This window comes from Anarhichas minor, unplaced genomic scaffold (assembly GCF_050575085.1).
Source record: "Anarhichas minor isolate MPS153535 unplaced genomic scaffold, ASM5057508v1 ptg000023l, whole genome shotgun sequence".
NCBI classification, from domain to species: domain Eukaryota; kingdom Metazoa; phylum Chordata; class Actinopteri; order Perciformes; family Anarhichadidae; genus Anarhichas; species Anarhichas minor.
This window is the reverse complement of record NW_027466469.1, coordinates 4,314,591-4,386,679: the sequence shown is the minus strand read 5'-3', so window position 1 is coordinate 4,386,679 and position 72,089 is coordinate 4,314,591. Positions and strand designations below refer to the sequence as shown.

At 43.2% G+C, this 72,089-nt stretch overlaps 3 protein-coding genes across 5 annotated transcripts in view; all 3 read left to right on the top strand.

Moving 5' to 3' along the window:
* Window positions 1-4,970, top strand: part of klhdc8a (kelch domain containing 8A) — a 15,104-nt gene extending 10,134 nt beyond the window's left edge. Inside the window, exons 5-7 of the mRNA XM_076097083.1 lie at window positions 2,373-2,474; window positions 2,674-2,822; window positions 4,917-4,970. Of these exons, the coding sequence (XP_075953198.1) occupies window positions 2,373-2,474; window positions 2,674-2,822; window positions 4,917-4,970 (305 nt within the window). The remainder of the gene's footprint in view (window positions 1-2,372; window positions 2,475-2,673; window positions 2,823-4,916) is intronic.
* Window positions 4,971-22,248: 17,278 nt separating this feature from the next.
* Window positions 22,249-46,118, top strand: slc41a1 (solute carrier family 41 member 1). 3 transcript variants are annotated; one of them, XM_076096940.1, is made up of 11 exons: window positions 22,249-23,394; window positions 30,148-30,255; window positions 35,872-35,943; window positions 38,917-39,061; window positions 40,286-40,418; window positions 41,289-41,299; window positions 42,378-42,525; window positions 43,663-43,742; window positions 44,266-44,400; window positions 44,578-44,726; window positions 45,729-46,118. In XM_076096940.1, the coding sequence occupies exons 1-11, from the start codon at window positions 22,900-22,902 to the stop codon at window positions 45,912-45,914; spliced, it is 1,662 nt and encodes a 553-aa protein (XP_075953055.1). In that variant the 5' UTR covers window positions 22,249-22,899; the 3' UTR covers window positions 45,915-46,118. The 3 variants fall into 3 exon arrangements, with proteins under 3 accessions (XP_075953055.1, XP_075953054.1, XP_075953053.1); XM_076096939.1 differs by lacking the exon at window positions 41,289-41,299 and adding an exon at window positions 40,584-40,596 and having other exon boundaries at window positions 42,380-42,525; XM_076096938.1 differs by lacking the exon at window positions 41,289-41,299 and having other exon boundaries at window positions 40,286-40,432.
* Window positions 46,119-56,471: 10,353 nt separating this feature from the next.
* On the top strand, window positions 56,472-58,833 carry LOC142955427 (tripartite motif-containing protein 16-like). The gene has a single exon (XM_076096937.1). It carries the CDS (start codon window positions 56,611-56,613, stop codon window positions 58,288-58,290), a length of 1,680 nt encoding a protein of 559 aa, XP_075953052.1. The 5' UTR covers window positions 56,472-56,610; the 3' UTR covers window positions 58,291-58,833.
* Window positions 58,834-72,089: the final 13,256 nt, after the last annotated feature.

The following is a 72,089-nucleotide window of genomic DNA, read 5'->3' as shown; positions in this document are numbered from 1 at the left end:
TTCTGCAGAACCTGCTGGGAAAAGAGAAAGGCTATGTCTTCATTTCCTTTCTACCATGTGGAGTGCTTCAGCCTCGAGTGTGAAGGATAATGTCACGTCTGCTCCGTAATGTCTTCATTGTCAGTTTTAAGTGTCAGGTAATTAGGGAGATAACATTAAATTGCAATGTCTTCCCCACCTGCAGCTTGACTGATTTTTTGTAATGCCGTTTCCAATACTTTGGGATTAAAGGTGCCAATAGCTGTTTCTGTGGTGGATAAGAAAAAGCTCCTGCTCACCTCTTCACCTGCGTGCACCCGGGTTCGATTCCCAGCCGTGGCCGCTCCGTGTTGGCAGCAGCAGCGTTAAGGGTGTTGAGGGATCATGTATGCCTCACTACTGATTGGTCGGGACATCAGTGTGATGATGTTGAATTGTTTTTGAATTGTTAAGACTACAAAAGATGAACCAGGTTCAACTTGTTTGACTGCATTGTTTTGCCATTCAAACTAATACAAAATTTTAATAAATTCATAAAAAAAAAAGGATTCTTTAAGCTGTGGTGAGTGAATCCACCATCCACTCAAAGTAAAGCACACAGCTCGGACCACAACCCATGGCCACGAACAAAGCCACCCACACTACAGCACAGGGTGCTGTACTTTTCTCTCACATATTGGGGCAAATAAAAGCAATCTGATGCCTGAAGTATTTTGACATTTCATTTCCACCAGTCCGTGGGTCATTTGGTACCGGGCGCACAGAAAGAATAAATAACTTGCATTATTTCCATTTTATTGATTATCAGAGTCTGAAAGATGTTTTATTTTGAAAAATGACCGGATTCTCTCCAAATTACATCCGCCTGTGCCTCTTGACGCTTGTCTCGGTCACGTGATACGTTACCTCAAAAGTTAAGCCCACAAGCTAGAGAAAATGAGTAAAAAACAAATGTCTTTGGAGAGCTTCTTTGCACTGATTCAGTGGTGAGTTTTAATTTGTATGCATTTTATATTTGTTTTCATGCCGGTCGTATCATTTTATTTCGTCGTGTTTTTCCACCACACCTTGAAGGCCGGTCCGTGAAAATATTGTCTGACATGAAAATGGTCCGTGGTGCAAAAAAGGTTGGGGACCTCTGATATAGTGGACAAGGACCACACTTCCCACATGCCTCGACACACTGATTTATGCCTTCAAATAAATCAAACCAAAGCTCCAAAATGTAAAAATATCAATAGATTCACCTAACACTGAACATCACATATACTGTACAGCAAAAAAACAACAAGAAGATGCCCACCTTCCCAGGAAAGGTCCAAAGGAAAAGAGGAAATAAAGCCGGCAGAAGTGCGAAACTTCATTCACATTTCCCTTTTGTAAACTATAAATTCTACAATACGACATATTTACTCCTATAGAAATACATGAACACAACTTAAGAAAGCGTAGGAGAAGTGGGAGGTATCCAGCCTGTTATCACTCCCGAAGTGTCAAACTATGAAGCTCTACGGGAGGGAAGCAGGAAGTCAGGTGACATCGTATGCAGAGCGATGGCGTCCGCGTAGGCAGGAGGTCGGAGTGGATATATTGAATGGAACTCTTCTCCCAGGAGATAAAGAAAGAAAATAATCAATGGTGACTTATTTTAGTTACTTTTAGTTATTATTTTAATGTATGACATTGCATACGTAACGTAGCCTCCTTAACTATGTAAACATTTCTTTTACTAATTTTAACCCAAAACAGTTGTTTCCTTTGAACACAAGTTTATTTTGAAAAGTCAGTGACCTTGATACCTGAGGGGCCCATAGAGCCTCACAGTCGAGGAGTTGGGGGCGAGAACGTGTTGATATATCATACTGGAAGTTTAAAATGTACCTTTCAAAATAAAAGTTCCAATAAAATCCACGTACAAGTTTTGCAGGGATTTATAATACACTATTCTTAATTTGGTGCGACAACAAACACACTTCTACGCTAACAGTCTGGCTATGACCCGTAAGTAGACCTGGGGTCAGATTAACTGTAGCTGGTAGATGGCTGGTGTAACATTGTGACCCCAACTCCAACTCTCCTGTCCCCTCTCTGTCTGTTTGTCAGTGTTAGCTGTAACCTTTGTTTGTCCTTGCCAGGTGTTGGTGTGTGTGTGTGTGTGCGCGTGTGTGCGTGTGTGTGTTAGTGTGTTGTACATGGCTGCAGCTGGCTTAAGGGTGACCTGTTTGCGCGGGTCACGCTCAGAAAACAGAGCTCAGCAGCATCCTGTCCGACCAGAACAGAGACCACAGTGCCACTGACCCAATAACCCTCAGCCGCTTCGTAAGCCTGCACACACACCAGCTCACACACACACACACATCCGCTCATTTCAGCTGTCGTGTCGTCCTCTGCAGGCGCCTGGTTGAAGTCGGAGGAGACGGTGGCGATGAAAACAAAGAGGGCCGACTTTGCCGCCGCTTTCCTACGCGGCCGGATGATTGTAGCAGGAGGACTCGGTAAGAGCAGACCTTCTGTTTGCTGCAAATATTGATTGAATCTCGCTGCATCCATGGTGTTTAATTCATCCAGAACAATCTTAAAGGTTAGAGTAACCTACATATCAGTGTTCACGTGACTGAAGTCATGCGCTGCATTCTTTGTTTACAATAAATCCCGATGAAATAAATAGATGACTACCTTTGGGTCTTGTTGCAGGTCACGAGCCCTCGGCGCTGGACACGGTGGAGGCCTTCCACCCTCAGAGGAAGAAGTGGGAGAGGTTGGCCCCCATGAACTTCCCCCGATGCTCCACCTCCTCCATCGTCATCAGAGACCGCCTCCTGGTGGTGGGAGGAGTGAACCAGGTAGACTCGCGCCGGACTTAACCGTAAACGGTGCATGATTACAATAACTCAACACAAGCTGAGCACAGGCGCGGTGACAGATGTTGACTTTGTGTGCAGATGTTTTACATGAAAGTCTGTTACATTCAAGCCCACAAGTTTGTACAATAAGTCCATGTACCTTAAGCCTTCTGTACTTAGAACTGGCGAGCTCGTCCGCAGGCCTGCAGTCAGAAGCCGCGTCGACAGAGTCCGTGTAGTTCCTCTCACAGCCAGAGGGGGGAGGCAAAAGCAGCGCAAACCATGTCCTGTGTGAAAGGCCCGTTCACTTAAAAGGAAAGAAGCAAACCAGGCCTACGGGTGCTTTCACACCTGACCTGTATGCTTTGGTTTTATCAAACTCAGGTCAGGTTTGATCCGGTTAGTTTGGTTAAGATTTGTTGAGTGAAAATCAAACCAACCAACCACAAGATTTTATCACGGCAGACACGGTATTTTAGCAATGATGTCACTACTAATAGATGCATCCGTTGATCATGAAATCTGTTCAGCAAGCGATCTTATTGATGTGTAATCAAGACCATGTATATGAGCGCGGGTACTTTAACTGATAAACAGGTCAAAACCTTGTAAAGTTGTTGCGCTTGTATTCAGCTCTGTGTACTTTGTTCCAAGTGTGTGACAGCGATCCCGCGAGGTAACACGTCTTAATCAAATAGCGTAAATATACATTTCAGAGGCATTAAAGTGCGTAAACTGTCAGTCACCAGACTTTGATTTCTCCACGTGGGTCCTGATGATGTAGGGCAGGGGTCTCAAACTCATCTTCACTCTGGGCCACATCAGCATCATGGTTTCCCCCAAAGGCCGGTTGTAAATGTAAGACTGTAGAACTGTACTCCTAACATATTGTTAAATAACTGTCTCTGCTTTTGATTATTGTTTATTCAAGTGTAAAAATATTGTACATGCAGTTATATAAATGTAAAATGATATTTAAGCACATTTCTGTTATTATAACATAAATCATTTTAATTTAGGGTTAAGAAACCCACATTACTCTAGCAAAGATCAAACTTTTAAAGAAAATAACAAAGACAAATATCATCAAACACAAGTTATTACATTAACTTTGTTCAAAGCTATTTTTGTCACCTCTCTGCATCACTAATGTCCCCGTCGTCGTCCCGTGCATGGCAGCTCCATCCAAGAGCTCCTCACTGAGAGTCAGGTCTTATAAACATGGATAGATGCTCTGTATCCGTGTTGTCTGTGCTTTCATCAACAGCTAATGAAGAAGACGAGTACCTGCTCGTCTCTTAGCTAGCTGTGTTGTTAGATTGCTGCTAGTTCCTGAACTCGGTCTGCGATGGTGTTTCTTCACAAACTGACATTTGTGATTGCAGTCTGCCTTTTAATTCTTGGACAATTTTATGTTTTTCTTGGAGGCTAAATTTAGCTCCGTGTTTGGTGTCAAAATGCCGACGTGAATTGTATCCTTCATCACCGACACGCATCATAACACAGAAGACAGACCCGTTTTTCTCCCTGAAGCACAAACATGTATTCGCTTTCCCATCTTTCATTACATCTTCTTCCCTCTGCATCAATTTTTCTCTTCGTGGACATTTTGGGATTATTTGTTGATCTTTTTCAACTCAATCACTTGTTGGAAAACCGCTTTACGGGCTGTTGCCTCTCCTGTCCACCTGTTGTGATAGTTTTAATGTCGGTACACAGACAACATGCTATCTCATTATTTCAACTTTCTATCTCATCATTTCGGCCATGGGGATACTTTTATTTTCAAGTCTAACTTTTAATTTTTTTTGCTGGCGGATTCGCAGGCCACATAAAATGACGTGGTGGGCCGAATTCGGTCCGCGGGCCTTGAGTTTGACACGTGTGATGTAGGGTGACCATCGTCAAGAAGTTCCCTGTCAGTCTTGTTTCGTTGTGGAAAATGAACTAAACTGCATCAATGTATCATTGGTCCGGATCAAAAGAACCGACTACAGGTGTTGAAGCACCCTTAATGATTCAGTTTTTTACTGAGTTAACTGGTTACGTATCATGAGGTACTGACATGAAATATCTTGTCTCTCTCTCGCTCAGGTTCCCAGCTCGGCCCACGAGATCCTGTACGTGAAAGAGGAAGAGTATCTGTAATTGAATGCAGCGGATCGGCGATCCCACTCCTCTGGACGACCCTCCTGACTCGGACTGTAGTGCAATATAAAAGATATAAGCATTAGAAAAGAACAGAGATGGAGTCAGAGTGAAAGTCCCCCTGCCTTTGAGATGTACAGTAACAGACGGCACCGCCCCCTGCTGGGGCTGTACGGACACTGAGCCCCCCCCCCCCACATGTAAGCACATGCACACTGGAGGAGCTGGCTCTTTCTTTCTAGCGGCGTATGTTTGAGCGCACGACACGTCTGCGTTGTACGGTGCAGTGCCTACGCGGAGAAGAAACCATTTTGTAGCTCATGCGTCACAGACGAGCTGTTTTATGGCACATATGCATTTTAATGTTCGGCGGTAGAGTCCACGTTTATTAATCCATTTCCATGACATGACTGCAATATTCATCATCTAGCAAAAAAGAGGAACCTCACTAGGAAGTGGGAAACGTTCGGTTACGCTGTACTGTAACAATATTTGCACTAAAGCAATTAACACTGAGTTACCATCACTCCATTCTAGTGCATTGTGGTGATTGCACTGAGAACCATTCTTCTGTGCTGTAACAGTGCACATTTGTGGGTATGATATCTATAATTGAATGCATTTCATGAATGAAAAGAGACCGTATTGAAAGGCAATATGGTGTTTGTTGAAGACTGCTGTTGTAGGCAAAGAGATGGATCTCCGACCCGATTGTACACGTTTGATTCCTGCAGCAATACTGTGGTTTCCTCTGTGTTTCCTCTGTGCAACGTGTGCCGTGCTGTGATGACCATCAGTTCCTCAGGTCGTGACGTTACAGACGTGTTAATGTGACTGCAGAGATAATCTACAGACTGGTGTTAGGTCTCTACAGTCCAAGATGTATGAAATGTGTGAAATATATTGTGTTTCATCCTTCAGCATGATCCATTTCTGATCTGTCCGTAGTATTGAAGACACCAGTCGTCTTATTCAGTGGAATAAATGGGATCTGTGGTTTGTACTGCACTTGTTTTCCACTAGATGGCGGCGATCACTCACTTGAGCTCATGAGGCCTTCCCTGGGCCTTACACTGTCTGCAGCTTCTCCAGGCTGAAGGACTATAAACTGATATTGTTACACGTGCAGGTACGTTGTCTCACTCTGATCATTTCATTCATTATTTTAAATAGAAAGACATTTTTTTAAGCCAAATTTAAGAATTCATAAACTAGATTCCAGGATTATGCCGTGTTCACACCAAACACACACACGTTAATCGCGTCATTCGCATCGCCGGTCTCGCCGGGGACTATTTGTGTTCATTCGTGTGAATCGCGCTGGACGCGCCCTGGAAGCCTTTCAACTGTCCGCCATCAACCATGGAAAAAATAACCTCTATTTCTGATTAGTACGTGTTGTGGAAGTCACAGATATCCCGGGAAACTAAACGCCGTCATGTCTGGCCACACGTCGGCTGTTTACTACAGCTGTATGAACACAAAATAAACAGATTTGGCTGTGATTTAACGGCAATAAACGGACAAAAAGGGGACTCCGAAATAACTACGTAATGATGTCGATTTGTAAAAAGTCTGAATTCATGTTTAGTTAGTTCTCTCCGCGAGACGACAAGCAATTAACTTTTAAAATACTTGTTTTCTCAATGGAGCTCGGATGGGTCGGTGCTAGGCTAAGCTAACATTGTAGCAGCTCCATCAACACTCAAAATAACGTCATGTAGACGTAAATACGGCAGCGTCTATTCATTGTTTGTACCATATGGTTTACACACACACACACTTGTACACATAGTTTGGTCCGGTCTCTATTGATATGAGGTATCGTAGAGCTCTGGGTGAACACAGACGGCTACAGGATTTTTTTCCTGATTGAACAACGTCTGGACATCAGTGATGACAGGAGGAGCATCTCAATGCTGATAGGCTACCGCGCCGCAGCTTCACGCCATTTTTTCGCTGAAGTTGAAAAATTTCAACTCGCGCGTTTGTGGCGTTACGCGCCGCGCCATCGCAAATTCGCGTCACTCCAGTCTCATCGCGTCTGTGCACAGACTTTGTATGTAATCTACTCGTGCGAATAATTCGCGCCGCGTTTGGTGTGAACGCACCTTTACATTATGATAAGCAATACTAAGGTAGGGAAAAACTTTCAGAAAATGGTTCTTTCGTTTATATAAGTGGCCATAATGACCGTTTATTTGCAATTGCTATAACACAATTTTTTTAACTAGGCCCCTCTTTGTTTATGCACAAAAATATGTACACAAAATACAAAATATGCTTGCACCTCTTGCATCACAACTTTACACACAAACCCCAAATACATACAATAGCTCTTTCCACATGTCAACTGCACACGGATGTGCTAAGTGCAAAACAGTTATCATTGTCATTTGTAGCGAGCTCTAAATATAGACTGAGAAAACAAATGCAATGAGTTTAATACTCAATATTAATATACTCATAACAGTAGAAGACCAAAGAGCAAACCCTAGATCCTACTTCAGCGTTCAAGCTCTGATTTCTAACTGATATAATATGTGACAGGTGATTTCACAGGGGCATTCTGGGTACAGGTGATTGATGATTAAGGGGTAATTTAACAGCAGTGTTTAGTGAACAACACATACAGGCTCTTACTGTTGAACGATGTGTGTTTACTTTGTTACAAAAGGTGTGTTTTAGGATTTCAAACGTGTAAAGCAGACAATGTGCTTATGGTGTAGTCCACCTGGTTTATAGATAACTGAATAATTGACACAAAAGGCGAACGACACATCAAGATCTTTAGATTTTACATTTATTAGTCACTTGTTAGCCTTCGTTCTAACACAGGAATGTTTTTTTTAATCAATACATTAACCACGTTGAGACTGAATTCACTGATATGAGTAGTAGTTTTCTTCAGTGTATTTTAATTCCATAAGTCATTAAACCATATACGCGATAGAATATGTGTATCATCAGTTTGTAACAACCATATTTATTTATGTTATGGCTTAAACTGGCTCAGTGTGGCATAGTTATGGTCCATCACACAAGCTCACTTTACTCACATCAGCTCTGTCAGAACCAGCACCAGCACGGCTCATTGAACTGTTGTTGTATTAACTTCACGTATGTTTCTGAAGTTGACATCAGTTCAGAGTCGCAGTCGCCAGATCCCCAAACGTTCCCCGCTGTGCCAGACAAGCGATTCTCCTTGGACTGAAAAGGCCCCATCTCATGGTCCGTTATCCAGTTCTCTGATACATCTATCATCTAGTGGCCTGCAAACACTCTTGTATTTAAACGCCGACACCATCCCTTACTGGAAAAGGTAACGCACGAACACAGCGACCACAAATCTTTGATCAAAACAATTCAGCAGGTCAATAGTAATTACCATCTTTACCTATTACTAAAACGGTTCATATGTAAGCTATCATGACATTGTAGCAATGAGTTTTCTACCTGCCTGCTGGGCGCACAACATTAATTCACCCTTTTGCTAAGCCCCGCCCCCCGCTTCTACTCCCTAAAGCTATCAAAGCTAACACGGAGCCCACACTGTCACTAACTGCTCTCCCTCAATAAACGTTATCTGATTTTTGACGAAAGCTATTTTAGAGAGAAGCGGACAGATGAGTCTACAATATGAAGGATATATCCAGGATGTTAAACTGACTCAGCAGTAAAAACAGGTTCAAAAGATAAAGATAGAAGCTAAAGCTACAGATCACCGTGTAAAAGTGAACCACCACATCACCTGGAGATCCAGACAGAAGACAATGAAATGAAGGAACACTGTTCCTGTAAAGCCGGGTAAGTGTTTAGTCACTGTTACAATCATTAGAACTGTAAATATTCAGTACAACTTTAGTAGCTATACGTAGCATAGCAGTGCTCATTTTAGTTAATGTGCTAACATACTCTGCTAATGTTAGCTTCATTTTTGTTGGTTTTTTTACGTTGAAACGTAATGTTTTAGAAACGTGCATCTCCTTCGAACCTCTCCGGGTAACGAGTGTCGCTATTAAACAACGTTTAACCAGGACAAGCTCCACATCCACCAACCCAGCCTGAAAATAAAGACAATCAGACACGATTACATGAGAGTCTGTGGAGCAGAGCCGGATGGCCTGGTCACTGCTGGCTGATGCTACGCTATGATTGGCCAGTCTGTGTTCAAGACTTGGCACAGGGCAAATTTCTTTTTTAGATTGGAAATCCATCTATAGCAGAAGGACTTTATTTTGAAATTCCCTGAGTCGTACTGTATCTATTTCAGTCATAGAAATCTGGTGGCGCTTAAAATCTGCAAGTTAATGATCACAAAAGGGTCCTTGACATCATAATAATTAATGTAATATAGCAATAACCTGTTACAGCCAGGTTTAGTAATGGTTGGTAGGTTCGTGAGGTTATGTTTATTCACTGCTTACTCTACATCAATACGCTGATTTCATCTGTGAGGCTTTTACTGCCATTAAGGATCGAAAGTTTGCTCTACACACACACACACACACACACACACACACATTGTGGACTTCATCCGGGCTAAAATGGGTTGATGGGATTCAAGTGAGGCTGTTCATGGCTGCTGTATTCCTCTCTGTGTTTTTTCCACATTAACGCGGTCAAACTAAAACAGCAGAGAGATACAGGAGGATACAGTTACAAGCCTGAACTCTCACTTAACCGTACAGGGAAAATAAAAGGTCCAGTGCATTTTATTACATGTTTATTTGTACCGGGACAAGTATGTCGCGCTAACCGATGCCACACACCACAGCATCTATAGCCTGAGCTCATTTGCAATTCTAACCCTCGATAGTCCTCTGAAATACATGAAACTCGACAACTAATACACAAGAGACAACACAAAACACAAGCTACAATATAGGTGCAAAACATGACTTTCACTTCTACACAAAGGGAAAAAAAAGAATCGTATATGTATTAAAATGCTATCTGAAAAGAGAGAGACAAGCTATTATTTCAATAACGAGGGCGATGATGATATATTTGTCCCTGCTGACATGCTGCAACAGATCCAACACATTGTCCCTCCCAACAGCTGCTTTAGTGGCCGTACGCTCTAAACCATGACGCCAGGGAGCCCTCTAGCATCAGCTGGTGTCAGGGACGGTTTGTCAATATACGCTTCTTAAACACATAGCGTCTTTTACAAGGAAGTTAGGTTCGGGCAACAAAACTGCTTAGTTAGGTTCCGGAATAAGAGCGTGGTTAACGTTATCTTGACTAACAACTCAGGTGACTACCGAGGGACTAACGAGTCACGTGACAGCAAACATGCTAACATGCTATCAGAGCAACACAAGACTGTAAAATGACTCCGTTACATGTAAAAGTCCTGCACTCCAAATCTTCATTTTAGATTTTCTTAGTTTGACATTTTAAAAAGATCGATACTACTCGTCAATCATCCATCTTCTCAGCAAGAAAGTCAAAAAGCATATTTCCCAAATTGACAAACTTTTCTCTCAACAGAAAGACAAATTTTAAGTGTGACGACCGCACTCTGATGCATATATAAATCCACAGCTCAACAAGGATCGGCCGCTTCTCTCCTCTCCGACTCTTGTCTGGATGACACAGCTGCTTATTTGTTAGAGTAATTCTTTGTTCTTAAATAAATGTCTATTTGATTACTTTGATCTCTTGTCTTGTCTCCCTTTTGTTACAGCCTTTTGAGCCAGGTTGTGACATAAGTTTGAGTTTTGAGTACAAGATTTCTGTCTGAAATGTGTTGAAATAGAAGTTTTGGTTTCTTTAACAATCTGTTGTCTTTTTTTCTCTTTTTATTTCGTAAAGCATATTTGAGTAAATTTAGAAGCTCTACACAAAAAGGTTTGTTATCATGTATAAAGTTGCATCAAATGCTAATGCTTGTGAGTCTCAAGTCTCAAAACTCTGCTTAAGTACAGTACTCCATTAAAACTACTACGTTTATTTCCACCACTGGCATATGAAACATTCTGCAACATACTGGATTTCTCATCGCTGCCTGGTTTGATACAGACGTACAGTAGATACCAATCTGACTACAAACATTTGTGCAAGAAAATGGATGAGTGAGGGAAGACACACACACACACACACACACACACACACACACACACACACACGCAAGCACCGAGATAAATACAGTATTATCACAAGGTTGCACACGCCCAGTGCCCAGCAGCGGGTCACACTGTCCGCCACCCTTTCATCAGTTAAATGATGACTGATATCATCACACCATTATTCTAACGCTTCAGCACAAAGTATTGCCTTTACCAGCAGCCATTTCACAAAGACTATTCTTAGGCTTTTCTGCTTTGCTTCGTTAAAGGGAAAACTATTTTCAGCATGCTACGGAACTTTAAACTTGCTTGAGTTGCACACTTCTTACATCAGGCAAAATGACAAAAAATGAAAGCAGGGGTTGACTTTCATTGTAATAGATTACCTAACTCCTTCTCTGACCTGCAACAAACTATTCCAGTCTCCATTCTCCAATTTTCCATCTCTCCATGAGGATGTCTGTTTTATTTAATGGGTGAGCCATGTGCTGCCCATTACTCTTCACCCACCCATACACACACACACACACACACACACACACACACACACACACTCCTACTCGTACACGTATGAGGACAAGGCGGTTAATCGGTGAGACTGTTTGTAATTCTCTAACACCTCGCAGGTTCTCGATGTTGCAGAGTCTCTGTCTGAATAAGTAACTTTTTTTAATCATCACACCGGCCCTTCCGTGTTTGACATAAATTCCTTCCTCCTCCCTGGATCTTTGGCTATATGTTGTATTTGCTGGTACAGACATTTGGAAAGCTCATTCATTACAAGAGCCTGGGGTCACAGGTCAGGACGAGCACTTTCCATCTGCACTGATCCCAACGTGTGATGCAGAGATAAAGAATATGAGAATAAGAGATAAACAGTAATTGGAATGTAATGGATTCTAGAATGTGGTTTTCCAAAACTTGACTGACTACAAGTTGTGTTGGGTGCAGTGGTTAGTGTGAATGTCTGTCTCTCTCTATGTGTCAGCTCTGTGATTGGCTGACATATAAGAGAGCTAAAACTAAAGAGGGCAGCTCAAACGCAAAGCTAAAAAAGAAAATTAATACTGAAACGTACCAGAACAATATTGGGAAACCCAGAATATTAGCACTGCCATTGGTGATTGCCCGACAGTAAATATGCTAGCAGATTAGCTCGCTAAGTTTATCTACAGGCCAAGCCTGACTCCTAGCAATTAGCATACAACTAAACTGCATCCTTAATTACGTTCCTGGAGAAACGTTGATTACGGTCGCAGTGGCTATCGTATTGAAACAATGTAACAATGTTGTTGTTGTTTGTTTTTTGTTTGTTTTATATGGACTCGTGTCTGGAAAATATAGTTGAATTAAAAACAAAAACACAACACAACTACTTGGTCCGGTTTAAAGATGAGAACGTTTGTTACAGGGGTATGCTGGGTGAAGGTGTTTTTTAAAATTTTGCAATATGCATGTTAGCACTTCCAGTATAATATCTCAATATGTTCTCACTCCCAACTCGTCAAATACCGACGCTCGGTCAGTGGCTCCGCGCCTCAAACTATGACGTTCTTCGAACCACTTAAGCATTAGTTTTCCACGGGTCAATTTCCGCTCATTTCATGCATACATTTTATTTTCAAAATAAACTTCTGTGTTCACAAACAAACAGCTTTGTTGAGTTAAGGAAAATATTGTTTGTTACGTAGTAATGGAGGCTAAATGATGTACACAACATATGTAAAGCACGTTAAAATAATATATAAAAGCAACTAAACTAAGTCAACGTTGGCTTTTGGTTTGACACGGGACACGGACAACGGACTCCTGGGTGAAAGTCCCGTGTTTGTTTAAGCCATCCATCCACCAAAACCTCCTCCCTATGCGGCCTTCTCCGTACTTTCATTAAAAACGTATTTGAGAAACATCGAAAACAAACGTAATCCTGGAGAAAATATGTTTCCCTCAAAATGTAATTGAAAATGTGGTTTCATAATCTTTAGGAGGCTGCTCAGGGACATTAGCCTTGGCTTGCATATCATAATGGTCCCTTTCAGAATCTTCCAAATAAGTTTGGCTTACTTTAGAGGGGGTTAATTGACCATGAATGCTTGTGTTTTTTTTTTAACCTTTGCTTGGCAACTGGATCGGAAGAGGACAACAATGGTGGCTTCTTAAGAGGTTAGCGTAGATGCTACAATAGCATGAGTTCTATCAGAACTACAAAGTATTTCTTCATTAAAAGAAAAGCAAAGAACAGCACTGAAAGCTTTTCTCGATGGAAAAGATGTTTTCCGCTCTACCAACTGTTGTTATGCAATAGTTTGAGTGACAGATGGTTCATCCAGTCACCTTCCACGCATCTAACGTGGTTGTTTCTCGCTCCGTCTGACTTCTGTTTAGTGATTCATCTCCAGAACTCAGCGATTAAGCTGTTTTAGCACAATGATATTAGTGCCGATAGGAATGATGATCAAAACAACAAAAATAAGACCCAGTTATAACCAAAGGTGCTAATTTACCCAATGGAATGAAGTGATTGGATGACGTTATGGTGAAAGCCCTCTCACTTGGGGGTGTAATGATGTCTCTGGAGAACGAGGAGAAGACGTGAACACTCGAGCTGAGGCTTGTCGCTGTTTTCTGCTTCTCCTCGGTGAGTAGATGAGGGAGGTTTGGAGGGGGACGGGAGAGAGGGAGAGTAAGCGGGGGAATGTGTTTGGTGGACAGCCATTCATCCTAAGCTGAGGGAAGGTTTCCAAGTCTCCCCCTGACATTCTTCTAGGCTCAAAGAAGCCCCGGGACAGAAGTGGCCCAAAACTGGCACAGACCACCTCAGCGTTGCCAGGGACAGCCACTCTGGCGAGGCGTTGCTGGGGCCCAGCGCTGTTTTGTCTTCCGTTCTCACCTCACTTCCTGGTTTTGGAAAAAAAAAAAGAAGAGGCATGGAGGATCATTAACCACCAGAAGGACCCCGTACTACACTGTAGGTCCACATGTCACCAGACCTCAGGACGGGCTTGCACGTCTTCATTCAGTTAGTTATCTCTGTCTTCACTGCAGCTTTCTTTTTTTCCACTGTAAAGCAAACATCCATCCAGTTTCAGTCGACAGGTAGATTCTTAACCTAAAGGAAAGATCAGTCATATCTGTAGCTGTTATACTGACCTGTTTCCAAAGGAGTGGGGTCACACCAACCTGTCTCTGACTACAGCTCTACACTCTACACTCTACACTCTACACTCCACAGTGTAACTTTTGGTTTAAAGGTCTTTCCTTCTCACTGGATGAATACTGCCTAATATGCGTTTCAACCTAAAGGAAGTGCTTTCTTCATCACTTCTTAACTTCCTTTCCATACAGGAAGTGGAAATGTGTCGGGTTGTTCAGGTTGCTGCTCGTGTTCATCTCCCGCCTACATTTGATAAAATACTGGTCTGTTTTATAGTCTAGCGTAGAGTGAGGGACTGACGGAGCCGAAAGACAAGGAGAAACTTCCGTTCTTCCATACAGTGGTGACTCATCTGGTTACACCAAAACCATATTATCAACAACATATATATTATATAAAACATTGTACATTGTTGGGTGAAAAGTTGTATTCTAATTTATGTTGCTAAATCAGCTTCCAGGCTATCAAAGTAAAAAGTCATCTGGTTTAGTGATGCAAACAATACTAATAACTAAATAATCTGGATATCGTACCAATAAATTAGCATAAGAACTGTTGACATTTGTATTACCATAGAACCATCAAGCTGCTGCTACGAAAGCAAAGTTAGCTATTTGAGCTAATGCTAGTTGTAAGCTAGTTAAGTTTTTGATTTGATATCTGGGGGAAGTGGTGCTATGACCTCGTCCGAAAATGTGGATTTGTGTTCCCAACTGTGTGAACCAATCAGGACCAAGACAATTGATAGCCATCATTAGGAACCGGAGAGACAGACAGTAAAAAGGGAAAACTAAAAAATGTAAAGAAGATCCGCCAAATCCTGGAAAATCTCTAAAACACTTCCATTTCTCATCCAGAATCCAAATTTCACATTGTTTCCAAATGTCTTACTAGCTTCAGTAGCCTACTGTCAAATCTAAATTCAGACTAAGCATGATTAAAATACAACCGGTAGATGTGTTTTCCACCAGCCCTTTTGAACTGTTGGCAGTTGTCCAGGTGGTGGTAACCTGCCCAGTTTTCATGCTTCGCACAAGGACCATTGTCTGAGGATTCTTTAGCGGCCTTTGAAACTATTTATCTTCCATACCAGCCAGAGTCACAACAGAATGTGCAAGGCACGAATCCACATCCACGCGCAAGCACAAGAACCGTGTCTTGGTACGAGACCCAAGACTCTCACTGTATTTATAGTGAACTATATTTTAGGACACATATTTTCTTCTAACCAGTATCCAATCTTTTTTAGATTATACAGATACAAAGAATATGTTGTTAGAAATGCTAGTGATGGACGTAATAAGACTCATGTATCATGTGTGCTGAATCCTTTTAGCTTCTGAATCCTCTTCAGGACAACCCGTGACTTTCCATTCTCCCTGCCTACTTTCAAGCAGCACCAGGAGACCTTCTGAAGAAATCACATACAAATACGTTGGAAAATGCATCATTATTGAAGTAAAAAGAAGATACGTTTTATTTGCTCAGTCCAGTGAACTCTGGTACCTTTCAAACGTATGCGGCCCCAAGTAGCGCCCAGAAAACTGTATGAGGATTTATAAATGATAAAAACAGTGATGGCTTAATTTCCTGGTGCTGCTTTAGTTTCCGGGTCCTGGTATTGTCCATGTTGGCTCTCCGTCACACTGTTTTCTTTCGTCTTTCTGAGACGCATTAATAGAACACAGCCATCGTTAATGTTATTGGTAACACCTGTGCTTATCTTAATATTTCCTACTATGACTCCTTTGGTGAGTCTCCACAACCTCTCGCTCCCACTAGTACCACTTTACATTCTTGGACGTATTGGTCAACTGCCAGTGGGTTCCTTGTGTGGTGAGCACTCTCTAGCGCACCACCTCAAGATACGTGTTTATTCTCCAATCTTTCTTCACAGGTCGCTGTGGGCTACAGCCTTTCCCTGAGTGCCTTCATCCATCTTTTAGCTGAATGTCAAGGTCTTCTTTCAAAGCTTAAGCACAGAAAAAACTATAGGCGATCATTCTGATATGCTTGATTTTGCGTTTTTCAAAGGCCTTCCATGACCGCCATCACTTCTCCTGTCTGGGCCGTGCCTAGAATGTATCCACGCTGTCCGTGTTCTTCCTTGCCATTTCTTTTGAGGATATATCCCCAGTAGACTTTGTCGTCTTGGCCATAGGCTGTATATAAGCAGTGGACGCAGTCATCGTGGCGTCACCCATTGGTTTGGGGGCAGCCGTTTTAAAGCCTCAAGTTTGGCTTTTTGGCCGTCGCCATCTTGGCTTTTTTGCAACCAACCAACGAAGAGGAGTGACGTAGAGACGCCGTACACAGCTCTGGTAGAGTAGAGACCTCTCAATCACAAGGTATTCCGCCTTAAAACATACTCCGCTTTATGGTCTGTTAGACTCTAAATGGACCATCATTTACTAAATGAACATCATGCTGTATTGATGAAGACTTGAAACTAGAGACTGAGACCATAAACTCATGTTTACAATGTTTACTGAGGTAATAAATCAAGAGAGAAGTAGAGTCATTTTCTCATAGACTTCTATACAATCAGACTTCTTTTAGCAACCAGAGGAGTCGCCCCCTGATGGTCAGTAGAAAGAATGCAAGTTTAAGACACTTCTGCATTGGCTTCACTCTTCAGAACCTGAGGTTGCCTCCTGGTCTTGGCCTTTTTTTTAAATCATCTGTATACAACTCCCACTCCATTAGTAGCCACTGGACCAGCCGGTCCTATTTCTAGACCAAGATCTTGCAGGATGTCCTCCCACCTGCTCCATCTGATGTTAGGGCTTTGATGCTTTGCACTGTACCTGTTCTAAGGTATCGGTGAACGGCACTCTAAGTCTCAACTTTGGTAGGCTGCCCTTGGGCCAGCTCTGTCAGAGCTCCTCAATACTTTGCCTGGACCGCCAACTGTTCTTCCAACGGCCCAAATTCCTTTTCTACTGACGTTAGGACACAGATCTATACAGATATTAATATTCCTCCTTCATTTTGTTTGCATTCATTTGAAGTTGTTTCTTGCCACTTGACGAGTGTAACTTCAATATTCGCTATTCTTTTTAGCTCTGTTTTGTTTTCCACTTACTGAGAAAGAAAATATAGCCGCTCATTACCTGCTACCTGATAAACTATGTTCACCAGCTAGTCCCTAATCCAGACAAGAGGCTAACAGATGCAAAAAAGCTCTGTTGCAGTAACACAACATATTGATTAAAAGAGTCTTTCTAAATCATATTATAGACTTACAAAAAGGACATGTAAGATGTTTCCACGCAGTTTGACGGATCACATCTGTGTTTTTTCACTCTGCTCCTGCTGTTCGAAAGAAGAAGACATGAAACTTCAGTTAGACTTTGAATCACTGCCAGTCAATGTATGTCGGAACATTAACGGTTAAATAGTACCTGTTAGCTGATATGCCAAAAAGATATCCTGTTCAATCAATAAATGACAGAGTTGTTCAGCTCAGATGTGTCTTTGACTTTCATTTATATTTGTTCAGCGACAGTGTGTTCGTGCATGTGTGTGTATGTTTGCGTGAGAGAGAGATAACTTGTATTTAAAAGCTAATTCAGTGAGTGGAGGGTTAGGCTATCTTAGCTTTATTGCTAATCATCAACAAAATTGTGGGATGGATGGAACACTGAGAGGCGTTTTTGCTATTCTTAGATCCTTTCCACTGGTATAACAATCAGATTATTACCTGGACGTTGTGTAATTGTATTACATATTTGTACTATGAAATTAATGGACAGAATGCCACAGGTAGATGGACAGAAAAAACATTTTTTTAAGGCACAGAAAATGTCCTTCAAGATGCCCATAATGTACTTATGGCTTATAACTGCTTGCTTGTAATTTGCACTGTTGATCATTTGGTGGTTATGGTTATTTCCCTGTGTGAACAGAGATATGTTCCTGGAAGCAGTTATGTTGAACTTTTTTTTTGAGTGAAACCGAGAAAGCCACCCACCGATATGTAGCTTCCTGCTGAACGTTCTGCAAACTATAGAGATAAGCCGCTGCATGTAGACGTTTAAAGAAAAACAGCCCCAATAAATTCCCTTTCAGACTTTTCTCTGACGTCTGGAAATCGGAATGGTATTAAATATTCACTTATGTAAAGAAGTGCTGCATTCAAAAATGAATGAATAGCTTTGTGTCTGCAAAGGTGATTTTTCACAGGGCATAATCTCACACATATCCCATGTTTTAATCCAACATTTGTATTTATTATGTGCTTCACGGTTGTTTTTTTCAATACAGCTTAAATATTAAACATTACATTCAACATTTTGGGAAAATCTCTTATTTGCTTTCTTGTCATGACTGAGTTGAGATACCACTCTCCATGTTGATTAAGGCATTAAGGTACAGCCAACCTTAGCTAACTTAGCTTAGCATAAAGAATGGGAACAGGGGGAAACAGCTAGCCTGGCTCTGTTGAAAGGTAAAACAAAATCGGCCTCCCAGTACCTCTAAAGCTCAGTCATAAACACATTAACATCTTGTTTGTTTAATCTGCGCCATCAATGTGAAGTACATTTACTCAAGTATTGCACTTAAGCACAATTTACTGGTACTTTGCTTGAGTGTCTCCATGTTATGCTTCTTTATACTTACCCTTACTCACTACATGTGAGAGACAAATATTTTACTCTTCACTCCAATCTATTGTTTTAAAGCTTTGGTCAAGTTTCTTTGCGGATTCAGATTATTTACACAAAATATAATTAGCAATTGAATTATGATGTATAGATGAAGTAATTTGGCTCAAATTAGTCCCACGTTTACCAGCTTCAACAATTATATATTTTTAATTAATTACGATATAATGCATATCAACATATGATTCTGCATGCATTGCTTACTGTTAGTACTTTACGGGACCAGTGTGTAGGATTTAGTGGCAACTATAGCGCTGAGGTTGCAGGAAGCGTGTAGAGAACTACGGTGGCCTACAGGTAACATAAAAACACAAGGCCCTCTCTAGAGCCAGTGTTTATATTTGTCTGTTCTGGGCTACTGTAGAAACATGGCGGACTCCGTAAAGATATGAAAACACAACGACCCTTAGTTTTCAGGTGATTAAACACTAATGAAAATAGAGTTTTGAATATTATATTACATTTCTTTAATCACGTAAAATGTTGAAAATGATCCCTTTTTCTTGTAACATCTGAGGAAGTCTTCCACCTCTGGACAGGAAAACAGTGTACTGTTTTTTTAACGCTTCAAACAGGATGTCAACGTGTTCGCGAGTGAGCTTAAAGGTGATGACAGGCCAATTTTGTGACCATTTAAACAGAGCCCAGCTAGCTGTTTCCCCCTTGTTCCAGCCTTTCTGCTAAGCTAAGTTAGCTCGCTGCATATTCATATTCACCATTCAACATTAGATTTGTATCTGAGAATCGAATTCTCTGCAAGACAGTGAATATGCGCTCATCTCCCAAAATGAACGATTCCTTTGAATCGTATTAAAGCGTTGTAGCCTCTGGTCGCCGGGCGATGCTGAGGCTGCTGATGCTGAGCCGAGCGGCTGTGTAGCAACAGGCAGACAGCTCAACAGAGCTCAAGGTCCTCTGGGGTCATTGTTAGAGCTGCTGCTCTCCAAGGAGTGGACCTATACAGGTCTTCTCTTAGATAACACACACACACACACACACATGCACTCTGCAATCCCTTGATGAAGAAAAGCTTCAGTAGGCTATGCTTATACGTTACGATGTGCAGCAAATCAAAAACCACGATGTTATAGAATTGTATAGTAGCTACCACAGGAGATGTGAAAAGGTAATTAAAGGAAATAGAAGAATGCCATAAGAGATAATTACATGGTTGTAATATGTTGGTCACTATAAATAAAGTCACTGCTGAATATAGAGACATCTTAAAGTGGTTTCCAAAAGGTTTCCTTTCTTTTTGTCTATGAATATCATGCCATTCGAGATCCCCGTTGTGTGGTTTCGGGTCATTTCAAAACCTCCACTTATGTAAGACTTGCGTTTATTTATTCTCTGTGTTGATGGATCATTGACACGAGTCCGCCCCGGCCTGGTTAGCCGGCGTGAGTGCCCATTCATTCAGGAATATGTTGTTAAATTAAAACTTCTCTATCGCTGAGCCTCCCTGGTGGTAAATTAGCAGGCTTGTACAGGAGACTGGCATCGCACGGGCACAAATGTCCACACACTAATGTGTGTGTGTGTGTGTGTGTTGGGGGGGGGGGTCTGTATCTTCAGCCCAGAGAGTGGAGAGGGAGGGCCCGCCTTGTGGCTTCCTGGCCCCCCGCACCGGACGGGGTGTATTATAGACGCGCATCCAAGCAGCCGGCCGGCGGGGGCCACTGGTCTGGTGCAGTAATGTGACGGGGGTCGACTGGACAGAGACTGGGTACAACACCGCGCAGGAGGAGGACGTGTCTAACCATTAACCAGCGTTAACCACCGAGGCAGCTGAGCGGGAGCCGGTACCGTGGGCTGCATAAAGGCGTGCGCACCGGCATCCACGCCTCAGCCGGAGCGCGTTACTGAGAGGTGGAGGGGTGCATCCAGCCGGCAACGCGAAGCGCATCCGCTCTGACCGAATATCGCTCTTCCTCTCCGGAACACGCCGACAACACAAGGTAACCACCGCCGAGGAACTTTTTATTTAAATCGTACTACCTGCATAGAACCGAATGAGCGACCGGCTGTCAGAGCCTTTATCTAACGGAATGTGTCACTTGGCGACATAAACTGCCAAGACACCGCCGCTCGTACCCTAGGTGATAAAAAGAAACGCGTTTTGCACCGACTTTTCACGGGTTAAAGTGCTCGTGGCGATAGCGGCCGGTGACATGAGCTCCAGCCCGGTGTTGGAACAGAAAGCTCTGCCCTCGTTTAAACGAGCAGCAGAATAGAATAGCAGGGCTCGTCTATTCAGCCCGGACCAGGGGAGCACTAATTTACGCCTTTGCCATGTTGGGTTCGGGCGGTGTTGGTCCTGACTACTAAACAGAGGATTGTTTCAGCGTGGAGAGCCAAAGACTGTGTGCGGATGTCGCAACAACGCAGGCAGGATGAAAGCCGCGCCAAGCCCGCAGTGGTACCGCAGGAAGCGAGCAGATTGGCCTTCGAAATAAGAGCGTCAATTATATAGTTCCGTGTAAGCTGTGGGCGAATGCGCACCTTTCTGCGTGGCCTCCGTGTCGCTTAGGACTAACCTTATCTCTAAATAGGCCCGGGGTGTTTTTTCAGTTATTGTCGATGCACGAGTCAAAAGTGTGTGTGTGTGTGTTGAGTTGCTGTGGTTTGTTTTGACGAGTGGAAAGAAGGAAATGAGGGGGCGTTTACTTTGAAAGGTCGGACAGGAACTGTTGCTCTTTGCGTTAAAAGAGGGATGAATTGATGGTCGTGTGACACTCCGTTACAGAGGATGTTCGCAGCGCCTCAGTTAATGCTTGACATATTTTTAGCCGCCGGGAGGAAATTTGGCGCTGGATGAAACTGATTTGAAACTGTTGCTTTCTCCTCACTCCTCACGTCCTGTCAGCGGAGAGCGGAGTGATTCCGCTTGGCTCAAGTACTACAATAGTCTATTACATGGGCGTCAGAGCGACTAAACTTATGATGCAATAATTCTAAATATCAGTTTTCGAGATTCTAGCAGTTGTGTTATATTATTGTGGTGAGTTTAAATTTTCTATATGTTTTTATATTTCTGTAATATTCACATATTTTTGTTTAGTTCATTGGTGATGATATTTGCACGTTATCCACACATTCATAGGATTTCTGTTTTTTGATAAAGGAAATTATTATATCCCATAATAAGTATTAAGTATTTTTCCAAAAATGGAGGCTTGAGCACCACCATAGTTTTCAGCTCTTACACGTTGCTGTCTTCTAAGCACTCAGAGCTGTATTTAGTTGTTTTTATTAATATTAATATTAAAAAGCCATGATCTAGCTGCTGGTATTTGGAAATCAACGTGTAATGGGCCTGAAACTGGTTTATATTTAGGACTGAATAATCAATGAACATTTTCTTTCCTCAGGTGACTGTCCACTCTGGTTGGAGAGGAACCATTCTGCAGGCTGCAATTCAATCTTCATATTACAGACCTTTAAATATCTCCCTTGAAAACCTCCCAGCAGCCACGTGGTGTAAGGTGAGACATTCCCAGCCTGGTACACTCACCAGTCTGACATGATCAGTGGACTGAAAGCATGACCAGTCGGCGCTGCTATCTTCCCACTTCAGACCTCTGATTTGATTTTTTTTTTCCTGCAGCTCACATTGAACTTTCCGAGGACTGTTTACAAGTGACTGGTAGGGGATTTCTCTGGCGAGTCCCCGAGCCTATTCCTTTCCTTTTTTTCTTCTGTTTTGAACCTGTATGCCCTCTTCTTTTTTTCGCCGGTCTACCCTGAGCACCTTGCAGTGAATGGAGAACATACTGGTTCTGCTCCCGAAGCACCGACAGGAACACGGCTCAGCAGACGCACGGCTGCGTGTGGCTCGCTGCAGGTTTTTCCCTACAGTACCGTCTTCTCCCGGTCTTTAGTAGCGACCCCAACTCCCTGTAAGCCTCTTTAATGGGATAAATCAATTGGACTGATCAGGTTCAAAACCAGATCGGGTGGCCGATTCCATTCTGACTTCCCCGAAACAACCTGACCTTTTCTTATCAAGCCCACTGTCCTCCAAAGGCGTCCGCATGGTACTTTGGTCAAAAGAGCAAGACAAACTCCCTGACGTCGACATGTCCTCCGGGGCCATTGAGGCGAAGAAGGAGGGAGGGCCCCCGACATCGGCCCTGCTCAACTCCAACTGCTCCGTCCACCCGGTGATCCTCGCCGAGGGCCCCGAGGAGGTGGGCCCGGTAACCGGCGGCGAGTTAGAGCTCACAGAGGTCACAGAGGTCACATCTTTCCCAGAGAGGGCCGGTGAGACCGGGGAGGATGAGGAGAGGTCGGAGATTGTGGTGGCGATGGACTGCCGGGCCAACGCCAAAGGTCAGCGGGAGGAGGACGCTCTCCTGGAGAACGCCAGCCAGAGCAACGAGAGCGACGACACCAGCACCGACCAGAGCCCAGAGCCGCCGGCCCCCCTCAAGGAGACCTCCTTCTCCATTGGCCTGCAGGTGGTCTTCCCTTTCCTGCTGGCCGGGTTCGGGACGGTGGGAGCTGGAATGGTGCTAGACATTGTTCAGGTGAGTGATCACCAATATGTTCTTTACTACTCAGTGGTCACACGACTTCTATATATATATTTATAAGAAATGTGCTCAGTTCGGATTCTGATTAGAAACTGGTGAATCCAAATAAACGATAAATAAACGGATGGTCTGCTCTCTTTTAGGCTCAAAAACGTTCTGGTATGCTCCAAAAGGTCTAAAGATCATGTATGCTAATTGTACACTAATTGGTTCGGGTACTTTGGGAGATGGTGGGAAGTGGGGCACATAACAGTTCTGGACGTCTTTCAGAAGCAAGAAAGAGAAAATGGCGGGTGCTTTCGGTTGTAAAGTAGTAAACTCCAGATGAATGCAAGGTGCTCGAGAAGTCAAACTAGTTACCTATAGAAAAAGGGAAGCCCCTGGGCTTATATCAGGGACACTCGTGCCGAGCCAAGAATGTAGTTAAAAAATAAAGAAAGATAAAAAATCAGAACGCCACTTTTTATTTGATACGCCCAAAAACCAAAAAAGGCATTTTAACTACACCCTTTGCTCAGTGCGAGTGTGTCTGAAGAAAGCTTTGGGCCTTCCCTTTTTCTATACTTTACTCACTCAGAAGTTAGTCCAGCTAGTTGAACTCGTTTGACTTAACTGGTTCGACGAGCCCGGCTCACATCATGTGTCACGGCGCTGCTGGCCTGTCTGATGTCATGTGTTTGGGGATGGGTGGGGCTCTGGTCGCACACACCATGGGGGTATTTATGTAACCTTTCTCACCTCTAAGGGCTGCCTGCTCGTCCTCAGGGCTGGCACATACTGATACTCTGTGTGTGTCTGTAGTGCAGTGTGTGGCCAGAGAGCTGCTGCCTCCAAGAAAACACATGAGTGCATTTAGAATTGCTCTTTTTCCGGTTGACTCACTGTCTTTCGCGCTGAGTATACATCTGGGGGTGTAGAAATGTAGGCCAAAGGCACGCTGACAGCTCATATATTTCTTTAAAGTCAGCTTATGATGCAGATAAAGCTGGAAGTGTCAGGCTGCCAGGGGACCAGTCCCGGCACATTGTGTACACGCATACTGGTGCCAACATGGTGGACCCAGAAGAACTCACCACAGGGAGGAGGGGGAAGAGGATCGGGGGGGGGGGGCGTACTCTCTTTCAAGCACCTGAAATGGCAGCCTGCCCCGGTCGAGCTGTGAGTCAGAGCGGAAAAAACAAAAGATGCAACGCGCCGTCAAAGCCTCCATTACCGCGCGGTTAGGTATCCCCACTACACCAGGAATGCAGAGGTTTGAGGTCAAAAATTTTTTCATGCCTCAACTTAGGCACCATGCTGCTGCAGTCCCTCCAGTTTCCAAAACACACAGCGCACCATTCCTTTTGGAGGAGACGCAGAACTTCTGGTCAGCCGTGCTTGTGCCGGAGCAGGCGAACCTTGAAGTAGCGCTTGCCGCGAGGTGAAAGGTGAGATCTGACGGTCAGCTTGACACGATTGTTGCAGTGAGTTCGGCTGAGCATCTAGCAGGTTGTCTCGCTGCCTAATTCCCCCCTCCATGACACCGGGAAACGCTAACTCAGCTAATCCCCCCCCTGTCCTTGCAGGAAGGTAATTGTCTAACCCTCTCTCACTCTCTCTAGCTCTCTCTCTCTCTCTCTCTCTCTCTCTCTCTCTCTGGTTCGACCAGTCTGTTAAAAGCTTGGAAACTCCAACAAAGCTCGAGCCTTTATTCAACGCCTGCCCGTCCTTGAGTTTTAGAAGTTGCGGCTTGGACCGGTGCATGACTTGGCATTTTTGCAACACTTCTTTGAAACGTGACCTCTTCAACCTAGTCACTTTGACTATGTACAGCACACACAAACAGAGCTTATGGCCTCATTCCCACTCGGGGGTTGGCCTCAAAAGGACCGTCCAGGCTGGTATAGAGGAGTGAGAAGTCTGCATAGTTCTGCTTAGTGACTTGGCAGCACTATAGCCTAAAACCTTCAGTCTCCCAAAGCCAGGGCTAGAAACGGGGCTCACTTGGGCGACTCGCCAAAGGTTATAACGGTCATGCAGTGCTAGTTTACCTGAGAGGCCAAGGTCAAAGGCCAAACGGGTGATTTGTTATCAGTCACACAGATTCTAAAACCTATGGTACCTTCTCCTTGCGCAGACTACGAACCAAGAATGCAACTTGTTGCCTCAGTACATTCTCATTATCATACATGTGTCTGCCTCAGTGTTTAGCCATCTGTCCTGCGTGCCTGTAGACTTAAACAATAAAATATATCTATAAAGAGGTGGGACGCAGCTTCAGCCAGACTAAAAATACAGACACCAGTAAACAGGAAATCACAATGGGTTTAACACCGGCCAAGCCCTCGCTGCCCACCAGACACCGATTTGCACCGACCGCATCCACTTGCCTGGTTCACCATGGAGCCACAGTGAGACCAGAGCGTGGGCTTATTTACTCAAAGGGAATCATCATTCCGGCGGCTGGCTCCATTCACTAGACAAAGTTGATGCAGATATGGATGCATCATTGGGAAAAGACTTCAAAATATAAAAGGACCAAGTGCGTTTTTCTAAACCTTTACTGGTGTCCGACTATTTGCACTTCCTATTGTGACTGCTTGCTTTGGCCCTTCTACTCATATTGGTCAGTCTTTTCCGTCAGACAAAGGTGTTATGTCACGACAATCATTAACAACATATCAGGTCACAGCTATTAAAACCTGACAACATCCCGGACAGCTACTTAGTTAGGATCTAAGTGATAACGAGTTGAAGGATTAGAAGGTTAAAATGCTTTTGTGTCGCCCCCAAACCCTGGCTAATATTTCACTCTGTCCTGGATTCTCAGGAGTCCTTGGAGGGTCCCGGGTTGCGTATTTGCACTCCCCCCTTGTCAGATATTTCAGCCTTTCACCCTGCACCCTCCTTCATCTGGTCCATTGACGCAAACAGTCCACATCTCAGGCTTCTTTAGGGCTTAGCCCTAAATCTTGTGACAGCTTCAGTGTCTCTGCTGCCTGAGAACTCATTAGCATTTTTCACAAGTACATTTACTGTTTTTCAGAATCAGAATCAAAACCATTTATTGCCAAGCACGTTACACATACAAGGAATTTGACTTGGTGAATGGTGCATAACGATAAAAAATTAACGCAGAGCAATATTCGAGACATCATTTAAAAATTTAAAAATATTAAAATTGACAATAAAATATGGTAAACAAACAAACAGAAAGTATATAATACAAGTGGCAAGTGTATTTTAATATAGTAAAGGAATACCTTACCCACAAAATGACCATTTGTTAATCAATGTCTCGCCCCGCGTTACCTTGAGTTCTTAAAGAAAACTTTTCTCACGTGCCTCCACGGCAAACGAAAAATCAAAAAACGGAGAAAGACCGTTTTCTGCAGACTTGTCCGGACTCGCGAATGAGTAAGACTGTATATGCAGAAGTGTTTTTAATAGTGACGTTTTAGCAAAGATGCATGTGTTTGGAGAGTAGTGAGCATACGACTGGATAAATGTGACTATTATAACTCTCGCATTGTGTGGGATTTAACAGATGTTTTGATATAGTTTTGCTGTTGTTAAATGCAGCCCCCATTTCCTTCAATTCATTAAGTCTTTTCTAATTCTTTTGATTCCCCGTTCGCCGTGAAGTTTTCTTTAAGAAATCAAAGCAACAAGGGGAGCGTAACTGATGTTCATTTTGTGGGTGAAGTATTCCTTTAATGTCAATGAGGTCTTGTTTCATAGCTAACGTTCATCTTTCAGGTTCAACTCCGGTGCGCCCATTACTTTTGGCCACAGCTATGTTAATTTTACCCTCCACGGCATGCCTTTGCTCACGAGGCTGGGACCAACCTGTACCCCCCTGGAAACAGACACCACCTGGTGTAGTTTCTGTGACGCTGCCGGAGCTGCGTTGGCATCAGCTTCAGCTTCTGCTCCCTGTGCTGTACAGCAATTACAATGATCACAACTAAAATTGGGCCCTGTTACTCAACTGGGCAACCCGACCCTTGTGGGGCTCGCATACCAGAGCTCCTATAGGTCTGTACACAGAGGTACTGGGGTTGTCCAGTAGAGTTCCTGGAACCGAGGAGGTGGCCATGAGGAGGGAGGGAGGGCTGGCTTGGCTCAGGGCCAGTGTTCCATGGAGACAACAACATATATCACCACAGGGGAGGCAAAGAGGGAGATAGGGGAGTGAGACAGAAGTAGAGAGGGGGAGAAAGCTTGAAAACATGCGGCTGTGAAATAAGAGAGGAGTGCTCACAGAGGTGCCCACAAGGCTGCTGGGTTGGCAGAGGGCAGTGAGCCAAGCTGAGGGACTGGCTGTTGGAAAGGAGCTCTGCTTGGCCTGGTGACAGTGAGGGGATAGACAGAGGGAGTTTAACCCACACTGGAGTTTCGGTGCCACGCCTACTGATACAACTCAAACTGAGCTGTAGACGACACCCCTTATTCGTCCTGTACATCTGGATGCACAGTGGGAGCAACGTAGTGAAACAGAAACACAAGCTTGCTCGCGTGAGAAAATGAAGGCTAACAGTGTTCAGCTACTCCTCTGTTTTCCTCCCCTCGTCTATTTTCTGCGTCCCTTTTCTTTTCTGTGTCCGCCTCTGTGAATATTGATTCAGCTCTGGGCAGACTGGACCGTAAGTGCTGGCGGCCTGTGGGACTGGGGCCCACCAAAGATAAGCACTTTTACTGGAGATAGATCGATGGCCCCCAGGCCTCAGCAATAGCTTTGTTTCTGGCCACAGAAGGCCGCAAACCTGCTATCACTGCATGAACATTAATGGAGCTACAGTGCAGGGAGGCACTTTACCACAGTGACTGACAAGCCCAGAGACTCAGGCCGTGGTTAAACTCGTCTTTTCAATGCGACCTTTGTCACCAACATTCCCTGATTTTGCTGCTTCAAAATAAAAGCTTTTAAATAATAAAGAAATGGGGGACTTTTCTTGTGAAGATATTTTAGGAAAATGTATTTATCACCGAATTAGCGGAACTTTGTTAGCTGCTATTCTTCTATGAAACAAGTATATCAATACAGCAGGGAGGAAGAGTAAGTGGCAAAAATAATGGAGGACTTTTATTGCCAAGAATTTATAGGAAATGAAATGTATTTATCAAGTGTTTTACAGTTGCTCCTTTAACCACAACATATATCCGATCACTATCCGATCAGGCAGGTCTCATTGAAGTGTGAAGTGTGGACATGCAGAAACAGCTGAGTTCAGATCTGGCATGCCCGATCAAAAAAGTTGCACTGAAGTGTAATCAAGGTCTCACAGGGAACCCACCTCCAACTCAAGGGCCGGCCAGCAGCCAGGAAGGAGGTTATTGAGGGTCAGGTCTAATAACACCATCTATAAATTTCACTAAAGTCCATCTACTAGGATCTGGATGCACAGCTAAGCAGAATTGTTCTCTTGCATGTGCTAAACAGGATCTGTGATCCTCTCAAGCGAGTCCAACACTTGCCCAAGTTGTCCTTTACATTTAGCTGGCCTGGCTCCTGTCTGACTTGTATGGCTTTGGTTCTGGGGGTAATACATAAAGCGAAATGTAGCTTTTCTTTGCTGAGGTAGGGGCTGAGCAGCACGGCAATGCAAGGTCCTTATTGTCCCAACGCTGAAGAAGTTTTGCGTGATTTGTCGTACTTTACTGGATTTACTCTTGGTTTGTACTTCCACCATGGTACACGGTATAATATGGGTTCTCTATCATCATGGTGCCAACTTGGCCTTTTTGTTTCACTTATTCATTCAGCCTGACATCATGTTCATGACCAAATTCAGTTTTGAAGAGTGGGCATCCAGTCTCTGCTATTTAGTAGCAGTTGCTAGGATCACCTAGCTTAACATTAAGACAATCTATGAAATTATAAGTTGTTATTTCCATAAAGGGGAACACCACCTGAATTATTGTATGTTATGTCGGCCTAGAAAAGTTCAATCACTATTTGTTAACCTGAGCTACTGTCTCTCAAAGCCAGAAACCAGAGTAAATAAGTAATACTCAAACTTGTGATGTCATCACAAATTTGAGCCTTAGCGCTCTTGTTTTTGGATTCGGGAGAAAGTTGTTCATGTTCACTAATATTTTATGGACTGTCTTAGACCATAGGTATTTGGAAAATGGGCGTAGTTCCCCTTTAAGTTGACTAACAACAAAATGTACAGGTCCATACATCTCATCCATGCTTTTCTTTTTACATTTTTCTTTTTGCTACTATTCATGGGTGTAGCAAAGTAGCTAGCTAGTAACTTTATACTCAAATGAAAGGTTGAAGAACATTTTCAACCCAAGCTGTAACAAAGTATAATTTTGATGATACTGAGATATGAGGCAGCCCGGCCTCCTTAAGGAGGCCGGGGTGAAGATTGGTGGGTGAAGATTGGTGGGTAAAGGTGAAAGATGGGAAACACAAGGGATGGGGGGGCGAATGGAAGCCAGAATAGGAGGATAATAAATCATTTCAGCACAAAGTCCCAGTGACCTCAATCTTGCTAAAGGAGAGCAGAGAGCTGAAATGATACATAGTGTAAAAGGTCTGTAGAGACACACTATCTGGTCCATCATACAGGTCTGGTTTCACCGCTGAGTAAATACTAAAGAACAAGGTTTCAGAGACATTCTGCTCCCGACCAAGGGTACATGATTGCCGATGAGTGCTGTGTCTCTGTGAATCTGATATGTTCCGTTTCTATATGGCAGTGTGTTCATTATGTTTGATGTTGTGTCACTGATATTACATGGTGGTCGTTGCAGCACTGGACGGTGTTCACGGAGGTGTCAGAGGTGTTCATCCTAGTTCCAGCGCTACTGGGGCTCAAAGGCAACCTGGAGATGACGCTGGCCTCCAGACTTTCCACCGCGGTAAGAAATGTTTGTTTGTGTGTGTGTGTGTGTGTGTGTGTGTGTTCCATAAAAAAAGATTCTTCTTATCTGTAAAGTAGCCATACCTGGAGTTGTTTTGGACTCTTTGTATAACGCTGCAAAATTGTCTCAGCTTAGCCTGGGGAATTGTTTCAATTGATTGTGGTTGTGTAAAGTTACCTATCTCTCATTACCTGGCAACCCCTGTCAGACCCATTAAAGCTGATTGTTCTTGGGATCAGAGGTCATATTGCCAAATGTGACCTGGCTTTCATACAAACTGAGAGCAACATTCCGGTCCCATTCCTTGTTTTTTGTTTTAGGACTTTCACTGGCCGTGGCCAGCTGGGCATGCATGTTGGTTTTGTCTGAATATGTTGTTCATCCTAGACATCCGCTGAGTAGCAATAAATTATTTGAACAATTTATATTTATATTAATTTTAACTAGTATTAATAGTTAGCTTGTTAGTTCCTATGCTGGTTTAGTCAAACCAAAGTCCATGGTGTTTTAGTGTTTGCTTTAACCAGATATTAAAGGTCTTAGGCCTGGAAATAATGAGAGCAAACTTGGAAGGATACATAATTGGGAGGGGGGATGGGGGGGGGTCTGTGGGTTCACCTCCATAAATTAATAAAAATGTCCTGCTTTTCTTCACCACTTAACCTCTTGGATTAAGTCAATAAACAGCCACCTGCAGTAGTGTAGATCAGTCGCATTGAGGGTGATATGAAACCCAAGAATGCATCAAGAACAGTATGTAATTGGGTGGATCAAGACATGAAATAATGGTAATCTCATAAATAGTTAAGTAAAATTTGCGTTTACCAACCACACATCCCAAATAATAAAATCAACAACAATCTATTTATAGCCATGTTACACGTAAAAGAGCTGACTCTTTGATTCGGCTCCTTCGTGAACGTCCCATCTCCATAGCCGAATCCTGTCCAATCAGCGAGCCAACGTCAGGTCGGCTGGCTGGCATAGCTAGCAAACTTTGACTTGCAGATCGTTTCGGCATTTCGGCAACAGTACAATCCTACTTGTAGCTAATTTAAAGTCTGGCTGCAGCCAGTGTGGGCCAAGGTTCATTCATATTCGCTAGCCTGTCTTTTCCTATGTTCCATTTTCGGTTGGTGATCGCAGTTAAGCTAAATGGTTTCCCGTTCCTTACCTTTTGTAAACAGTCAGACTCGCGTGTGTATTGACAGAAAGCATGCTGTGTCAAACAATCAGCAATGGGTTTGACTAATCCAAATCAAAGGGTGGTCCAAAAACGTGTCAGCTGCTTAATATAGTCAAATTATCATTGATACAGGCCGCTTAAATTGAATCACCTGATTGGGGGGACTGTATAATGATAAGTTATCTCTTGAATCTGTGTTATGTGTAGTTTTTGTGTATTTATAGCTAGCTATCCCACTGGCTATTCATATTCACGTGTTACACAGTCGAGTGCTGCTTTGGTCTGGCTGCAGGGTTTCCACAAGTTCAATTTATTGCCGTTGTTACATCTATTGTCTGCAGCTCCACTTAGCTTTTGCCTATGAAGCCGTTCTCTGAGCTAACATGGTCCAGTGTGTAGTCTAAGGGGTCAATGACCTAGCAGCACACCCTGCCATTATGAAGGCATAAGAGAATTAGTCCAGAATTGCTCTTAAGCGCACCAATCCTCACATTCTTTCCACTGGCCTGTGGAAAACAAGTGAAGAAGCTGATTAGCATTGCTAACAGCGGCCCACCCAGCATGGGCAGCTTCACTCAGTCACAGAAATAACCTATTCTAACAAGACATGTCACATTCATGTTTCCCCAAATTTCTATAGCACGCTATTCCATCTGGCTTACAAGCTACAAGAGATCCACATTTGTTGCAAAATTTCCAAATCCTTAGAGGATGAACTATATTGAGCAGTAGTTGAATAATTCTTGATAACTTTGAGTTGTGGATTGAGGACGTCGTCTTGGGCTTTGGGAAACGATCATTTTTTTATATTTTCGGACATTTTATAAACCAAACAACTAATCAATTAATCAGAAAGAATGAACTGTTAGTTGCAGCTTTAAATGATAATATCTAACAGTAAGGAGTCATAAAACATCCAGTAAAAATTGTATTGTTAAAATCACTACCTTAACCTGCCAGTTTTATGTTGCTGAAAGTTGCACTTTATAGACATAAATGTAGCTTGAATATATAATTTTGAGCTTGTTTGTCACAATAAAAGCCAAATCCTGGCCGTAGATGAAGTAGAACTGACAGTATTTCTTAAGACGTTTAATATTTGATGAGACAATGTGAATATTTTTTGTTTCAGTTGTTTTTAGTTAGTGTTTTGTTGAACTTTCCGTGACGTTTCCATGTTAATTACGAGTGCAGATGTGATCGTGAATCAATGACGGTTCGGGAAGTCGATTCAACAATGTGTCACCAATTCTTCAACACTGATTAAAGAAAACTGTCAATGGTTGTTGGTGTCCGGAGCCCGTGTTGCTCTTTTTAAAGTTACTGAAATATCTTGAAAGAATGCAACAAGAATGCAACATATTCATTATAATATCATTTCCTGCAACCTTTGTTTGCATGAAATTTGATTTGAAGACATTTTTAAGACTTATTAGCTGATAGAATTACTTTTCAATATATATATATTTTTTTACAATGGTCCTATTTGTCAAAAATGCGTAGTTTAAAGGTCAGCGTGAAAAATGATTCTCACATCCATCATCACAAAGTAGGCCAGAGCGAGGCGCTTGCCCTGAGACATTACCGCTAGCTCTCTGCTGGCAGGCCCCACCATGCCGCCGCTAATTATGAGCAGATTAAGACCACTGCAAGTTTCCTAATGCGCTTATTAGTGAAAAAAATAATGTAATCCCTAGGACTGGCTGGCTGTTGGAGTTTTCAACTCACATGACCGTGTTGCCTTTTTGACTTTTTTTTTTAACCACTTTGTCTCTGATAGATCGCCGAAATGAGTCTTGTGTCTCATCATTACTTATTTGACTTACGTCATATCCCCTCTCATGTTCATGATTATACGTATTTGGATAATGATATTACACGAACTTGGCAGCACCTGCATCATGACTGTGTTCGAGTTGCGCCCGTTTTTAACACACTTTAATCAGAGATTACAACCACTACAAACGCCGTGTTTATCCTCATGTGTATTAGATCTTTCAACATACACTCCTTACACGTGTAGCAATGCTTTTGAATCGTCGCAACCTCTCATCCATCTTATGTGATCCCTGAATCACTTTCACGACCCTTACCCTGATCCAAACACCACTAATCCAGTCGCCCATACACACAGACACACACACGCCTATAGCCGAGGACCTGGCATCATCATCATCATCATCACACATCATCACCAGGCGATGCTTCTGTGCATTTCTGAGCTCATCTATGTACTGAATCGTTTTTGCATATTGTCGCTCTAAAGGGGAATTTTGCGATGGGTTGCAAACACACTCTTTAACTCTCATTACATAAGAAGGTCTTCTTATCTGCATCCCTTCAAGGTTCTGCAGATGAAAGTTCTCTCTCATTGCATGTGGAGTTCACCGTGAGACCACGACGCCCCCTCTGCTCTGCACAGATGTTCTCTTAACTCTCTTATTTAATATTTGTAGCAGTTCGCCCCCTTTGGAACGACAGCATGTCTGTGGTAGCAGGAGGCGTCCATGCACACGTTTGCATGGCGCGAGGAGTGTGTTTGCGCAGTTGAAATGCTATCTGGCGGCAACTATCTGGCAGATGCACAGGTCATAATGACGTACAGCGCTAATAAGCGCATCACGTCATGTCAGCCAGGCTTGCGAGCGTTCCCATGCACCTGGATGTAGTCGTCGTTGTATGGGGCTAGATTGTGAGGAAAGAAACTGCCTCATTTTCCCCTTATGATACCAGTATGGCTGACCTTTTATGTTATATAGTGTCTCTAAAAGTTTCATTGTGTAAGCTCCCCCCCTAAGGTAAACACTGTTAGCTCTGTCAGCACTCTTGTCATTGTTTACAATGTTAGCGCCGTTAGCTGCCAGGCATGTTGACAACTGTGTGGAGGCACTAGATATGCTCTGAATTTTAAATTTAGCACCTTTAAAGCAGTATCAATCAACACAAGCTAACATATACGCAACCATAGCATGTTAGCGAATAGCAGCCATGGAGCAACATTAACATCTCTTTGGAGAGATGTTTCTAGTTACCTGGCCAATATAAGTCCAATATTCATACTCTCCTGACGTTTTTTGCTCTCTTTTGTTCTCCAGCAACTCCTGAGAAACATGTCTGGGCTTGTAGCTGCTGGATGTTTGATGATCTACACCAGCTGATTGCTAACTAAGTGTACAGTGGGTTTATCTGTGCATTTCTTTTGTGGCAAAACGGCTGCACACAGGGGCTGATGAGAGTGAGACGCAAGCACACAGTGAATTTGCAGCCGTAAAACCAAAATAACGAGCTGAAGTGACTAAAAAGCTCAGTAGAGCTGATGAGTTGGGTGGCAATTGGCAGTGATTTTGCCACTTTCAGCATTCAGTTCAGCAGAGCCATTTGATTGAATGTTGATGTAAACAATAGTGATCAAAGTTTTTTTCCCCCCTAAAATATGATTTATTGACTCCATTTTTATTTATTGACTGATACCAGAATAAATTAGTTTTAAACAAGCTTTTTGGATAGCTGTTAGCATGGTGATGTTTCTTAAAATGATAGTGGATTGTAATGAAGGGCATTGCTGATGTAGTTGCATGGCTAAAATGGAGTCAGACGGGCAAGAAACACGAGCAGCCAGGCCGTTTTAAACAAGCACCCAGGTTAGCCAAATATATTTTGAAGAGAAACAAAGGAAATCTGTCCGTTGAAAACCTCTATCGCAGTTTACACGACGTCTTTCTGCAACTGACCCACCGTACTTGTCGTAATTATGAATACACGCTTTTAGCATCATTTTGTGTTCGCTCAATTTCCGTTCTACCTCCAAATAAAGTGGTTTCGATGATCTGGCTCAACCGTCCCGTCGGACGTCGTTGTTGCGACGTTGTGACGTTGTGACGTTCCCAGAAAAGTTATAGTAAATCGGGATTATCCTCAAAACATTCCAACCCCACAAATTAAACTACATATGTATTCATATAAACTTCTTTTACTGCTTTATTAACCCAAGCGTAAAGCGGATAATCCCCTCCGCAGACTTCTATGTGTTTTCATGCGTCCAGATGTTTCCCTTCCCTCAGCATATGTAATAGTTAGAGGAGAGGAAGGAAGAGGGGATCCTCTGTTTGTGTCCTCTCACTATGGATGAGCATCAGGATCATTGCTCTGGACACAGAAGCCCACTGTAGCCGCAGACACTTGGCACTTGAGACCATCAGTGTGTGTGTTTGTCTGTGTGTGTGTGTGTGTGTCAAAGCAGGGAGATGAGATAAGTGGAGTCGGCCGCAGGGTGGGGGATCAGATCAGAGTTTCTTTGTCCAAAGAACTGACATCTGATTGTTCTGTTGGGACCAAGAGGCAACAGCATGTACACACGCTGTACACCCACAAACACACACACACACGATAATATGTTGACCTTGTGTGTTCTTGTCTCTCTCTTTCAGGCTAATATTGGTCAGATGGACACAGCCAAGAACATGTGGAAGATGATAATGGGGAACTTGGCCCTCATCCAGGTAAGTGAAACACATCTCTGGAGGATGATGAAGTGAACTCTGGTGTCATGGAGCATCTCTGGCACACGCTTACATCCCACTTAACAAAGCAGGTTACTGGGAGAAATCAGGTTAAGGCAAGAAATCAGATGGTGAGTTTATGTGCTGTTCAATTCGATGGTCAGATTGCTCTAAAACTCAGTTTACATGAAAACATTTTAATTTAAGTTTAAAGGGTAACTTCGGGATTTTTCAACCTGTGTGTTTTTTGTGTCTAAGTGACTAATGGAAACATTTTTTTCTTTTAATTGGTCCAGTATTGGGTGAGAATGTTGCAGATGACAGCCACTAAACGGGCTGCAATGTAATCGCTAATTGCAACTCCTCACCGTCAATATATGTCCACAATAAGTGCTTGTTTCTGCCACTGACAGGCTCAGATTGATATTATAAGTGCCTGACAACATTATGGAAAGAACCCTACGGAGAAATAAAACCTTTCGCTTGACCTCGTCTGTTCGTTATTGTGGCTAACCAGGTCTCGCTCAACGAGAAGTCTCGTTCCGAAGTGAAGGTTAGCCCTCAAAATCAGCTATATAATCAGCCATGATATTGCAAATCTGATATATAACACTGACATACGCTTTCTGGACTCCAACACAACAAATTCTGACAACACCGGCACTCACGTTTCCTCCGTCATCTCCTGGCAACAAGTCACCCCTCATGAGATTTCAGAACGAGACTTCTCCATGAACGAGCCTTGGTTAGACACAATAGCAAATATAGGGGAAGAAGCTAAAGACATTTTTTTTATTTCTCCGTAATATTATACTAATATACATAATATAGTCTGTCAATGGAAGAACAAGCACTTTTAGTGGACGTACATTGACGGCGAGGAGTTGCCCAGCGCAAATACATTGCAGCCTGTCTGCAGCGTTCTCACTCAATACTGGACCAGTTTCAAAAATGGTTGTACCCATTAGTCACTTAGACACAAAACATTTGAAAAAAGGGATGAAACAAATCAAAGTTACCCTTTAAGTGTGACTTTGCGTTGAATTATTTTGCATTCGACAATGCACCGCTTTAAGTAATGAGGCTTTTCCTTTCCTCTGGTCAAACTTTTGTCACAGCATATTGATCCTTGTCCAGGATCTTTATCTCGCACACAAAAAAACGTGAAAAAACTGATTACAGTTTTACATGGCCAAATTATCAGGTTTCGTTTGATCCCTTTAACCTGATAAAGGAAAACCAGTTTCTGCTTTACATGACATTTCAGGAATCAAATTACTGGCAAACCTAAGGAAACAATATGGTTTCATGAGGGCACCGTGTGTACGGTAAACACAGCGACTGATCATTACTGAGAACACCAACAACACGTGTGTTGCTGTGTGACAGCTTCTGAATGTTTGGCTTTCGTCGTAAATAAAAGCAGTGGGAGTCAAATATGTCCCATAAACCCATGCTCCACCAGCACAGCCTATTGTCTGGTGTGACTGCAGCTTAAGAATGAAGAAGCCCACGCCCTAACAGGTGCAACAAAACTGTCAGTCAAGCACAGTCTGAAAAAAACGTCCCGAGATGAAAGGCAGAATAAGACAGGAAACACCATGAGCCCTCTCTATTGTTCTCTGCTGCTGCTTTGTACTGATCTGAGCAGTTACTGTACATAAAACAAGGACATTTAAACAAGCAATATTTCCAGAATGAGAGATCAGTCTCTGTCAATCCAGAAGGACATATATATTGATATATTTAAATGCATATATATATATACAGACAGACAGACAGATCCTCTATAGGGAACATTCATTCATGTGGCCTCCCCTGAGGGTCTGCCATTTGAAGTGGGCTTGTGGTTACGTAATGTTCAGTGTGTTCCTGGAACATTTAAACCAGTGCTGACACAACCTCCCATATAGGGGTCTGGATGCACTCACTCTGGGTCACAATGGGGCTCCATTAGGAGAGTTACATTGGAGATACAGATTTCTTTTGTCTATTACTGACGTTGGTAGTTATGATGCAAAGGCTGGGATGCACCAACAAGGATTCATTTAATCTAAAATTAACTCTAATCAGAGTTCAGCAAAACTAGGTTTCAAATGAGTACAACTAAAAACTAGTCCCTCTTCAGTAAATCCAAATTTAAATAGAAGTGAAATGTGATGCTTGCTTACACAGATAGAAATAAATACATTGATTTGATTGTTAGTTGAAAAGTCTGTTTGTTAGTCTGACGTTACTTTGGCAGAGAAGCTCTAATTTCTCCTTGAGAATTAATGGAGCATTATCAATATAAAAATGGGACAGTGAGGAAAGAAAGATTCAAACTTCAAAAAACAGAGACTGTCGGTCTATTATTCCTGTTCAGTTCCGTAACAGTTTCTATGCTAACACAGTATCTTTAGAGAAATTCAGCAGCAGCATCATAAAGCTTAATTATCAATTATCTGTCCAGTAATCTTTTTTGCTCAATCAATCTCAGAAAGGCAGACATTTAAAAAGTTCAACCTCCTCAAGTGTCAGTTTTAAAGCTAATACCGGATCACATTTTAAATGGGAGTTTAAAGTTTAGATGCAACAGATTTCAATACATTCTAAAAATTAATTAATCTAATCTAGGTTTAGAGTAAAAACAAACTGACGCTTAGAGTCAAGTTTGAATTGTATCCTTACTAATTGTAATCTAGTTTTAATGTTAAGTCCATTTTAAAGGGAAACCTTTAAATCAGGGTTTAAATGAAAAAAGTCAATAAATGAACCCAGCCCGTGTGTTTTGAGTATTCCCCTCGGATAAAAAGCTAATAACTGTGAGTAAGTGAATGAGGGTCTGTAGTACTATATACTGAAAATAAAACGGTATATATATTAAGTAAGTGTGTCCATTCTGAAAGCTGCTCTGATGTAATGAGATAGTCTCCCATACAACTGGAGTTCACATCGATAGCGGCGTTAACCGTCTTCGTTGTGTGTGTTCAGGTCCAGGCCACCGTGGTGGGTTTCCTGGCCTCCATAGCTGCTGTGATCTTCGGCTGGATCCCAGAGGGACACTTCAATCTGGGCCACGCCGTGCTGCTGTGTGCCTCCAGTGTGGCGACTGCCTTCATCGCCTCTCTGCTGCTAGGTACGGCCACCGCACACAGGGTGTGAGGGGGATTCACAGTGTTAACAGCTACTCATCGTGCATGTCTGGGTCACATCCGACTCCCACCTAAACTAGCTAATGTAACTGAACTCATCAATGTTGGATATTTAGTAAGGCGACAACCTCCGGTTCTGACAAATGAAGCCAATGCGGAAGTGTCTTAAAACTCCAATTCTCTCTACTGACCAGTAAGGGGGGGGGGGGACTCCTCTGGGTGCATAAATACGTCCAATTCTATAGAAGTCTATGAGAAAATGACTCTAATTCTCACTTGATTTATTACCTCAGTAAACATTGTAAACATGAGTTTATGCTCTCAATCTCTAGTTTCAAGTCTTCTTCAATACAGCATGATGTTCATTTAGTAAATTATGATCAATTTAGAGTCAAACAGACCATAAAGTGAAGTATGATTTAGGGCAGACTTACTGTGATTGACAGATTGCTGTCTCTACCAGAGACGTATACAGCGTCTCTACGTCACTCCTCTGTATTCCAAATATGGTCACTTCTGTTCAATGGTTGCAAAAAAGCCAAGATGGCGATGGCCAAATTGCTGAAAACGGTGGTCCACAAATCAGTGGGTGACGTCACGATGACTACGTCCTCTGCTTATATACAGTCTGTGGGTTGTGTTAAGTGACATTCAACTAAGTTCCCCAGAAAAAATGGTTTTATAGCATAGCTATATTAGTGTTCAGTGCAATTAATTTACATCCATCGTAGCCACAGCCTCCTCTTTAAATACAACCCCTTTGCCCATTGCGCCTCACTTTTCGCCCAGTGGATGCACTTGCGTCGTGCACTTTAGACGATGCGCTATAGATCGTTTGAAAAAGGGCCTAAACCCGTGGCAGTGGCTCTGTCAGTCTGTGCTTTAGACCCGGTAGTGCTTCGAGCTAAAGGCTAACGTCTGCATGCTAACATGACAATGTAAACATGGTGAAGTTTAGCAGGTATAATGGATATCTGTACGAAAATGACAATCCAGCCAGTTGAGATATTTATATATTTTGCCACCTTGAACTTTCCTGGTGGGAAACAACAGAATCCCACATCTACACCCAGAAAGACAACATTTTCTACTCTGTGTTTTCGCTCCTCACACTTGACCCCAGAATGACAGTTACCACATATCGATATCGCGCAACTGTGTGATAAGTCTTCTAAATTGTGACATCTCTTGACCTTTAAACCCCACAGGGCTCATCATGATCGGCGTGATCATCGCGGCCAGGAAAGTTGGCATCAACCCTGACAACGTGGCCACGCCCATTGCTGCCAGCCTGGGAGATCTGATCACCCTGTCCCTGCTGGCAGGCATCTCAACTGGACTGTACAAGGAGCTAGGTAATAAACACGCACGGGTGGTACATTTAGTATCTGTAATGCTCGGTTAATGGTGACTCGTCAAAGTTGATCAATGTCTGTGGTATCATTCAGCTGTTGGGAGTAGGGCTGGGCGGTATGACCAAAAATGCATATCACGGTATTTTGTAAGATTTTGTTTCACGGTATATCACGGTATTTTTTTTCAGTGTTAAAGCATTAATTAATTAACGCCAAAGAGAACCGGCTGGTCAACCGGCCAACGAGCGGTGAACAGCTGTTTGTGTGGCGTGTCTTCCGTTCCGTCACTTCCTTTTTCCTTCACCTACATTCCCCTGGGTCCTAAGCCCCTCCATGTACAGCTTCTCATCAGTCTATTTTCTGATCCTCACCCCGGAGCAGAAGGTGGCGGTATTGCACCAATAAGATGGATGCCAACCACCGTAAAACTAGAAGAAGAAGAAGAAGAAGAAGTAGCGCTCATAGCGGCGAACAATATATTTTGCTGCCTGTTGAAAAGCGACAGAAGTTGTTTCGGCTGTGCACCGGTATGACGGTATATGAAAAATTCATATCATACGGGAAATTAAAACTGGTATACCGGTTGAACCGGTATACCGCCCAGCCCTAGTTGGGAGGACGTTTTTGTTGTTTTATGACCTAGTTTTCACCCATTTGATATTTGCAAGAGCGTGGGCTGGAACCGTATGGAGGAGATGGGATGTAAAAAATATGTTTCTAGTGCAAAATAATCGCCGTTCTTACCGCTTTCTTCAGATGGCAGATACAGTCGGTAGTTGTGACGCAAAGGCAGGGATGCACCAACAAGGATTCATTTAATCTAAGATTAGCTCGAATCAGAGTTCAGCAAAACTAGGTTTCAAATGAGTACAACTAAATTTGAAATTAAGCAGAGCTCTGTTGCACAGTTAAAAACTAGTCCCTCTTCAGTAAATCCAAGTTTAAATCAAAGTGAAATGTGATGCTTACTTACACAAATACAAATAAATACATTGATTTGCTTGCTTGCTGAACTACAGAAAAAAAGAGACTGTCAGTCTAATATTCCTGTTCAGCTCCGTAACTGTTTCTATGCTGAGATCTTGATCAATGTCTTTGGCATCATTCAGCTGTTTTTGTTGTTTTATGACCTAGTTTTCGCTAGTTCTGTTCCCATATAGCAGCAGGAATCATACACGACAATAAAGAGACACAATCGTTTCTGAGGCGCCAAAGTTTCCGTGGTTGCCGTCATCACGGTTGCTATGTTTGTGATAGAACCTGCACAGTCTATTTTACCTTTTGATGATGTAGAATTAAAGGGAGCAGCATGTGTAGAAATGTTTGGTATGTGACTGCGTCTCTCTGGGTGCGGTAAATAAGGACGAGAGCCACAAGAAGAAGACGCTATTGTTAGCTCTGGCAAACACGGTTTCACTTAACTATCTGCTTCCACACCACAGACCAACACTGACACACACAGGAGCAGTGAAAAACATCATGACTACAGCGTGGGATAATCCAGAAACTCCTCCCGGCTGAGGAGAGTCCGCAAACGTTACAGTCATACTCACTTTAAATGGCAGTCTGGTGCCAAAACTGAGCTTATTTGGGTTCTTTTGGCTGTTGTGTTTGAGTTGGTCGTAGTCTCCCGTAGTGTCAGTTTAGTAGTAAACACTGCCCCCTAGAGACAACAACAGGGACTCACTGTCAGTCCAAATGTAGTCCAAATGTAGTCCAAATGACGCAGTTGATGTTGAAAATACTTCACATTTGAATATGTCACACACGTGACTGTGACGACCTCAGTGGGCTGCACCACACTCAAAGTTTAGGAAAGATACTAAAACACCATTTTCAAAATGATCAAACTACCACATGTACGCAGAACCTCTACATAATGAAAGCGTTGTCCACCAAACACCTGCTTGGTGTGTGAATCCACCTTTCTCTTCCTCCCGTACAGAGTCCAATGACTACGTCAGCCCGCTGGTGTGTGCGGGGTTTGTGGCCTTGTGCCCCCTATGGGTGCTGATAGCCAGGAGGATCCCATCCACCAGAGAACTGCTGTACTCTGGCTGGGAGCCGGTCATCATCGCCATGGCCATCAGCAGGTACAGCACTCAGGGATCATGTCACCTTGCTTCACCTGTGTCAAATCGCTGAATACTACGGAGTCCAGGAGGGGCCAGAGAGAGAGAAAAAGGAATTTTTCGGAAAAGTAAAGAGTTTATGAAAGCTGTCTACAATCAAGGAACTAAGTGTCTTAAAGGGGACGTATCCTGCTCATTTGTAGGTTCATACTTGTATTCTGGGTTTCTTTGCTTTATTTGTCCAAAAAACACATTATTTGTTTTTAACCTCTGTCTGAAACGCTCCGTTTTAGCGACTGTCTCTCGCACAAAAAGGCCCAGTCTGACAATGATTTTTATCATCTATTCACACAATTATATTTAAGTTGTTAAGATTTGCATTAATGTATAATAAATAGTGCTGGGCAAGTTAACGCGTTAATTTCGCGTTAACGCATTCATTCATTAACGCCGACAATTATTTTATCGCGCGTTAACGCATTTTTAAAATTTATTATAATTTCTTTTTTTTTCTTTTTTTTTATTGAAAGACAAGAGACAATACATAGACATAACAACAAGAGGATGACAAGAACAGTGGGATAAAAGCCAGCAAACATCCTATAGTCAGTCATTTTAGTGCACCTATATGCTGAAATTCACGGTAAACGCATTTAAACAGCACAGATCGGGAGCGAGCGGAAATATTAACGTGAGACAACATCCGGTTTCTTCAGACGAACATCCGGTTTTCAGAATAAGATGCCAACAAAGTAGGAATTATATTCACATTAAGTATAAAACATGCTACCTGCATCTCGTGAACCAAATGTTATTGCCCTTTTGTTCATATAGCAGTACTTTTAAAATAAAAGTGCGCAATACACTACTTTTGAATTCATTATTGAACTTTGCCATAACAATGTGATTAATCGTGATTAATCGCAAAAAATCCATGCGATTAATCGCGATTAAATATTTTAATCATTGCCCAGCACTAATAATAAGTATATACTTTTTTTCTACTTTGAAATCAAATTCTGAAAGTAAGCAAAACGTACACATCACCACTTACAACCTGTATGTTCCGGATTCTTGATTGTGGGAAGGATCTTCATGTGTTTTCTCTGAAACGATGTCTGGTCACGACTCCGCTAATCACTCTCGTCTGTCTCTTAGTGTCGGTGGTTTGATCCTTGACAAGACCGTCACCAACCCAAACTTTGCTGGCATGGCGGTCTTCACCCCGGTCATCAACGGTGAGGAGTCATAAAGCCCGACAGATGAAACTTTAATGGATCCTTTGGGGAAAGTGGGCGTAAAGAAAGTGAAGAAGAGAAGCGAGTGGTGTCGATAACAGCAGCCAATATGCTAATAAGTGAAACATCAAACAGTGATGGAGATAAAGGTTGATTTGGTGTGGAGAACAAATATAGAAAAATCTGTTCTAGTGCTGAAAAGTGTATCTAAAGCTGTTCATGTTACCACCTCCATCTGGTTTCATGACACACAGATGGAGGTAGCATATTGCTCCCGCTGGATTTAATGCCAAGCTTTTTCTTTAGACCTGACAAATGAGAAGCAGGTGAAATATTTTATGTATTTCACTATTTCTATAAAAAAAAACACCAGAACATACGTATAACATATGTATCAACATATTTTGTATGTCATCACACCAATATTGAGGCTGTTATGTTCTCTTTCCATGTTTTCACCCTGTGTGTGTGTGTGTGTGTGTGTGTGTGTGTGTGTGTGTGTGTGTGTGTGTGTGTGTGTCAGGTGTGGGAGGTAACCTGGTCGCGGTTCAGGCCAGTCGAATCTCCACCTATCTGCACATGAACGGTCTACCCATGGGGGATCCCAATCCCACCCCCAGGAAGTGCCCCACACCCTGCACCTCCTTCTTCGGCTCCTGTGAGTTGACGGGCGTTGCTGCGGAATGTTCCGCTGTGTGTGTGTCTCTCTCTCTCTCTCTCTCTCTCGTCGTTTTATCTTGTGAAAACAGATCTTTTACACGTCGGCCTGCCAGTGGGAATGCACCTCATCGTATTCTGTGAATGGTTATAAAAGTAGGTCCTCGTTCTCTTCCAGCTGTGAACTCCCGTTCAGCCCGCGTGCTCTTCCTCCTGGTCGCCCCGGGTCACCTCGCCTTCCTCTACACCATCAACTCCCTGAGGGGGGGACACACCACCCTGACGGCCGTCTTTGTTGCATTTTACATGGTTGCTGCGCTACTACAGGTACACACAAGCACACTCTTAACTCTGGAATATCTAGAAAACTGCATGCAGCATTCATATATTATCACTTACTGTTTTATAAGGTGCACCAAACAGAACAAAATGTTCATTTATAATTATTGTTATGATTAATCTTATTATTTACTGTTATTATTATTATTAGAGTAGCAATAGCATTAGCTTTAGAGGTAAGCTGGAGTTGAGATACACTGCATAGCAAACACTTGGTGTACCTCTGCAGAGACGGGTGTTATGGGTAAATAAGTCACAGAGCTGATTGGTTGATCCATTCTTTCCTGTTCCTGACTCCTGTGATCCTAACATTTCTAATATCTCCAGAGCGTCCAAAAGTCAACATTTATTGAAAAAAAGATAGAGATATGTCATCATTTCCAAAATTCACGACATGTTTTTGTTCAACAAATATTCGGCTTCGATCCCATTTTGCTTCCGTTTAGTTTAAATATTGCAGGAAGATCTCAGAAATGCTGCACGTTTTGTGGGAATTGGTTGAATTCTAATGAAATGTTATGATCACAAAACCGTGACTTCCAGTAAGGACTGTGTAATTGGCTCTCCCCTTCATTTAGTGATCCTCCAAACTGGATTCAGAGACTTACAAAATGCGACAGCTAATCCCATTTTCAACATTGTACACACACGCGTTCGGTCTGACATCGATTTAGCCTCTGGGGCCAATATTTCGGGACGGAGTTTGCATTATGGCCAACGCGTCTTTTTTCTCTCCACACGTTTACCTGCATGCAACCAAAGCCCGCTCACATGTGATTGGTCGATACTATTCTGACTTCAATCGGAAACCAGAACCCTTCTGATAGCTAAATCTTGTCCTCTGGTTATAGAAATGATGCCAAAACTGACACAGTCAATCAAGTACTACCTTCCTTTAGTTCCTTTTTTAAAGCATTGAAGTCTCTGTGGTTCCTGTAAAACAAAAGATGAACAAAAGAACCTTGTGCTTCTGCTTCTGTCCGCCTCCAGGTTCTAATCCTTCTCTACCTGGCAGACTGGATGGTGCACTGGATGTGGGGGCGAGGCATGGACCCCGACAACTTCTCCATCCCCTACCTGACCGCTCTGGGCGACCTGCTGGGGACCGGCTTCCTCGCCCTCTGCTTCCACATGCGCTGGTTCATCGGAGACAAGGACGCTAACGCGGGCAACTGAATGAATACACAGCGACACGCACAACAACAAAAAGACACACTCTACGCTTGCACGCACGGACAGTGACGAACATCACCCGCATGCGTGGACATTATCTGAAAATGGACGTTGTCTACTATATAAGGGCTAATCTCCTGTCGGGCTCCGATTGATGGTCTAGCACTTGTAGGGGCAGTAACGTTTTGTCTCCAGGATATCAGGACTTTGGTGCACCACAGCAGCAGAACAGATTCTGTGCAGTATTTTAAACACACATATCTGCACCTCAACCAGTAAACAAAACCCTGCAAAACTTCCCCACTCCTCCTATATTTAACTTAATAACTGAGTCCAACTACTTTTGTTATTATCACACTATTGACAATGATTACTATTGTTGATAAATAATGAATTTGATATGAATCGTTTCATGCGAAGGGCCAGTCCTCATTATTGTCAATGGGAACGTTAGCCCTATCGTTTTTATAAAAAGATCAAGTTTTAACACTAAGACAGCAAAAAAGATGTCCAAATGAGCCTAGAATGCTTAATCACCAAGTGCTACATCATGAACAGAATGAATATTATATGTGTCTCATTTCTGATTTAGTAGAGATTGCAAAGAGCTAGGAATTGTGTGTGTGTGTGTGTGGGGGGGGGGGGGGGGGGGGGTCAGCGGATGGCTTAATTTGATTTAACAAGTCTAATAGAATTAGGAACGTCAGATCACAATCCAACAAACGCTTACGTCAGCCACGACTATGAGTGATTTACCTCTGCTTCTGTCAGCAGTTGAGAACCTCCTAATTAAGGCCTATTTAAAAGTTTCCATTAATGAGAATTAACTCATTAGCTCACTCACACAATAGCACCAGTCCCCCTGTCTGAAGCCATCCACCCACTCTCTACTGGAGCACGTTGTTGTTGTTGCCGTTATGTTGCACAAGCCAGGCTTATAGTAAGTGAAAAGAGGCTCAACATGCTGCGGCGCACTGGAAACAACCTGCAGAGCTCAGCCAACTCAACCCCATTGTTTTGGCACATTGGTACACTGTGTTAGGTTGCCTTAGCCAGGATGTGCCCACTCAGGTTCAGCTATCTGGTACCAGGTGAAAGGTCCTGATTGCTGATGTTTCGTGTGGATATTTGTGACCTTTTAATTTGATGACTTTAATTGCTTTGTGGGAATCAAAACTGGAGCACTGATCCTTTCCTATGAAAGACAGGCCAATGATGTTGTCTGAGGTTGGTTACCAGTGAGGTGACAGTGGATACAGGAAGTTGTGGCAAACCCTTTGTTTGTGTTTTATTGTTTGTATTGTCAAAGCAGCGCTGATAAAGATCCGGTCTCACCAACGTGTAAAGCATATACATTTAGATAAATTCACTCCAGTGGAATCAGTGGTTTCAATCGCGGGGTGAAGTAAATATATGCAACGTTTTTGCGGGAAGTTCAACTAATGTGAAATTGACCAATTAGCCAAACGTCTGGACAGTCTTGAGGGAGCAGAGAGGAGAGCTAGCTATCATAGCTTATTAGCCGTGTTGCACCGTCCGCTTGTATCTGTCCCTCCACTGTCGAAGCATGATTAAAACATCTCTAAGCTAACTAGCGTACCATCAGTTAGCAAGTTCCGTTAGCTTAGATAACTTTTAGCCCCTTTATAGTTAAGGTATGTCGAATTAAATCATGTAGAATCTTGAGAACAAGGCAAAAGGCACAGTGCAGAGAAAATAGAGAGAAACAGGGAGAGCTGTTGTGACCGACTAGCGCGAGCTTGTTTCCCTGTTAGCTATCTTCCCTATTTTCTCGAGTTCATTTTGCTAGTTTCTGGTGTGACTGGGCTCTGAGGATTTTTCTCAGATTCTGTAGAGTGAGTTAGAATATAATTCTGGTGAAACGTGTTGTTCTCACTATGGAAGCCCTGGAATCTGGTGATCCAATTTCGGATTCTCTCTAAAAACTTAAACTTGGCCAAACTTTTTTTTCCCACCTGCTTTTCTGATGAGAAAGAAAATTAAGGAAATCAAAAATGTATCCTGGCAAAAATGCTCACCTGTTGTTAAGTCATAAATACAGGAGACGAAAACACTTTTTTTCACACTTCAGGGCTTCCGTATGTCACACATATAATTGATAAAAATAACTAATAGTAATCTGTCTGGTGAGGGAGGAGCCTGCCCTTTTGTAAGTGAATGACTCGACTGAGCAAAAATAGGTTTAACCTCAGCAACACACTATCTGACTGTGAGACTCAGCTGCCCCGAGCTGAGTCTTTGAGGGCTCACAGGTGAGGAGGAGAATGAAAAGGGAAGTCGCAAACCATTTTCGACAGACTGTACCAAGTACAGACGCAGCCCAGACGCAAAGCCCAGTGTCTTAGGAGAAAACCTGCATGTGATGCTCGACTTGTCGGACGTCTGTGCTGTTTGGAAGGGGCCAGCAGAATGCATGTGCAGGGCACATAATGTGAATGCAAAACTTGATTATTTTATCTGTTGAAAATCTTGTTATGGTCTTACTGATTTTTATTTTTGTTTATGTGTCAATTATGTGATTTTTTTTTCTATTCCTTTCCTCCTCTCCCCTAATCTTTTTAACTCTTCGTGATTTCTGATTTGTTTGGTAATATTTCACTGAGCAAACAACCACTGTAAAGATGAAGCAAGTTGTCCGCGCTGGTCAAAGGCACAATGTACTGTAATCTGCAAAACAAAGGACACCAGAGGGCGCCGCAGGGATCCTCTTAACTCTACAACTTGTCAGTGCATCTCTGTGTCCTCTGGATTCAAACCCGTGCGAGTCCAACCGCAGTGACGTTTTTATTTTGTCTTTTTTTTCTACAGACTTGTTGTAAAAGTTACATCCTTCCATCCGCTCACTCTCAGTCTGTATCCTCCACTCTCTTACTGACCGGGTGCCGGCGTTCTGCCTCTGTGTCACATGGAAAGTTGTGAATACTTCTATAAAAGGGGCAAGTAATGCTTTGTCTATTTATTTTTAGATTGCACACAAAGCAAATTGTACATATTATATTTATTCTATATATAAGGTTGTTTATTTTGTCATTTCATTTTGGCTCCGTTTCCTTGTCACCTTGTTGTTTTTTGTCATTTTTCTCTTCTCTTTTATGTTTTTTTTTTGTTTTCTTTGCTAAAGGCCAGTAGAGCTTCTTGGTGCTCACCGGCGGTGAGGCTAACGAATAGCACGGTGCCTAATACCAGTCTTTACACACCTCGCACATCTGCGCACACGCACACACACACACACACACCCTGTCACACACAGGGAAAGCATACTTATAAAACATAGAATGGCCTTAACCTATGAGAGCCGAGCTCAACTCAGAGTAACCCAATCAGGAGCTAGGTTCGCCACAGAGTAGCGTCTCTTTAATTAGCTTTGATTAATAAAAGATGTACAGTTGATTATGATTGTAATGTAATAATGACTTTATATGACGCAGCAGCGGAGAGGAGGGCGGGTGGCATCAGTCGCAAGCTTTGTGTTCACGTCGTGAATGTGCAAAAATTAGGACTTTGAGGCTGAATAAGCTGAGTAGGCTGGTTTTATGGGTCAGGAATTAGAAGTAAGAGTTCACGCCACAAACACAGCAACAACAAAAAAAGGGCAACATGACAAAATGTCACTTCTCCTGATGTTTCCAGATGTTTCCACCTGTATATGAAATAGCCAGCTTTTTAAAAACCCTTCAACCACCTACTGCCTTGTTAGCCTCAGTGCTTCAAACCCTCAAGCCCCTGAATCCTTACGTTGCCAACGCCCACGTCAAGGTGGAGCCTTTGATTCAGACACTAAACCTCCACCTGTCTCGGTCAGCTCTGCTGCCTCTGAGAAACCGACAAAACACACTGGTACCCGTCTCACTGGGGCCGAGGTCTTTGCATTCTCTGTGTGCTCTCTTTGTAAAAGCCCTCCCTCTGTGAGGCTGGAGGAAGGCTCTCTCCCTGCAGGACTTTGTACATTGCTGGAAATAAAGGACTATATTATTTCATACCATTCCTCAGTCTTATTGTCTGTTTCTGTCAGCTTTTGCTGTAAGTGTGTCGGTGATCTGACAGGATCCATGCACTCCAGTCTGCTCATCTTTTGTTCAGATGTTCAGAAGCAGAGATGAAGCATATGATCGTAGATATGCTAACTGTGGTCAATGGTTTGTTTTACTGTCTCTTAGCTGCTCCGCCACAAATTACAAATTGCGTCACCTATTTCCCTCGAGAGATAAACTGCACTTTACAGACCTCCGAACGTTCTGTAAAGTGATATTGACAGCATTATCCCCACAGGATAATAACTAGTTACCACAAGACAATAACTTGTTCCCACAAGATAATATAACTAAAATGAACTCCATCAGTGATAACTTAAGGAATGACTGTTTTCCAAATAATAACACATCTGACGGTGTGCGTCCCCTTAGAGCTCCAGAGATCAATCTGAGGGTCACAAGACAGTTAACATGGTGGCAAAGAAGAGAAACAATTCATCTGGTTTTACTCTTGTCTTGTGAGATTAGGAACAAAATTGAAAATGTTCTCGAGTCAAACTTTCTGTATCCCAATGGCAATACAACTGAAGTCATTTTATTTGGACCACATGCATTTGACCAACATTATATCTTCTCATCTTTGACCCTTTGACCTCTTCTGTTGAACCATTCAATTCAGGATTTAAGTGTGACGAATAAATCAATGAGGTAGTTAAATGATGTATAATGTTAAATAAGAATAAACAAAACATCTCTTTATTTGTCAACTGTCTTTATTTATTGCCTCGTGATCAACTCATGCTCACTCTTTCATGTATGTTTAGTTCTTAAATGACAGAAAGATAACAACTAAACACATGATGTATACAACTAGGTTATAAATGAACCATAAACATCAAATATCAGATGAAATAATCAGCATTCAATACATCTGTATCAATAACCTAGATAATTAACAAAGGCACAGGTAAATATAACTGAATCTATGGTTTAAATAGCTACTCAGCTCGATATTCTGTCTTGTTATTAAGAGTCAGAACAAGCCTAACTTCTTTATATTGGAATCACAGATTGTGAATATAAATTATTGTGATGCAATCTGCTGACATTATGAAAAACATCAACTGTGCATGACTGTGGATGATATAAACTCATACTGAGCACACAGATGTTTAAAGATATGAGATAAAGTATTGATCTTTATTCAAATAAGGTTTTAGGTCAATTGTACAGATGCTGATCAGCCTTCAACGTTGCAGCTGCAGCTTTTGTTTTCATCACTAGATTCCGCATCATCGCCCTAATGACGTCATGTTTGTAAAATACCAAATCTTTCTGAATTAATAACGCTCTCGCCGGGTGCGGTGGCGCGCGCCTGTAATCCCAGTTACCGGGAGGCTGAGGCTGGAGGATCGTTTGAGCTCAGGAGCTCTGAGCTGCAGCGGACTATGAAGATCAGGTGTCCGCACTAAGTTCGGTATCGGTATGGTGCTCCTGGGGGAGCCCGGGACCACCAGGTGGTCTAAGGAGGGGTGCACCGGCCCAGGTCGGAGACGGAGCAGGTCAAAGCCCCCGTGCCGCTCAGTAGTGGGATCGCGCCTGTGAATAGACGCTGTAGTGCAGCCTGAGTAACACAGCGGGACCCAGTCTTCTTACACTCTGTCTACTGTTCAACAAGCAGCTGATACAACAACAAGGTGTTTACATGTTACAGCAGCTTCATCACTGCTTCTTTATATTCTAGTTCCCATGAAAACATTCAGAAACCAGTTGTGTGTGTTTGTCCTACAGCGCCTCCACCTGGAGGAGAGGAGCAATGAGCACCAATCACAGCAGTCAGTGCAGCTCCACACATACAGCAAACTAACGGGGCTTTCTTTATGACGTTCAATCAACGTGATGGAGAGGTGAACAGTCACAAACAAACACTTTCTCTTTGTTTTTATGTTCAAATAACACAAATATGTCCATAATAATACTTCAAGGTATCAACATCTGGATCAAAATCATTTAGAAACGTGTTTTTCTATCTTGTTGTAAATGTGTTGTTTTCATTGAGTGAATCTTCTATCAGCCTTAAATATGAACAGTAGCTGTGAAACAATACAGAGAGCTCATGGTTCAGCAGCACAACACGTGGTTTACAGTTTGAAGTGACTGAAGCTCAGAGAGATGGAGTAGTTACAGAGCAGGTAACACTCTCAACACATGTGGATATTATGGGATTAATAGCATATGATGAATCCATCTCTGTGATGTATTGCAGAGCTCTGATGTAGCTGAAATGAAAGTTCAGAAAAAATATCAATATTAGCAGAACATTGGTATTCATGAGATGATTGTGTTGGCAAATGGGTCACAGTTGTTTGCTGACCTCTTACATTTCAATCATCTCGTTTCCTCACTTCATCATGTTTTCCTCATTATTTCATGGATTTCCTCATCTTCACCAGAGACGAGGTTCCTGCTGTATTTTCAGTGTCAAACCATGTTTTGTAGTTGCCGCCTACCCCTGCAGGTTGCTGGCAGACAGCTGTTACCTAAATCTCCATCTCCAGCCTTCTGAACATTCTGGCAGACAGCTGCATGTTAGAACCTCCACCTCCAGCCTCCTCCAGCAGTCCACAGCCCTGGCCTCCACCTGTCGATTCTGGTAGTCATCTCTCCTGCTCCACCTCCAGCCTCTTCCAGCTCCAGCCTGCAGTCTCCATCTACACCTTGAAATACTTGCAAACAGGTAGCGCCTGCATATCCACCTATGGCCTCTGTCATTAACCTGCACCTCCACCTACCTGAAGATATTCACTGACCTAAACCTCTACCTACAGCCTTTTGCAGAAACCTCCACCTGAAGATTCTGCCTACAGCCTCCGCCCCCCCACCAGCATGTTGTAAGAGACAGCTGCACCTACAACCTGTTCCAGATCCTTCCTGCAGCCTTCATCAGTAACCTGCAGTCTTCTTCTCCACCTTCAGATACCAGCAGAAAGGTGCAGATCTACTGTATCTGTGGTGTCTCAGGGTCTTTCATGTGTTTTCAGTTCATCAGGTGTTTTAATGCTTGTTAGAAATGATCAAGTCTGCAGAAGTCATGAAGTGAAAACAGGGAAGTTTTATATCTTTGTGATAGAAGATCTGAGAATAATATCTGAGGCATGAACTGTTTGAGGCTCTGATTCTCTTCTAAATGTAAATATTTGTAATGGAGGTTTGTTGCTGTATGATATATTCATACCAGATATTTCCTCTGTGGTTTTCTCCAGGACCTGGTGGACTCCACATACTTCCAGATCCACCAGGAGCTGATCAAGAACCAACGGATGAATTCCTTCTACAAGATGTGAGCCTCAGAGATGCTTCTTCCTCCTCCTCATCCTGCATGTTCACCACCAACTCCTGCTCTTCTCAAAGCTAAATAAAGTCCATCAATCTCTGCCGTCATCAGATCAGATCATTGGAGTCCACAACATTTAGCATCAAACACATTCCTTCATATTTGAGATCTCAGTGGATTTGTGGGAGTTTTCTCATCAGATACTTTTCTCATTTGTATTATTTGTTTTGCAGTTTGCCAGCAGCTTTCTGTTATTATTAGTTTAAATGAGGAATGATAAAAGTACTTCTAGAACCTCTAGACGACCAACTCTTATTATTTAACATAGATAAAGATCACAAGTTGTTCAAACTTAGAAATATCAATGATCGTCATTTAAAGTAAAAGCTTCAGTTGTAGCAACAAACCAAGCCCTTCCTCAGACTTCACCAACAGTGAACATCATTCATATTAGAAAACGTCTCGTTTTGATTCAGTACAAAGTGAGAAATATTGTTTTTGCTTTGGAGCCATTTCAGACCTTTGAACACTGAACTCATCAAACCAAAGTTTCTTTGAGTCACATGGTCCTCTCTATGAGGAGAATGAAAACATTGTAAACAATTGAGCTAAAATCTTTGTCCACTGATCCAGATGTGGATGTGACTGTTAGCAGCACAGGAGAAGTCCAGTCTAGAGACTGTGTAATGTGAAGTAATCCAACATTCAACCCTGAACACGCTTCACTCATGAAAACTGAACTCAAGAGGAAAGAGTCTCACATTTCTTGACACAAAAGCTGAAGTTGTAGCTTTAACTTCATTTCACAAGTTTTTCTACATTCAACTTCCAAGTCACTGTTGATATAAACCTTTAGGAGATAAAGGAACATAAAGGTCTATTTAGAAAAGGTGAAAAGTTACTTTATGTTAACCTTAGAATTGTTCAAATCTCATAGTTTGTAAAGAAAGAAAAAAAAGGTTCAAACAGTTTTTAAATATCATGTAGATATCAAATAATCTTGTATTTCCTCTTTCTGAATTATCTCACAAGACCAAATATAATATTACTAATTTGAACTGATCATTTGCCTGTTTGTGAATGTTAATAAACAGTGTCGGGCATTTTGACACATAACATATTGGGTGTTAATTCTTCCACAATAATGAGAGTTAATGAATCATAAAGATGTGAATCGTACCACCTTAACAGAAGTAACAACACAGGAGAGTCAGAAGGTGTAGAGAGAAGTGGGGATGGAGTAGAAGTGGTTCGTTGAGTTGAGTGGATCTACGACTCAACGAACACGTTCACAGGAGGACCTCTGGCTGGAACTGAACCGCACCGATGTTCTGTACAACCGCGTCATTGAACTCTTTGTAATCAAAGAAAGGAGGATGGACTTTGTCTTTAAGTGAACAGCAGCTTTGGTAAGTGAAGTGTTTTTGTGTTTTTACATCTGCAGTAGCGTTACTACTGTGTTCATTTGTCTATGGTGTCGTTTTTATGATGTGATTAATATTGTTCCCTCTGATGTGAATAATATCTGAATGGCTCGTGCTCTTCAGTGTGCGGTGGAATACGTGTTTTAGCGCTGCAGTGTTGCTGAATTGATTTGCTTTGTTGTCATAGAAATACATGTGACTGGTTCTTGTGAGTTCGTTCTGTTCATTGTTTTAATTACATTGATTTTGACTATATGCCTTGTCCGTTAATGACGAAGCATCCCGTCATGCGCGTATTCATGTATCTGCACTCTGCAGTTAGTGCATTTGTAGGTGTTGAGCTTCATGTAACATTTTATTTCACTGGTCAAATGTTGCAGTGTTATGTGGATATGCAGCTTTTATACAAAACAAGTATAACCCATAGCTGTGGCGTCATGGTGAGGTCATTAGGAGATGGTTCAACTGTAGTAGGACGGCACTGAAGGCCCAGGTATAAAATGCACGGCCCGCCACTGTCATTGAGTGAATCTTCTATCAGCCTTAAATATGAACAGTAGCTGTGAAACAATACAGAGAGCTCATGGTTCAGCAGCACAACACGTGGTTTACAGTTTGAAGTGACTGAAGCTCAGAGAGATGGAGTAGTTACAGAGCAGGTAACACTCTCAACACATGTGCCATGCCATGTGGATGTTTCTGCTTCATGTGCTTCATTCTCCAAAATGTTGGTCTGTTACTCTAATATATATATTTATACTTTTTACTTTCTGATAAATGAGTTGATACAAATTATTTATTGGTTAAAATGCTGATGTTTCTCAATGTAAATAATAAATCATCATGTCTGCATTTAGAAATGTTAGTAGTCTTTAATAAACCGTCTTGAGTTTCTCAATTTCACATCAGCCATCAATAAAAGCCTGTCAGTCAACCAGAATAATATTTAATCATTTATTAATAAAGAATTATGTAACACATTATATGAAGGTCATGTCTATAATGTTTAATAAGCACAATCTTAACACATTATAATGCATAAAGCTTCATAACAAGGCATCCTATAGGATCATCTCATCACATGTATCACCTGCATCAACTGGACACCTGTGAGACCAAATGTGAAGAAACTAGAACGTCTTCAAGATGTTTTTCTGGACCGATCAGTCTAAAAAAAAAAAGGAGAATGATGATAATAATAAATAAAATGAAATACAATCAATACAAGAATTACAATTAAAAAATAATAATAATAATAATTAATGAATGAAATAATAATCAACCCGGTTGACCCGGCCTGGCTCATCCTACTGACCTGTTCTGGAGCTCCCTGACGGTGCCCTGGTCGTGGTTTGCCGCCAGTGGTCGGGGCGATACTGCCCCTGACTTTGTTTTTGTTGTTATTTTGTAATTTATGTACTTTCTTATGGTCTTTACTTTCTCACACACACACACACACACACACACACACACACACAAACACACACACACACACACACACACACTGACTATATGATGTTTGCTGGCTTGTATCTCACTGTTCTTGTCGTCCTCTTGTTGTTATGTTTATGTATTGTCTCTTGTCTTGTAATAAAAAAAGAGAAATGTTTTCTAAAGTGGAGCAGGTTTTAACCGAGGCTCTGCTTGTAAATGAGGAAGCAAAGTTCACATTCACAGCGCTGCTCCTCTTCCTGGAATGAAGCACAGCTTGATAACCCCTCCTTCTTCCTCCTGCTCTCAAACACAGCCGGCTCCACTCTGTCCACGTGTTTCCTTGTTCCCTCCCCTTCAGATCTACAGTTTTAAAGATGGGTGTAACCAACATGGTGGTGAAGTGATAGAGCTGACAGGCTGCATTCACTGAACAAACACATGTTGTTCAGATCAGAAGTCAAAGCAGAGTCACTTCTAGTGAAGCGAAACTCAGACAGTCGTCACTGAGAGGTGAAATGGCGCAGAAAGGAGTTCAGCTGGATCGGGAAGCCTTCTCTTGTTCCATCTGTCTGGATCTACTGAAGGATCCGGTGACTACTCCCTGTGGACACAGCTACTGCATGAACTGTATTAAAAGCTTCTGGGATGAAGAGGATGTGAAGAAACTCCACAGCTGCCCTCAGTGTAGGCAGACCTTCACACCGAGGCCTCTCCTGCTGAAAAACACCATGTTAGCAGTTTTAGTGGAGGAGCTGAAGAAGACTGGACTCCAAGCTGCTCCTGCTGATCACTGCTATGCTGGACCTGAAGATGTGTCCTGTGATGTCTGCACTGGGAGGAAACGGAAAGCCCTCAAGTCCTGTCTCGTCTGTCTGGTCTCTTATTGTGAGGAACACCTCCAGCATCATTATGATGTAGCTCAATTAAAGAAACACAAGCTGGTGGACCCCTCCAAGAAGCTCCAGGAGAACATCTGCTCTCGTCACAATGAGGTGATGAAGATGTTCTGCCGTACTGATCAGCAGTGTATCTGTTACCTCTGCTCTGTGCATGAACACAAAGGCCACGACACAGTCTCAGCTGCAGCAGAAAGGACTGAGAGGCAGAGAGAGCTGGAGGTGAGTCGACTAAACATCCAGCAGAGAATCCAGGACAGAGAGAAAGACGTGAAGCTGCTTCAGCAGGAGGTGGAGGCCGTCAATCGCTCTGCCGACGAAGCGGTGAAGGACAGCGAGAAGATCTTCACCGAGCTGATCCGTCTCATGGAGAAAAGAAGCTCCGATGTGAAGCAGCAGGTCAGATCCCAGCAGAAAAGTGAAGTGAGTCGAGTCAAAGAGCTTCAGGAGAAGCTGGAGCAGGAGATCTCTGAGCTGAAGAGGAGAGACGCTGAGCTGAAGCTGCTCTCACACACAGAGGATCACAACCAGTTTCTACACAACTACCCCTCACTGTCACCACTCAGAGAACCTACAGACTCGTCCGGCATCGATATCCGTCCTCTGAGCTACTTTGAGGACGTGACGGCGGCTGTGTCAGAAGTCAGAGATAAACTACAGGACGTTCTGAGAGAGAAGTGGACAAACGTCTCACTGGCAGTGACTGAAGTGGACGTTTTACTGTCACACTCACAAGCAGAGCCCAAGACCAGAGCTGAGTTCTTAAGATATTCAAGTGAAATCACACTGGATCCAAACACAGCACACACACTGCTGTTATTATCTGAGGGGAACAGAAAAGCAACAGCTATGAGTGAACAACAGTCTTATTCTAGTCACCCAGACAGATTCACTAGATATCGTCAGGTCCTGAGTAGAGAGAGTCTGACTGGACGTTGTTACTGGGAGGTGGAGTGGAGAGGAAGAGTTTATGTAGCAGTCGCATACAAGAATATCAGCAGAACAGGGAGCTGGAATGAATGTGGTTTTGGATACAATGACAAATCTTGGGCGTTATATTGTGACAAAAACAGTTTTATATTTTTCTACAACAATATCGAAACTCCCGTCTCAGGTCCTCAGTCCTCCAGAGTAGGAGTGTACCTGGATCACAGAGCAGGTATTCTGTCTTTCTACAGCGTCTCTGAAACCATGACTCTCCTCCACAGAGTCCAGACCACATTCACTCAGCCTCTCTATGCTGGACTTGGGTTGTTTTATGATCATGGAGACACTGCTGAGTTCTGTAAACTAAAATAGACAGAAGTGATTTATGGAACAGCAGATTAATTTCTGTTAAACTCATTTTGTGTCCATTTTTGCTGAGACCTGATTTTGTTCCACCTGTCAATCAAACATTGAGGGCGGTACTTTGACATCTTGTCATTATTGTTGTGTACATGTTTGAGTTTCTTTAGGTGGAGCTCCTTCCTGTGTCTGTTAAACCATGGAGGCTATCACTGCTCATGATGATCTTTGTTGACCTGAACTGACATTTCTCTGCAGGAAAATGTAAACTTCTCTGAGGTCTAAATGTTTGTTGAAAATGTGTATTGATGTATTTGTTTGTTGTTGTTTCTCTTCCACTGCATGTGTCTTAAAGAGAGAAATCACCAGAGCTTCTTTTATCCAAGATATTTTGTTCTCACCACTTTCTGTAAAGATATCTTTAATTAAATTTACATTTATTTGTTTGAAAGACTAAATGTTGCTGTTGTCTGAATTGATGTGTCATACTGATGGATGTGAACAAATTGAAGGTTTACATGATAAAGAAAGTAATCTTGTTTCAAGAAGAACAAAGACTCTGATCTTGTTGTAAGAACAATCAGTCTATTGAGAAGGAAACTTGTCTGTTTGGAACTCTTTGTTTTAAGATCCAATGATTTTATATTAAAGTCTCTTTCAATTATTTTACAATGTGTAGTTGTCTTAAAGGAAGACCTTCTTTCAGTGGTCTAGGATTCAAACTGCCTGCAGTCATCAGAGTGTTCCTGTCAGTGGGTTTAGTGGGAATACTTGTTTGTAGCTTTTCTAACTCACCACTGAACTCAAGACAAATATCATTACAGATCAGCTCCAAACTGCCTCATGAGGAGCAGAATGAATCCACATCTCTGGTTACTAGTAAATCCTTCTCATCAACAATGAGAGCTCTGCTCTTCAGCAGCATGTCAGTGTGTCTTGTATGTAGGAGGGCAAAGCGTTCAGCAGCTTCTTCATGTGTGAGTCCACAAACATGTGAGACTTGAGATGAATCCTCACATGTTCAGTTCAACTGTTAATATTTAGTTTGGAGACAACTTGTTGTATTTTATATTTCAACCACAAGATGGCGCCATGATATGTAAAGCACACACAGGTGACACGTTAATGCAGGTGATACATGTGATGTTTGATCACCAGTGATGTCATTCTATTATAGGATGCCTTGTTTACATGTTTGGAAATGTATAAAAAGAGGTTTGTAACTTAGAGTTCTTGCTTACAGGTTTTATATAATGATAAAGCGTTTGAGTGAAGAAGGACTTCAGAAGTTATTACCGTTATATTATCAAGTGTATCTAGAAGGTCGAATACCAGAAAGGTGTTTTTATCTAAACTTAAGTGTGTCAACCACTTGCACTTAAGTTATACAACTATGATTTAATGAAAACAAAAGTGAGTTTTTAAAGAAATATGTGTATTTATTTGACAGTGTCTGCATGCTATCCAGACACTAAAGTAGAGCTGCATGTTCAGTCTTAACTTCCAGCGTTGCAGCTGCAGCTTTTGTTTTCATCACTAGATTCCGCTTGATCACCCTGATGACGTCACGTTTGTAAAAGACCAAATCTTTCTGAATTAATAACTCTCTCGCTGGGTGCGGTTAGGGTGCTCTGGCAACGTGTCGGCCTCACGAGATGGAGATTAAATACCATTTCTCCCGGTTTCCTGATGTAAGAATCTCAGTGTTTGGTCTTTCAGTCTTTGTTCTCGCTCCTCTGAGGGGAAACCGTTGTTTCAACTGTCGTTGTTTTGCTCATTGAGCTTCTCTGTTTGCTTCATCCGCCGTGAGAGGAACTCAGGAACACCGACTGCAGTGTCGCTCTCGATCACATCGTCACATCTGGAGTGTTGTGTAGGCGGGCCGACTCATTCAGGAGTTATACATCCGGTATGAACTCAGGTTATTTAGAAATTTCAATATTTCTTTACTCGACACTTTCTGTAAAATGCAAAGTCTTTACAATCAGCTTGTTTGCTAAATTGTATGTTAATTAAATTGTATGCACGGTGACTTCAAGCTGATGAATAAAACAAAATTACACATTTCATGAAGCAGACATTTGGTTCTCTGCACACATTTCTGCTGCAGAACACAAGGTGATATTTAAGATTTGACTGATGAAAAGTAATTTATACCAACAATGGACAAGAGGGAAAACAACAACTCTCAGACTCCTGAGGATTAATGCATGTTAAGAGAAACTACGGTTTATTATATCACATTAATATTAATGTGCTCTTTAAATAGGCCAAGTGTATCTTGTGAACTGAGCTTTGGTAAATACTATGGTCTCAGTTTTATTTTATCTGCACCATCATCAGATACTACAAGATACCTATTTTATTGAGAAAAAAAACAATGGAGGACCCACTTCACTTCCTGTCCCCTTTGGTGTGAGCGGGACTTAATTGCTGAAGTTCACCACTCCAGCTGGATCCAGTCTTTTGCTTTGTGTCCATTTGTTTTTCATTAGAATTCATGGATGTGTCTCCACTTTTCTATATCTTGGACCAAATGGGCTGCAATTCCAGAGGCTTTACAACAGGTCGAGCGCGGTGAAGGTCAAGGTGGCTCACAGACGTGGGGGAGGGGGGATTTCCTCCGGGGAATTTTCCACTTCAGAGAAGAGTGCAGTAAAACCACAGCCGTCCCTCTCCCACTCCCACTGTTAATGTCTTCATCTCTGTTTTGGCACGTTTATATATATATATATATATATATATTTCTTTGTTCCTTCTTTTCAGAGTTTATTTATTCGATGCATTGAATGTTTTTTTCGTTGTGCACATTTTTGAATGTAAAAAAGCACAAAGTGCTCTTGATGCCTTGTAGTCCTTTCATGTGTGAGAGGAGGAGATTCATGTTTGTCCTTGCAGGAGTGTGCAGCATCTGCTCTTGTCTCAGAGTTCTCCTTGTGTGAGGGAGATCTACATCTCATGGGAATTTATTTTGACATTGTTGTTGTTGTTGTTTGAATCATACACTTATTGTAAAAAAAAAAAACAGCAAGATATAAGGAGAAACTAAATTTCTAATATCAATTTTCAAGATGCAGTGAAACCACACCATTGTTGTTGTAATATATATATATTCCAACAAACGGCAATCTTTCAGCCAAGAGACCGCAGTTCGTTCCCCGTGTGAAACGTGGTCAAAGTTAATGTTTTTGTCACTTTGTTTCCGTAATTAGGAACGTCACCTCAGCAACCCAAACAACAATCTTTTAACTAAACCCAACTGAGCAGTTTCCTGTGAAGATGGAAGTTTATTTTGAAAAGACGACATGCATGTGACAGAAATAACAGAAATTGGTGTTCCTGGTTTTCGAGGGAAAACACACGAAAAACGAGGTGTAACTCATCGTAAGATGTCACGAGAGCCGTCGTAAGAGGATACTTTAGATAAATGATATAATTACGTGATATCACAGCGGTGCATGAACTCACCTTGTTTCTGAGGCATTTACTATCTGATATTGACATCAGAACATCTCTAGCTCTTCAGATGTAGTGCAGATACAAACAGGAACAGGACTTTGAGATCAAGACTTGGTACCCGAGTTAAGATATTTGGGGCCTTTAGGTCTTTTTGTTCAAAAATACTCAAAAGTATACCACAAACACACCGAGGGTCACCACGTATGCACGGTCAACCGCGCGAGCTACTGCAAAACTAATTAGTTAGCCTTCCAACTTATTTCTACTAAAGAAGCTAAAGCTGTAGCGCCATGATTTGGGAAACTTGCAAAACCTCGCGTCAGAGCTGGAGACTCAACGGAAGGCGTGTGCGTAACTTGACAGTGCGCGCTACACAGAGCAGAGTGACGAGTGTCTGTCAGAGTTTGACAAACGCTTTCGAGACTTTGCTTTACTCGAGCCAGTTGCTACACTTATGTGCTGCACAGTTCGGGAAGATATTGAGGTTGATTTACTCGCATCAAAAATTGCAACGCTGTTTCACCTGAACTCGTCTGGAGTGGAGGATGAGATTTTGACACTGCAGGCTGACATTCAGCTGAAGTCCAGGGCTCATGGACAGTTTTCTCACAGAGGAAAAGTACCCAAACATGAGGAAATGTGATCCCTTTTTGACTGCATTATTCGGCTCTACTTATTTATGTGAGTCAGCCTTTTCCCACATGAAGAACATTAAGTCCATACACCGTTCCACCGTGACTGATGATCATTTGAAGTCTGCTTGAGGCGGGCTACCAGCAGCTACTGTCCGGACTATGCTACTCTGGCCAAGTCATCAGAGTAAGGTAATGAGCAAAAATGTACAGAATTGTATTGTGCCATAAGGGTTCATGCAGTTATGCAAGGTACGCCAACATATATTGTAAATATAAAGTATACTCAGTATATATATATATATATATATATATATATATATATATATATATATATATATATATATATATATATAAATAGATATTCAGCATTTTTAATGTAGGTAGATCATTTTGACTTGGTCATTTTAAAAGTAGCTCGCAAGCCGAAAAAGTGTGGGCGCCCCTGCTCTAACCATCAACTCCCTGAGGGGGGGACACACCACCCTGACAGCCGTCTTTGTTGTGTTTTACATGGTTGCTGCGCTACTACAGGTACACACAAGCACACTCTTAACTCTGAACTATCTAGAAAACTGCATGCAGCATTCATGTATTATCACTTACTGTTTTATAAGGTGCACCAAACAGAACAAAATGTTCATTTATAATTATTGTTATGATTAATCTTATAATTTACTGTTATTATTATTATTAGAGTAGCAATAGCATTAGCTTTAGAGGTAAGCTGGAGTTGAGATACACTGCATTGCAAACACTTGGTGTACCTCTGCAGAGACGGGTGTTATGGGTAAGTAAGTCAAGGAGCTGATTGGTTGATCCATTCTTTCCTGTTCCTGACTCCTGTGATCCTAACATTTCTAATATCTCCAGAGCGTCCAAAAGTCAACATTTATTGAAAAAAACATAGAGATATGTCATCATTTCCAAAATTCACGACATGTTTTTGTTGAACAAATATTCGGCTTCAATCCCATTTTGCTTCCGTTTAGTTTGAATATTGCAGGAAGATCTCAGAAATGCTGCACGTTTTGTGAGAATTGGTTGAATTCTAATAAAATGTTATGATCACAAAACCGTGACTTCCAGTAAGGACTGTGTAATTGGCTCTCCCCTTCATTTAGTGATCCTCCAAACTGGATTCAGAGACTTACAAAATGCGACAGCTAATCCCATTTTCAACATCGGATAAACACGCGTTCGGTCTGATATCGATTTAGCCTCTGGGGCCAATGTTTCGGGACGGAGTTTGCATTATGGCCAACGCGTCTTTTTTCTCTCCACACGTTTACCTGCATGCAACCAAAGCCCGCTCACATGTGATTGGTCGATACTATTCTGACTTCAATCGGAAACTAGAACCCTTCTGATAGCTAAATCTTGTCCTCTGGTTATAGAAATGATGCCAAAACTGACACAGTCAATCAAGTACTACCTTCCTTTAGTTCCTTTTTTTAAAGCATTGAAGTCTCTGTGGTTCCTGTAAAACAAAAGATGAACAAAAGAACCTTGTGCTTCTGCTTCTGTCCGACTCCAGGTTCTAATCCTTCTCTACCTGGCAGACTGGATGGTGCACTGGATGTGGGGGCGAGGCATGGACCCCGACAACTTCTCCATCCCCTACCTGACCGCTCTGGGCGACCTGCTGGGGACCGGCTTCCTCGCCCTCTGCTTCCACATGCGCTGGTTCATCGGAGACAAGGACGCTAACGCGGGCAACTGAATGAATACACAGCGACACGCACAACAAGAAAAAGACACACTCTACGCTTGCACGCACGGACAGTGACGAACATCGCCCGCATGCGTGGACATTATCTGAAAATGGACGTTGTCTACTATATAAGGGCTAATCTCCTGTCGGGCTCCGATTGATGGTCTAGCACTTGTAGGGGCAGTAACGTTTCGTCTCCAGGATATCAGGACTTTGGTGCACCACAGCAGCAGAACAGATTGTGGACAGTATTTTAAACACACATATCTGCACCTCAACCAGTAAACAAAACCCTGCAAAACTCCCCCACTCCTCCTATATTTAACTTAATAACTGAGTCCAACTACTTTTGTTATTATCACACTATTGACAATGATTACTATTGTTGATAAATAATGAATTTGATATGAATCGTTTCATGCAAAGGGCCAGTCCTCATTATTGTCAATGGGAACGTTAGCCCTATCGTTTTTATAAAAAGATCAAGTTTTAACACTAAGACAGCAAAAAATATGTCCAAATGAGCCTAGAATGCTTAATCACCAAGTGCTACATCATGAACAGAATGAATATTATATGTGTCTCATTTCATTTCATTTCATTTACTCCTCCGCGAATCGCCACCTTATCGTGGTGGAGGAGTTTGAGTGGCTCAGTGATCCTGGGAGCTATGTTGTCCGGGGCATTAGCCCCTGGTAGGGTCTCCCAAGGCAAACAGGTTTCAGGGGAGAGCCCAGACTAAGAGCGGTTCAAAACGACCCTAATGATAAGCAGCCCACGGACTAAAGTCACCTCGCCCGGACCAGGGAAACCGGGGCACCCTCCCGGAGCCAGACCCAGGAGGGGAGCTCGTAGGCGAGCGTCTGGTGGCCGGGCCTTTGCCCATGGGGCCCGGTCGGGCTCAGCCCGAATAAACACCATGGAGCAGCCACCCTGTGGACCCACCACCCGCAGGGACACGCATCGGGGTCGGGTGCTAAGCAGACCGGGCGGTAGGTCGGGCGGGAGGCCCGGGCATGCCGATCGCCGGCGACATAGACTAGCTCTAGGGACGTGGAACGTCACCTCGCTAGCGGGGAAAGAGCCGGAGCTGGTGCAGGAGGTGGAGCGATACCAGCTAGAAATAGTTGGACTCACCTCCACACACAGCGTTGGCTCTGGAACCAAGCTCCTGGAGAGGGGTTGGACTTTGTCCTTTTCCGGAGTTGCCCAGGGTGAGAGGCGCCGGGCGGGAGTGGGGATACTCACGAGCCCCCGGCTGAGCGCCGCTGTGTTGGAGTTCTCCCCGGAGAGCGAGAGGGTCGCCTCCATGCGCCTACGGGTTGCGGGGAGCAAGGCTCTGACTGTGGTTTGTGCTTATGCACCAAACAGCAGTTCGGAGTATCCGGCCTTCTTGGAGTCGGTGGGAGGGGTCCTGGAAAGGGCGCCGCCTACCGACTCCATAGTTCTCCTGGGGGACTTCAACGCTCACGTTGGCAATGACGGAGAAACCTGGCGGGGGGTGATTGGGAGGAACGGCTTGCCCGATCTGAACCCGAATGGTGTTTCGTTATTGGACTTCTGTGCTTGCCACGGTTTGGCCATAACGAACACTATGTTCGAACATAAGGTGGCTCATAAGTGTACCTGGTACCAGAACACCTTAGGCCGGAGATCAATGATCGACTTTGTAATCGTATCATTTGATTTGCGGCCGTATGTCTTGGACACTCGGGTGAAGAGAGGAGCAGAGCTGTCAACTGATCACCACCTGGTGGTGAGTTGGATCAGATGGCAGGGGAACCGGTTGGAAAGACCCGGTAAACCCAAACGTGTAGTGAGGGTAAACTGGGAACGTCTGGCGGAGGAACCTGTCCGGGAGGTCTTTAACTCCCACCTCCGGAAGAACTTCTCACACATCCCGAGGGAGGTTGGGGACACGGAATCCGAGTGGACCATGTTCAAAGCCTCTATTGTGGACGCGGCCGCTAGGAGCTGTGGCCGGAAGGTCATCGGTGCCTGTCGTGGCGGCAACCCGAGAACCCGGTGGTGGACACCGGAGGTGAGGGAGGCCGTCAAGCTGAAGAAGGAGACCTTCAAGGCCTGGTTGGCCCAGGGGTCTCCTGAAGCAGCTGACAGGTATCGGCAGGCCAGAAGGGCTGCAGCTGCGGTGGTCGCGAATGCTAAAACTCGGGCATGGGAGGAGTTCGGGGAGGCCATGGAGAAGGACTTTCGGTTGGCCTCAAGGCGGTTCTGGCAAACCATCCGACGGCTCAGGAAGGGAAAGCAGGGCTTACCCCAGGCTGTTCTCAGCAGGGGGGGGGAACTGCTAACCCGGACGGAGGACATCGTCGGGCGGTGGAAAGAGCACTTTGAGGAACTCCTAAACCCGACCAACATGTCCTCTGCAGAGGAGGCAGCGCCTGAGGACCTAGGGGGAGGCTCACCCATATCCCTGGCAGAGGTCGCTGAGGTAGTTAAAAAGCTCCTTGGTGGCAAGGCGCCGGGGGTGGATGAGATCCGCCCTGAGATGCTGAAGGCGCTGGACATGGTTGGGCTGTCCTGGCTGACACACCTCTTCAATGTCGCATGGGGGTCGGGATCAGTGCCCATGGAATGGCAGACCGGGGTGGTGGTTCCCATCTTCAAAAAGGGGGACCGGAGAGTGTGCTCGAATTACCGGGGTATCACACTACTCAGCCTCCCGGGAAAGGCTTATGCCAGGGTGCTGGAAAGGAGGCTCCGACCGCTTGTCGAACCTCAGATTCAAGAGGAGCAGTGCGGATTCCGTCCCGGCCGTGGAACAGTGGACCAGCTCTTTACCCTCGCAAGACTACTGGAGGGGCTCTGGGAGTTTGCCCAACCAGTCTACATGTGCTTTGTGGACTTGGAGAAGGCTTTCGACCGGGTCCCTCGGGGGGTCTTGTGGGGGGTGCTGCGGGAGTATGGGGTGCCGGACCCATTACAACGGGCGATCCGGTCTCTGTACGACTGCAGTAGGAGCTGTGTCCGCATTCTCGGCAATAAGTCAGACACGTTCCCGGTGGGTGTTGGCCTCCGCCAGGGCTGCCCTTTGTCACCGGTCCTGTTCGTGATTTTCATGGACAGGATATCTAGGCGCAGCCTGGGGGCGGAGAACGTCAGTTTCGGGGGTCTCGGGATCGCCTCTCTGCTATTTGCGGATGATGTGGTCCTGTTAGCCTCCTCGGATCGTGACCTCCAGCATTCACTGGGACGGTTTGCAGCCGAGTGTGAAGCGGCGGGGATGAGAGTTAGCACCTCCAAATCTGAGGCCATGGTGCTCTGCCGGAAACCGGTGGATTGCTCCCTCCAGGTGGGGACGGAGTGCCTACCTCAAGCGAAGGAGTTTAAGTATCTCGGGGTCTTGTTCACGAGTGAGGGTAAGATGGAGCGGGAGATCGACAGACGGATCGGTGCAGCTGCAGCAGTAAAGCAGGCGCTGCACCGGACCGTCTTGGTGAAGAGGGAGCTGAGCCGGAAGGCAAAGCTCTCAATTTACCACTCGGTCTACGTTCCTACCCTCACCTATGGTCACGAACTCTGGGTCGTGACCGAAAGGACAAGGTCGCGGCTACAAGCGGCCGAAATGAGCTTCCTCCGTAGGGTGGCCGGGCTCAGCCTTAGAGATAGGGTAAGGAGCTCGGTCATCAGGAGGGAGCTTGGAGTCGAGCCGCTACTCCTTCGCGTCGAAAGGAGTCAGCTGAGGTGGTTCGGGCATCTAATTAGGATGCCTCCTGGACGCCTCCCACTGGAGGTTTTCCAGGCACGTCCAACTGGGAAGAGACCCCGGGGAAGACCCAGAACACGCTGGAGAGATTACATCTCCCAGCTGGCCTGGGAACGCCTCGGGATCCCCCAGAATGAGCTGGAACATGTTGCCGGTGAGAGGGAGGTCTGGGTCGGCCTGCTTGACCTACTGCCACCGCGACCCGACCCCGGATAAGCGGTGGAAAATGGATGGATGGATGGATGGATGTGTCTCATTTCTGATTTGGTAGAGATTGCAAAGAGCTAGGAATTGTGTGTGTGTGTGGGGGGGGGGGGGGGGTATCAGCGGATGGCTTAATTTGATTTAACAAGTCTAAATCTCGAGTCCAATTCTGGACTGGAGAATTAGGAACGTCAGATCACAATCCAACAAACGCTTACGTCAGCCACGACTATCAGTGATTTACCTCTGCTTCTGTCAGCAGTTGAGAACCTCCTAATTAAGGCCTATCTAAAAGTTTCCGTTAATGAGAATTAACTCATTAGCTCACTCACACAATAGCACCAGTCCCCCTGTCTGAAGCCATCCACCCACTCTCTACTGGAGCACGTTGTTGTTGTTGCCGTTATGTTGCACAAGCCAGGCTTATAGTAAGTGAAAAGAGGCTCAACATGCTGCGGCGCACTGGAAACAACCTGCAGAGCTCAGCCAACTCAACGCCATTGTTTTGGCACATTGGTACACTGTGTTAGGTTGCCTTAGCCAGGATGTGCCCACTCAGGTTCAGCTATCTGGTACCAGGTGAAAGGTCCCGATTGCTGATGTTTCGTGTGGATATTTGTGACCTTTTAATTTGATGACTTTAATTGCTTTGTGGGAATCAAAACTGGAGCACTGATCCTTTCCTACGAAAGACAGGCCAATGATGTTGTCTGAGGTTGGTTACCAGTGAGGTGACAGTGGATACAGGAAGTTGTGGCAAACCCTTTTTTTGTGTTTTATTGTTTGTATTGTCAAAGCAGCGCTGATAAAGATCCGGTCTCACCAACGTGTAAAGCATATACATTTAGATAAATTCACTCCAGTGGAATCAGTGGTTTCAATCGCGGGGTGAAGTAAATATATGCAACGTTTTTGCGGGAAGTTCAACTAATGTGAAATTGACCAATTAGCCAAACGTCTGGACAGTCTTGAGGGAACAGAGAGGAGAGCTAGCTATCATAGCTTATTAGCCGTGTTGCACCGTCCGCTTGTATCTATCCCTCCACTGTCGAAGCATGATTAAAACATCTCTAAGCTAACTAGCGTACCATCAGTTAGCAAGTTCCGTTAGCTTAGATAACTTTTAGCCCCCTTATAGTAAAGGTATGTCGAATTAAATCATGTAGAATCTTGAGAACAAGGCAAAAGGCACAGTGCAGAGAAAATAGAGAGAAACAGGGAGAGCTGTTGTGACCGACTAGCGCGAGCTTGTTTCCCTGTTAGCTATCTTCCCTATTTTCTCGAGTTCATTTTGCTAGTTTCTGGTGTGACTGGGCTCTGAGGATTTTTCTCAGATTCTGTAGAGTGAGTTAGAATATAATTCTGGTAAAACGTGTTGTTCTCACTATGGAAGCCCTGGAATCTTGTGATCCAATTTCGGATTCTCTCTAAAAACTTAAACTTGGCCAAACTTTTTTTTCCCACCTGCTTTTCTGATGAGAAAGAAAATTAAGGAAATCAAAAATGTATCCTGGCAAAAATGCTCACCTGTTGTTAAGTCATAAATACAGGAGACAAAAACACTTTTTTTCACACTTCAGGGCTTCCGTATGTCACACATATAATTGATAAAAATAACTAATAGTAATCTGTCTGGTGAGGGAGGAGCCTGCCCTTTTGTAAGTGAATGACTCGACTGAGCAAAAATAGGTTTAACCTCAGCAACACACTATCTGACTGTGAGACTCAGCTGCCCCGAGCTGAGTCTTTGAGGGCTCACAGGTGAGGAGGAGAATGAAAAGGGAAGTCGCAAACCATTTTCGACAGACTGTACCAAGTACAGACGCAGCCCAGACGCAAAGCCCAGTGTCTTAGGAGAAAACCTGCACGTGATGCTCGACTTGTCGGACGTCTGTGCTGTTTGGAAGGGGCCAGCAGAATGCATGTGCAGGGCACATAATGTGAATGCAAAACTTGATTATTTTATCTGTTGAAAATGTTGTTATGGTCTTACTGATTTTTATTTTTGTTTATGTGTCAATTATGTTATTTTTTTTTTCTATTCCTTTCCTCCTCTCCCCTAATCTTTTTAACTCTTCGTGATTTCTGATTTGTTTGGTAATATTTCACTGAGCAAACAACCACTGTAAAGATGAAGCAAGTTGTCCGCACTGGTCAAAGGCACAATGTACTGTAATCTGCAAAACAACGGACACCAGAGGGCGCTGCAGGGATCCTCTTAACGCTACAACTTGTCAGTGTATCTCTGTGTCCTCTGGATTCAAACCCGCGCGAGTCCAACCGCAGTGACGTTTTTATTTTGTCTTTTTTTTCTACAGACTTGTTGTAAAAGTTGCATCCTTCCATCCGCTCACTCTCAGTCTGTATCCTCCACTCTCTTACTGACCGGGTGCCGGCGTTCTGCCTCTGTGTCACATGGAAAGTTGTGAATACTTCTATAAAAGGGGCAAGTAATGCTTTGTCTATTTATTTTTAGATTGCACACAAAGCAAATTGTACATATTATATTTATTCTATATATAAGGTTGTTTATTTTGTCATTTCATTTTGGCTCCGTTTCCTTGTCACCTTGTTGTTTTTTGTCATTTTTCTCTTCTCTTTTATGTTTTTTGTTTTGTTTTCTTTGCTAAAGGCCAGTAGAGCTTCTTGGTGCTCACCGGCGGTGAGGCTAACGAATAGAGCGGTGCCTAATACCAGTCTTTACACACCTCGCACATCTGCGCACACGCACACACACACACACACCCTGTCACACACAGGGAAAGCATACTTATAAAACATAGAATGGCCTTAACCTATGAGAGCCGAGCTCAACTCAGAGTAACCCAATCAGGAGCTAGGTTCGCCACAGAGTAGCGTCTCTTTAATTAGCTTTGATTAATAAAAGATGTACAGTTGATTATGATTGTAATGTAATAATGACTTTATATGACGCAGCAGCGGAGAGGAGGGCGGGTGGCATCAGTCGCAAGCTTTGTGTTCACGTCGTGAATGTGCAAAGATGAGGACTTTGAGGCTGAATAAGCTGAGTAGGCTGGTTTTATGGGTCAGGAATTAGAAGTAAGAGTTCACGCCACAAACACAGCAACAACAGAAAAAGGGCAACATGACAAAATGTCACTTCTCCTGATGTTTCCACCTGTATATGAAATAGCCAGCTTTTTAAAAACCCTTCAACCACCTACTGCCTTGTTAGCCTCAGTGCTTCAAACCCTCAAGCCCCTGAATCCTTACGTTTCCAACGCCCACGTCAAGGTGGAGCCTTTGATTCAGACACTAAACCTCCACCTGTCTCGGTCAGCTCTGCTGCCTCTGAGAAACCGACAAAACACACTGGTACCCGTCTCACTGGGGCCGAGGTCTTTGCATTCTCTGTGTGCTCTCTTTGTAAAAGCCCTCCCTCTGTGAGGCTGGAGGAAGGCTCTCTCCCTGCAGGACTTTGTACATTGCTGGAAATAAAGGACTCTATTATTTCATACCATTCCTCAGTCTTATTGTCTGTTTCTGTCAGCTTTTGCTGTAAGTGTGTCGGTGATCTGACAGGATCCATGCACTCCAGTCTGCTCATCTTTTGTTCAGATGTTCAGAAGCAGAGATGAAGCATATGATCGTAGATATGCTAACTGTGGTCAATGGTTTGTTTTACTGTCTCTTAGCTGCTCCGCCACAAATTACAAATTGCGTCACCTATTTCCCTCGAGAGATAAACTGCACTTAACAGACCTCCGAATGTTCTGTAAAGTGATATTGACAGCATTATCCCCACAAGATAATAACTAGTTACCACAAGATAATAACTAGTTACCACAAGATAATATAACTAACATGAACTCCATCAGTGATAACTTAAGGTTGACTGTTTTCAAAATAGTAACACATCTGACGGTGTGCGTCCCCTTAGAGCTCCAGAGATCAATCTGAGGGTCACAAGACAGTTAACATGAGAAGAGAAGAGAAACAATTCATCTGGTTTTACTCTTGTCTTGTGAGATTAGGAACAAAATTGAAAATGTTCTAGAGTCAAACCTTCTGTATCCCAATGGCAATACAACTGAAGTCATTTTATTTGGACCAC

Coding starts and splice junctions, on each gene's coding strand:
- LOC142955427 (XM_076096937.1), top strand. CDS start 56,611: ATGGCGCAGAAAGGAGTTCAGCTGGATCGGGAAGCCTTCTCTTGTTCC.
- slc41a1 (XM_076096938.1), top strand. CDS start 22,900: ATGGTACTTTGGTCAAAAGAGCAAGACAAACTCCCTGACGTCGACATG. Junction 30,256..35,871: donor CCTCCAGACTTTCCACCGCG/GTAAGAAATGTT, acceptor TCTCTCTTTCAG/GCTAATATTGGTCAGATGGA. Junction 39,062..40,285: donor CATCGCCTCTCTGCTGCTAG/GTACGGCCACCG, acceptor TAAACCCCACAG/GGCTCATCATGATCGGCGTG.